Source organism: Ricinus communis, chromosome 6, assembly GCF_019578655.1.
Source record: "Ricinus communis isolate WT05 ecotype wild-type chromosome 6, ASM1957865v1, whole genome shotgun sequence".
Lineage (NCBI taxonomy): Eukaryota > Viridiplantae > Streptophyta > Magnoliopsida > Malpighiales > Euphorbiaceae > Ricinus > Ricinus communis.
Genome location: NC_063261.1, coordinates 5,300,747 through 5,357,833, shown reverse-complemented (window position 1 = coordinate 5,357,833; position 57,087 = coordinate 5,300,747). Strand labels below are relative to the sequence as shown.

General features: G+C 35.9%; 2 protein-coding genes and 1 non-coding gene across 7 annotated transcripts; 1 reads left to right on the top strand and 2 right to left on the bottom strand.

Moving 5' to 3' along the window:
* Positions 1-4,352: 4,352 nt before the first annotated feature.
* On the bottom strand, positions 4,353-9,097 carry LOC8285979. 5 transcript variants are annotated; one of them, XM_048376124.1, is made up of 5 exons: positions 8,742-9,096; positions 8,443-8,494; positions 7,804-8,093; positions 5,433-5,665; positions 4,353-4,905 (listed from the first exon to the last, which is right to left on the bottom strand). In XM_048376124.1, exons 3-5 carry the CDS (start codon positions 8,048-8,050, stop codon positions 4,555-4,557), a joined length of 831 nt encoding a protein of 276 aa, XP_048232081.1. In that variant the 5' UTR covers positions 8,051-8,093; positions 8,443-8,494; positions 8,742-9,096; the 3' UTR covers positions 4,353-4,554. The 5 variants fall into 5 exon arrangements, with proteins under 5 accessions (XP_048232081.1, XP_048232083.1, XP_048232080.1 ...); XM_048376126.1 differs by lacking the exon at positions 8,443-8,494 and having other exon boundaries at positions 7,804-7,990; positions 8,742-9,097; XM_048376123.1 differs by lacking the exon at positions 8,443-8,494 and having other exon boundaries at positions 8,742-9,094.
* An 8,497-nt stretch (positions 9,098-17,594) lies between these two features.
* Positions 17,595-22,431, bottom strand: LOC125370260. The gene is made up of 6 exons (XM_048375259.1): positions 21,727-22,431; positions 20,743-20,980; positions 19,852-20,453; positions 19,016-19,364; positions 18,221-18,414; positions 17,595-17,621 (listed from the first exon to the last, which is right to left on the bottom strand). Exons 1-6 carry the CDS (start codon positions 22,429-22,431, stop codon positions 17,595-17,597), a joined length of 2,115 nt encoding a protein of 704 aa, XP_048231216.1.
* A 27,460-nt stretch (positions 22,432-49,891) lies between these two features.
* LOC112536057 lies at positions 49,892-49,998 on the top strand. Its single transcript, XR_003080127.1, has one exon. It is a non-coding gene; the product is annotated as a small nucleolar RNA R71 (small nucleolar RNA).
* Positions 49,999-57,087: the final 7,089 nt, after the last annotated feature.

Genomic DNA, 57,087 nt, shown 5'->3' with positions numbered 1-57,087 from the left:
CTCCTAATACTTTGAACCTCACGTTAAGTCGATTATTGGTCCATTGTACATAGTTAAGTCCAGTATCCAATAAATGTAATAGCAATATTAGAACCTCATCGGGAGTCGACATATTGGCCACTAACAATAATTATACTTATAATATCATATGCTTAATAAAACTCAACAAATTTATCATATGATCTTTCATAACCTTCACGGTTTATCCATGATTGATTGCTAAGACCATAAAAATCTTTGATTTCACATAGGAGAGAGCCATAATATTAATTTCTCAAATCATACCATTTATCAACTTAATATTAATTAGGAGATTTTAGTCTTTGTTAGGTCTCGCCAGCATACATCCCATGCATATCAAAGCAGATAAATAAACTCAGATAATTAAAGGCTATCTATTCTAATTTAATTCTGGAGCCACAAATTAAATTTGGATACCTAGGGTTACTCAAATCATGAAGATCGATTTTCTTGCATTGTAGATGATCTAGTTCCTTTCTGATTCTTGAATCTTCAAATTTCTTCACTTGTAATACTTTACAATTTATAAACCTTAGCATACTAAGGTGAAATAAGATTACGAAATCAAAAGGTACCAAAATAATTAATTACAACCCTAATCTAAATAATTAAATTTACAAACCATAAGAATGTATCAAAGTAACACATCAAATGGATTCCTAAGCTCAAAATCATCTTACATGGAATCAAATTAACTTTTCTATCCAGTTTTCATTGAATTATTAAAAATCCTCAATTATCAACAGGTTGACTCTGATACCACTGTTAGAAGTACACATGTTGTGGTGCAACGAAAGCTCTAAACATTTCACATCTCATGAAAATTAAGATTACAAGTTATAATTGAGGATTTAAGTTAAAAATGAAAATAAACTTTCTTTTATGAACGTGAAGAACACAAAAAAAAAAATACTACAACCTTTGAAGAGCAGAATTTGATTCTTGATTGTTGATGATGATTCTGTTAAAGAATCAAATAGATATTCACAAATGCAAATTCTCTAGATTATCTCACACAAACAACCTCAAGCAAAGCTATTCAAACTTTGAAGATGAAGAACTCTTTCTTCTCTTTGAAGTTTGCTACTATGATAACTTTATTATTATAATAAGTATATCGAATTATCTTTATGATAATAGGAGTAAGAAACTCTCTTATATATTGTTGAGGATTCATAATCTTTAACACAGATGTACAAACACAAGTCTTTACAAAATTCTTTTGTGATGACATGTGTCAAGCAGTATTAATACATGTCATCATAAGAATCTTTTGTCATGACATTGTGTCAAGCTCTATTGGCATATGTCATCATAAAACTATTTTGTGATGACACGTGTATTGACACCGTGTGTCAAGCTGCCTTCTTGACACATGTTATCATAACACCCTTTTGGTGATGCCACGTGTTATGCTACTTTCCTAACACATGTCATCATAAAATTCTTTTTGTGATGACATGTGTCCAGATGCTTTCTCCACACATGTAATCATAAACCTTTTTATGATGACACGTGTTAAGCTACTTTCTTAACACATATCATCATAAAACCCTTTTGTGATGACACTTGTCAAGCTATAGTACAAACACATGTCATTACAAACTCTTTTTTGATAACATGTGTCAAGCTCCTTCAATATATAAAACTTATATATTATACATTATCATTAGTTAGACATTTACAAACTTTAACTTCAAAAGATGCTAGTGTTCCTACTCGAGGTACAAGTCAAGTCCATCATCGTGCTTGAGTTGATATTAACATGTGTGAATTTTTAGGTTCATTATTAATTAGCAATCGAAATTTAATATTAAACTCTTTAATATTAATTAGAACACTTTAATCAACTAAGGAAATAATGAATCAATTGTTCCTTAATCATTCTCATAGATTATAAGTGACGTCTAGCAACATACTATAATTACCAAATTAATAATAAAGATATTGATTATCCATGAATTCTTTATTTATGATTACCGTGTAATTAAATCCTTCCATTGCAAAATATCCTAATCAAATGAGGATCATGGAATAGTCAAATCCGCTAACTTAATTCTATGACTAAATCCATGATACATCTCAACTAAATATGATTCAAATTAAAATCCCGTAAGTTGGCTAGGTGGCTAGTAAACCCCAAACCCCACACCCTAAACCTTAAACCCCAAATCACAAACCCTAAACCCTAAACCTTAAACCCCAAACCCCAAACCCCAAAGAGAAGAAGAAATCATAAATGCAAGTTTAAACAAAGGAGCGCAAGATTGAAGAACTAGGATTGAAGATTAAGAGATTTACAATTTCTATTTCCTTTAAACTTGCATTTGGGGTTTTGGGTTTCGGGTTTAGGGTTTAGGGTTTGGGGTTTGGGGTTTGGGATTTGGGGTTTTAGGCTTTGGGGTTTACTAGCCACCTAGCCAACTTACGAAATTTTAATTTGAATCATACTTAGTTGAGATGTATCATGGATTTAATCATAGAATTAAGTTAGCGGATTTGGCTATTCCATGATCCTCACTTGATCGTGATACTTTTCAATGGAAGGATTTAATTACACGGTAATCATAAATAAAAAATTCATGGATAAACAATACCTTTATTATTAATTTGGTAATTATAATATGTTACTAGGCTCACTTATAATTTCTGAGAATGATTAAGGAACAATCAATTCATTATTTTCTTAGTTGATTAAAGTGTTTTAATTAATTTTAAAGAGTTTAATATTAAATTTTCATTGCTAATTAATAATGAACCTAAAAGTTTACACATGTTAAGATCAACTCAAGCATGACGATGGACTTGACTTATACCTCGAGTAGGAACATTAGCATCTTTCGAAGTTAAAGTTTGTAAATGTCTAAATAATGATAATGTATCATATATAAGTTTTATAGATATTAAAAATAGAAAAATAACACTGGTACTTATAAGAATTATCCAAAAATCAAAATGAATATTTTTTTTAAATAAAGAGGATCCTAACCGAATACGGGCCTGTCAAATCTGCAAGAGTTGATGAATTAGATCTAATAGATTTGAACCTGATCCATCAGATCCGCTAGGTTGTATGAATCAGATTGTGGTTATCATATTTTTAGACAACTTTTTTGGTCTTTAAAGAGTCTTGGAGGCTTCTTTGAAGATAACAAAACTTATCTAGGGATGTTTAAGAACTTTCGCACACAAAGGATATGAAAAAAGTGCACCAACAATTTATTAAGATTTGGAAGCGTGTCCACCTAAAGTCAAGAAATTCCCTTAATTATCTAGTTTGTTCCTTACTTGAAGGCTTTTGTGGCTTTTGTGATTTTCTGTCCCGGATGGCTTTCTATATTCACAGTGATGTAAATATAATAGGGTATAAGTTTATCAAGATTTTACTATATATGCAAAAACAAAAGAAAAAAAAAATTCACCCACTACGCATTTTATTAAAATCATTACATTTTTACGTCTTTTATTTGCAGTTTACTTTTTCCATTAAAAGAACAAGAAAATGATATAATTGAAAAATAGAAAAGAAAAAGTCATAATAAAATAGAGTGAATTATAAGAATCAAAAAATTTATACATGTAAAATCATATGAGTACAAAAGAGATTATTCAACATTGTCACAAAAAAACAAAAGACTGTTGTCAATTAATTATGCGCCAATAGATAATAATATTAAGAAATGAAACCCTTTAGTGATAGTTTTCTTTGAGGATAATTAATAAAAGTCTACAATTTTACTATATTAAGCACAATTAATCTAACAGCTTTTTTTATATTATAATCCAGATCATGTATATTTTATTAATTTAGAAAAAAATTAAAATTGATGCTAATCGCTAAAAAGAACGATTAAACCTGTACATATTACTAAAACAAATGATAAAACATGCACATGCTAAAACAAATAATTAAACATGTACATGTTGCATATTAGCATCGGTCTATTAATTGTACATATTGCTTAGACGAACTATTGAGTACTACTTCAAAATGTAAATTGCTGTCTAGCATCCATGGTTCTTGATGGACAATGATAGGGCTTGGCAATATATAAAATTGTTTCCTGATTTATATTGGTACATTTAAGGTATATTTAAGACTGCTGTTAGGTATTAAAAAGAATAAGCTTAGAATTTTTTTCTTGATTTAACATAAATTTTTTAAAATTTTTTGTAACTACGTTTCTTAAACCTGCTTTAGCAAAAGCACAGATTTACTTGTCCAACCCCAATGTCAAACTACCAACTAGAAGATCAGAGGACCCTATAACATGTCCAGTCACCGAATTGACAACTTTCCAAACCTACTATTATCTACAAGGAATATTGGGTTTGGACAACTAAAGTAATATTGATAGGCATTATATACAGCTATAGCAAGCAGTAGTGGCAGGGCATTACGGATTGAGGGATCAAGGATCTCACAATGCTAAACAACACACCGTAAAGGAATAACATCAGAAATGGCTCAGAACTAGTAAAATATTCAGTTGGAGAGGTGATCTACCTAGTGATGAGTTTCAACTAACATTGCTAGTAATATCGAGCTCCTGCATTGTTGTAAACACGTCCCTCAGAGTACGGAATCCTTCCTTCATTTGCTGGATTCCTCGCACCCACAAAAAACAGAGGTTGGTCTCTATAGGAGTCAAACTGATTAGTTGCTGAAGCTCGATGAACTTCTTCAGTAGCGCCAGAAGCAGGTTCACCACTATAACCTCGAATATCATGCAAAGTTGTGCCTGTGTAGTGCATTCCAGCTTGATGGTACTGACTCAATCGGGTATTTGATTCCCTGCAAAGAAATTCTTCTCTTCGATTGGCTTGTTGGGCACGAAGTGCCGACAGTTTCTCCTGGTATCTAGTATTGATTTCACTTATTTTCTGAAGCAGCAAAACAACATTTTGCATGTTAAATCAGGAATTTCATTGTATGAGACAGCAAAATAGGGAGGAAAAGAAAAAAGACAAAGTCTTTCATTCATCAAGAAAAAGAAAAATTGCAGGTTTATTGTTTATAATAAACAATAAATAAGTCTTTCTAGTGTTACTAATCATCATATGGTTCACCAGTGTCAGAACTGTTCATGGGTACTGTTCACAGGTACTATTCTCTAATCTCCTACCTTTCCTATATCACACTTAGTTATATAAGTCTATTAATACAAAGAATTTCAGAAAAATCTGCGATATGAGTGCCGAAGAATCCTAACTGAGAGTCATCCTGACGTAACGACTAGGAACCTAAACTGCAGTCTTGGTCTCTGTGGTCCATCCATTACCAAAACACTTAATAACCCTAACTTAATTAAGAACATCCAGCTCACATCATCATGGAACAACATGAGGTATGTAAGAGAAAACAGAATTAAAGGAATTAAGTATTTGGAAAATCTTTGTAGTGCACTAACCTCCCTATGCCTAGCATTCTCTGCATCTTCTGCATCACTCTGCTCCGTTGTTAATTTGGTTACTTCATCGAGGAACCTCTGTTCAAGGACTTCAAAAGTGAGTGGTAGTGAGTTGTCCTCATAGCCAATGTCCATATCTTGTTCATGATGCTTATTGGCTTGATGTTCTGATACTAGTTTGGGTTCAGGTGTATGACCCTGGTAATAAGATCTTGTTCCATTGTTCTCTTGATCTGCATCAAGACAGAAAAATGAAAATAATGCTTCTAGCAATGATTCATTTTTACAGAAATCTAGAGTAATGTGTCCTTGCCAAGCCACCACCATAGACAAGCCTCCGACAGTCAGTTTTCACATGTAATATAAGGCTTAAATCTTAAGTAAAATATGATGAACAGAGGGTAAAAAGATTACACATGAATTCTGAGAGCCTTTTAACCTTCTCAAAAAATTTGACAAGAACATGTATCATCATTCAAGAATCGCCATAGACATTAGAGAACAACAGCATATTAATTTCCAACATTTGAATTAGAAGCATACTAAAAATAGATAAAGGGCTCCCAAGGGGAAAAAAGAGAGAAAAAGAGGAGAAGGAAGATATATTCTACATAATTCTTTATGCAATCTTAATTTATCAGATATGCAAATCTTAGTGAGATAATTCCCTCATTTAGTAAAAGGAACAATTTTATTCATCTGCAGCCATTTATAATTCCACATTCTATTAAAAATTGCAACAATCGTAAACAGAATAGAAATTCTAGTGTTACTTTTAAGCTCACCAACAAAACACTCAGCAAATAAAAAAATCCAGAACAGTGGTCATTCTGACCTCAAGTAGAAAATAGCATCATCTTAGGCAGCATGTAGACAAGATCATATGAATTAAGACATCAAAATAGATCTTATAGGAGGGCCTGTGTTGCATGCCTTTCTCATGCATTTTGGGGCTTCTGCATTGGCATTAAAATATGCTAACAAAACAAAACAAAACAAGCAACCAATATAGATCGACTCATTTCCCATTACAACAATGGTCATTCTGACCTCAAGTGAAAAATATCATCTTAGAGAGCATGTAGACAATATCATACGAATAAGAAATCAAAATAGATCTTATAGGAGAGGCCGGTATTGCATGCCATTCTCATGCATTGGCATTACAACATGCTAACAAAACAAAACAAGCAACCAATATAGATAAACTCATTCCCCATCATTTGCCTAAATACATGGTTCAACACTTTCGTAATCCATCTTGTTGAAAAATCATAAACAATGCTAAATTGAAATTCTGTATCATGAAAATTTGCATCTCCGTTTGGAACCCAAGAGGCAAATAACATGAACTACTTGAGATGAGGTGCAATTAAGCTCCTTTTGTATTAACCATTTATAAGTAAGAACACAGTGAAGGGTTTTCTCTCATTTCCAATGAAACGTGTTGTACTTCAGCGAGCATTCATTTTCCTACAAATTTTCTTATATTTCTAGTGATGCATCTCAATGCTAAACTCATTAATACAATTATCTCCTCCAAAATTCAGAATAATAAATTATCTCCTTTATATTCAAAATTTAGTATAAGAAAACACTTTGAATCCCCCAGTATAGATGTTGATGGTTGACTGCTACATAAGCACTTTTTTCCTCTATCTCATTCTAATTATATAGGAAGCACGTCAATTCACTATCTATAAGGACGGACAAAGTAGTATATCAATCCACCATCTTTTTCAATTATTTGTTCTTGAATTCCTGAGATTATCAGATGGACTCTTTTGTCCTTGTTTACACATGCTTCAGAAAAAGCTTCTTACTACTCTTCTAAACTCATGATTAGCATTCTCTAAATTTTTGTTTAAGAACAAAGGAAGAAGAGGAAGAAGAAGACCCTATAATTGAACCAATACAGCATAATTGTCAAAGTATATTTTCTCCATTTAATGCTCAGAGACAAGCATTTCATTAGATTTATTTCATTCGCCTTGAATGCTGCATACTAGTAGATACTACCCATACGTAGTTCACAGAGATTTTTATGCATTGTAACACTTAATCTGCTTTTGCATTAAGAGAACATTCAAAAGCAAGATTTAAATCTTGTTAGAGAAAAGAAAATGGTCAATTATATGTACCAGATAATATTACTGCTGGGTCTTAGAAACAAGAGATAGCAAGTTTATTTACACATTAAAAGCTAATGTAAACATGTTCATAACATAGTAAGATATTAAAATCCTAGAGTTGGTTCCTTTCTCCCCTTCTTGAATTTCTTTTATTCTTCTCTTATTCTTTTTCTGAACTCTGGAAAACCATCTAAATATATGAAGATAAGTTTACAAGATGAGTCCAGAACACTGCTTGCCTTCATTGAACATATGGGAGGGCATTTGACTCACTACATTTTGCACATCTCTGTTCCATTGCCATCGCCCCTCTACTTTGGAAGATTTGTACCGATGTTCTGCCTCAACACCATACGAATCTGGATGTCCGAGAAAATTATTCGTGTCAACATTATGATGTGCTCTTTGTGCAGTCACATGTTGCATCTGCACCGCAATATATGGATTCACATTAGTATCAGTATACGGTGCCTGCCCTTTCCTCATCTCCACTTACGGACAGAAAAATCTATAGCCAAACAGCAAAAGCCTGAAATGACAAAAGCCCAATTTATATAAATAAATTAAAAAAGAAAAAACACTAAGCAAGTATATGTCAGAATATCTATTCTAAAGTCAATCTCAAACATAAAATTCCCAATTTGCCATTTTAAATTCATATGCTCACAAATAATACTTTTTTCCAGTTTCGGCCAAATTTAAAAATTTTCATTATATGTGATTTCAGTCCACTGCCTAATTCGATAAGGAGTTTGACTTCTGCAAGAATGCTATGCAAGGAAATATTACTCGACTACCTCTCGTAAGAACAAAATTTTTCATCAAAAATTCTGATGTGCATTACAATTCAGTTTCAACTAGTTGGCAAAGCTGGGCACCTGCTATCTGGATAAAATTCAGCCTCCAAAGTGAACATCAACTGTGCTACTTCTAAAGGAATACGATCAAATCAGATGAAGAAATTGAAATGCTATTCTATATAGTTTTCTGTCTCTTACTCTAAATAAATAACAGAAAAAAAAAAAAAGGTATACTGTAAAATAAACAGATAAAAGAAACCAAATCATCAACTCAACCTCGTGTCGGTTAAACTGATAGAAGAATCAAATGAGCATATGAATTCTAAAGAAATTGAAATTAAAATAAAAGAAAAGGAATGAAAGGATGCATAACGTACTTCAAGAAAAGCCGCTGGAGAGCAGAATTGTGCCGGAAAAGGCCCTTCACTAGAACTGATTAATAGAGATTTCTTTTTGGTTTTAAGTGGTCCAGTACTTGATTCGACAGGAGAATTGAAGCGTTGAGCAAATATCGTTTCTTTAAAATGGGCTCACGGCCGCATGTAACCAAAGAATAAATTATTTAGGGAAATTTAGACAACTGCACCAAAAAAGGGAAATTGTTTATACTTTTCTTTAAGAAAATTTATGAAAATACTTTTTGAGGCTTTTACATTTAGATTTATATCCTTCGTGCAAACGGCTTGTAAATCTATCTAAAATTATTCGATAGATCTCCTTAAAAACATGTAAATATAAAATCGATCAACGCCCTATTTGTTTCAGAAATGATTTTAAAAGTAAATCGATTATTAGATTCAATAAAAAAATGACAAGATCTGCTTTAAATATTTATGAACTATTAAACTTTTTGTCTTATTAGATTTTTTATGTAATTTTAATAGATTTTGTGTCAAAATTTATAATTGACACTGATAATTTTTAAATATCAAATTTTAAGATAAAAGATAAATATCGAAATCTAAAAAAATGATATATATTTTCTGTTAAAATGTAAAAGAAATATATTTCATATAAAAAATAAAAGTTAGATTTTGAAAACATGTTATGAATAATTAATATCAAATTACAAATTGAATTTATATCTTATGCTGAATTTATTAAAAATATAATTTTATATATATATCAATTTTGTTTAAAAAATTCTAAAAAATCATCCTACAAATGGCTTTTATAAATATAAGTAAAAATATTTATTAGATATATAGTAATTAGAATAAATTTGGTTAAAATATATTTAAATCTCAAAAATTAATTTTTTAATAACAATGGATATAATATTAATTTTAATTAATTGATTTAATTAAAGTTTATATATAATTACGCCCATTATTATTAAAAATTAATAAAATATTATTATATGATAATATTATTTTATATTTTAAAAATTATTTAGAAAATTCATCAAACACTTTAGATGCGTGCTTAAATTTTTAGTTGAAATTATTTATTTCTCTATATTTTTCAAAACTAAAAGGGAAAATCACTACATCTCTTATGAAGTTACTAAAATCCAACAATCTAAAAGTAAAATCAACAACAAATAAAAAAGATTCAATATATTTTTTTTTTACCATTAATCAATAAATAATGAGAGTAATTGCCATGAAGATAAATAAGATTTAAAGCATCGGTAATAGGTCCAAATTATATATAATTATTTAGTTAATTTTAGAGCTTTAATGATATATTTTATATATATAATATTATGAAAATTAGTATTTATACCTTACTTTAATTTTATTATCTATTTTCATATAATATTAGTCCAAGAGGAAAAATATGGAGAAAAATACTTACAAATGGGTCTAATAAGACGTGTTACTCACAAGACCCAAGATTAAGACATGCGGACTGGCTATTTGCAAGGCCTAGCCGAAATTTACATGACCTAGAGGCAGTTTAGTTATTTTGTATAATTATTAAGATTTATATTAGATTTATAATGGGATAATATTTGATGGAGATAAGGATATCTATAGTTTTATCTATTAAATAGATTTATATTGGTATACTTATCTTTAGGAAGACTTATTTTGGTGGACGACTCCTTTTTATATATATCTCTATAAATCTAGATCGAAAGGAGATGAGAGGTCTCTCTTATCCACTCTCTACTATATCTATCCATTATTTTTGTCTCTACAATTCTCTTTATTGTTCTTTATTAAACACTAGGTTTAGCTTTTGTTATTTTCTCAAAATCAAGAAGGCTTTTGGTAAGTGAAGAGTGAGGATCAATCATTTTTCTATCTTGAAGATAATCTAAATCTTGAGGGAGTGAAAGCATCTATTTTTCGGATCCAAATATTGAGAGAATTACAAAAAATCTTATAATGAAAGTTACTGCCTTTCTCGAGTTTAGGGAGATTGAGGACGGGCAAATCCAAGTTTGGATTAAGAATAACTGAATCAAAATTACTTTTCTAGAATCAATATGGACTCAATTATCAACAAAATTCACTTTGAGGGGTAAAATGATAGTTTTCGCAAGTTCAGGGATCAAATTATCAAATTTTTTTAAATTTTTTGCACATAAAGCCAATCGGCTCCGCATATAGCCAGATTGGCTCTACACAGAGCCATCGGCTCTATACAGTGCCAATTGGCTATTTTTCAAAATTTAATGTTGTTTCACGCGTATTTTGATTTTAAAATGCCAAAAAAATACAAAAATAAGTTTTTAGAAAGTTTTTGTGATAATTATTAAGATTCTTAAAAGATCTTTTTAAGATATTATTGAATAATAAAAGAGAAAGAAAATATTTTTATTTTAAAATAAAAAAATGATTGAAGCTTATAGTTATACTCTTTTAGGGTTTTTAAACCTTAGTTCTATATAGCCTAGGTTTTGGGAAGTGGGAGGAGACATTTCTTTAAGAGAGATCTTGAGTTAGAGAGAAAACCCTATGTTCAAAACATAGAGAATTTTCTTTTAGTAAGTCACTAACAAAGAACCCTATATTAGAAATTTTTTTTAGGACAACAATAGTTTTTTTTTTAGATCTTAAGAAGAACTGGATTCTTAGCCGACCTTCAATTCAGCTGCTTCATTGTCTCTTGAGACTTGCAGAACACCAATTTATAGTGATAACTTGAAGGTTCCCTTTACATCCACATCATTAACATCACTTTCCCTTCAAACCGGTTCTTTTGTTTTATAATTCTAGAAACATGTTTAGGATGTTTTGTTATTATTTTATATGTTTTATGTGATCAGAATAGGTTTTTCTTGTGAATTAACATGTTTTAACTTGATGGATATTGAATATGATAATGTAAACATGTAAGGTTTTGAACCTGATAATATGTTTTATTGGATTTTGAATCTGATTAGTTAAATGAGTAGGTAAACATAATTAATTTTTATTTCTATACAATTGAATTAGATTTTTAGGGTTATATGATTAAAATTTGGAATCTGTCTTAAAATATCATATTCACCTAATATTAGTTTTGATTTTTAGGGTTTGCATGTTTTTAGGTTTTCTTGATTAAGTTTCATGTTTTTACATTTTTTTATTTTATTTTACACGTTTTGTTTCATTCTCTGTCTTCTGTGCATGTGAAATTGGCTCCTAGGTGTGAGAAATCAAAGGAAAAATCGCAGGCAGACCTTTTGAAACCTAGAGCCAATCGGCTCAATACAGAACCGATTCGGCTCTGCATTGAGCCAATCGGCTCTATGCCCTAAGCCAATAAGCTATGCATACTTTTGGCCCATGATTTGATATTTTTAATGTATTTTAGTGATTTTATGTAATTTTCTTAGTTATTAGGCATTTTCTTTCATCTTTAAGTTGTAGGAAGGGTTGTAATTGCTAGATTTAATTTTATGCACCTTTATTTTTATTTTATGCTTAATATATGCCAAATAGCTATAATGTGATTGCCTAACTAAGAACTGGACACATAAACTCTAGATCAAAGATTGGACCTAACATGAAAATTATAGTCCATTAGGTTAATCATATGGTAATTGGGCTAAATTTAAAATTAATACAGACCTAGTGGGTGTTATCGTGCTTTAAATGAATTAATTGCACCAAATTAGATTTAAGATCACTTAATTATGCCTCAGCATAAAATGTAGTCCATTTAGGCTTAAAGGTTAGAATCAAAGCATAATTTATAATTGGGCTAGACTAGGTAAAGCCTTATACATAATTAATTAGTAAAATAGACTAACAAATTAAATCTGGGTTGGGCTTAATAAAATGGGCTAGATTTAAGAGGACTGCATATGTTGTAATGAATACTTGTAAATATAAAATGTCGCATTTATAGGGAATAACTTGTTAAACAATAAAATTAAAGACTAAGATACACAAATAAGGAAGTTGGCTTCTAGATCCATCTCTAGATGTGGTGAAGCTTCATTATGGAATCTAAAATGCCACTTAAATTAGTAAAATTGTCCCGGAGAATTATCCGGGTGGCGACTCCATCTCTGCACTAGTCTTTGTGACTAGTTAGCGTGTTTCCGATTAGGTTGAAAAGCCTTATAGTGTTGTAGTCGCTAGAGACACTTGGTTGCATGCTGTAACCATTGCCCACAGTGGCGACTCCACTACGGATAAGAGAAGTTGATTCCAGTATATGTTTTATCTTTAATTTTATTATTTAACTAGTGATTCTTGCATCATTTCGCATGGTTACATTTTTTTTGTCACAATAGCCTTAATAGCATCGGTTAGTGGTTCTTTGGTTCCATCGAACCTTGGAATTACGACACTAGCTAATCATCACTCATAAGTAATGAGTGAATTTTCTTTATCGCGTGGACCCTTGAGTGGGGAGACGAGCCAAAAAAGAACATGTTTTTATCTTTAAGAGCCTTTTTATCCTTACCTAAGACTCAGCTCATGGTAAATGACAATATCAATTTTCTTTAGGAACCCTATTACTTGCTATCTAAGATGTTTCTCTTTATAAGTACTTAATCCCACATATTAGAAAGCCTTGGCCCAAGAATATGTGAAATTGGGCCCCAGGCCCAAAATATGCAAGCTTTATGCTTATATTGAAAAATAATGCTTTATTTATTTTAAATATACTTTTAGAGCTTATGGCATGCCCGTCGGATCTACTATCCCTCATTGATAGAAACCTAGACCGAAAATTCTAGGGAAGAAAGATTCACCATAAACCGTGTGCAGGAGAAACAAGGTTGCAAGGAATGCTTTGTATAATAACATCGTGTATGCTAACCCTTTTCTTTGTCTTTGTGCATATCACGTATATCATGCATCGCATGCATCATACTAACCCTTTGCTCTTTAGCCATATAGACACTCATTTAGGTTGGAAGAGGTAAGACAGTGAAAGGTTGGAGAGAATACACATCTCACCAAAAATCTGTACCATGTTAGAGCTTTTCAAAAAGCCAAAATATCAACCTTCCACTAGCGAGACTGAAGCTACATATGAGATGCCCAACAAAAGAGCTAATGAGTAGGATATTGAGATCCTCAAGAATGTTGTCATGGATGATTTGAGGGGAATGATCCAGGAGGAGCTCCAACAACTTTTGGCTGGGATGACTGCAAATCTGGTAGCTAACCCTCATGTGGTTGTTAATCCGATTGTAATTTTTGCTGAAACTGCTAGCGTTACCGCAGCCACTGCCAATGCCAATGCTGAAGATCCTGCTAGGAGAAGAATGCCCTAAAATCTTTAGACTTTGATGAGTTTGTGCTAGACCAAGCTAAAAGGGAGACCGCCCTTACCATTAATGAAGCGATGAATGGTTTGAGCGCTAGGCTTGACAAGATGCAGGGCATATTAGAAATCAAAAGGTTGGACCCAACCTATGATTTCGAAGAATTAGTATTGACAAGCCAAGACAAACTGCCTGTGAAGTTCAGGATGCTCGAGATGAATAAATTCAATGGGATTGATGATTCCAAAATTCATTTAAAGCAGTATGTCACCATCATAAGAACTACTCAGCTAAGTAGCACCCAAATTGTCAAGTTGTTCATATTGTCTCTAGCAGGAATCATTGTATACTATTATCATGATCTAGAGAAATCTAGCAAAGTTGAATAGCGGAATTTATATAAGTGTTTTATTAAGCAATATGACTATAATACTCAGTTAGAGGTATCAATTAGGAACCTCAAGTCCACTAAGAAAAAGCCAAATGAGTCTTTCTCTAATTTCTTAACCAGGTGGAGGAATAAGGTAGGGTTGATGAAGAACAAGTCCTCTTAAAAGGACCAGGTTCGTATGGTGGTCCGAAATATTCTTCTAGGATAAGTCGAAAGGCTTTAGATGATGAACCCAAAGGCTTTCATGGACTATACAATGACGGGCTTTAGGTTGAAGAAATAAAAAATAATAATAGAAAGACTATGCAAACTAGTGGAAGGCCGAATTACCAGGCTGGAGGGAGCAGGACCCTAGATGTGAATGTTGTCCATCAATTGAGGAAGTTCTCCAACTTCAAGTAACCTCTCTCGAAGATCTTTGAGAGGTTAGTACACTCTAACCGACTGTGGGCAGCGGTTTTGGACGCGCACCCAAGTATCTTTAGTGACTACGACACTGTAAGGCTTTTCAACCTAATCGGAAATACGCTAACTAGTCATTGAGACTAGCACGGATGATATCCTTGATATTACCCATGTTTTCATGCTTGATTTTGAGTTATTTTAGGGCAGATTATGCGTTTTTGTATTAGAATCACCCTGTTTTAGTTTCCTTTGTCTCAGGTGTTTTTCTAGGTACATTATCAAAGTTAGAAAGAAATTGGACCAAAATGGAGAAGAAACGAATGAATCGGGCGCGTTAGACTGTTCAACATGCCTTGGCAACATGCCCATGCTAAAGAGCACGGTCAAGGTGAGAGGGCGTGCTGAAATGCCTTACCTATAGCGAGAAGAAATGATTTACAACACGGTTTCTAAGAGTGACACGCCCTAGGAGCAGGCCCATGCTGAGCAGCACGACCCAAATCCAAGCCGTGCTGAAAAAGGCAAGATGTACAATTTTAGATCAACACGGCATGGATCCATGCCCAAATCCAAGCCGTGTTGGATCCCAAAACCTAATTTAAAAGAAAAGAAAAAGAAAGAGAAAAGGATATCAAGAGATTTTGGAGAGAGAGAACCTTGGGGGTATTCAAGACAAACTTTGAAAGCAGCCTTTCAGACGATTTAAAGGAGGAAAATAGAGACGAATTCCATTTCAACATCATCCAGATAGGTATTCTTGAGGACTGGTTTGAAGATTCAAAGGAAAGAAGAAGGAGATCTTGAGCTGCAGAGATTAGATTCGGAGTTATTCAAGACGGGATAACATTTCCACCATTTGAGAAAAGGGTGCTCATCTTCTTTTCGATTCTTGTTTACTTCGTATTTGATTCTTGTATTAGTTTAATCATGAACATGTGTAACTAATCTTATTAAACCCATTTGGGGGTGATCTTTAGCTATGGTAGGCTTGTTTTTCTGCTTAATTGATTGAATTATTGATTTAAAATTGTAGTTTTCATTCAAGTAAAATAAGATTTATTATTTCTTCTTCATTGAATCAATTTGAGAACTCCTTTGTAAGATATTCAATTGAGTTTGGACAACTGCTTGTGTGATTAAGTGATTTGCATCTTAGAGATAAGTGTAATAACTTACTGGAATTAGAACTACACATTCTTATTAGCGGTAATTTAGAGATTAATGCTATTCTAAAATCAATTATTAGGAAAAGATTCTAGCTTTAGATCTTCAAGATTGGGAATTGCTTAACTCGAGAGAAAGGCCAATTCTTTAAGAAATTAGCCACAAATCGCAATTCTTAATCAATCAATTCAAAATTTATTATTTTAAGCCAGCTAGCTAAAGGAATCCCTAATTGGGTTCACTCATCTCATTGTCTTTTCCAAACTTTCAATCTCTTTGTTAAAATTTAGTTTTCATTTGCATTCTTAATCATTAATAATTAATGATCTTCACTACCTTTTGATCGGTTAGATAATAGGAATAGCATAGTAGCAGTAACTTCTTAGTTCCCATGGGATATGATGTTGATACTTCCCATAGCTAGATTACATTCGATAAGTGCACTTGCCTGTAGATTGCTAGTCGTGTTTAGCCAGCATTAAGTTTTTGGCGCGGTTGTCGGGGACCTTGTTTTGAGAAATATTGTGAACTATGTGTTCTTCTTAATTTAACCATTTATTCTTTGTTCTTTATTTGTTTTTGTTTGATTTTATTATTTTATTTCATTTTTATTGTTGGTTATTCGTTGTTTCAGGTAGTGTATGACCAGCAGGTCCAATCTTGATCTAGTAGACCCTCTACCAGAACTAGAGCGATCCCTCAAGTAGTTGAGGAAGCTGTTGAACATAGAGGAGGAAGAGATTCAAGTTGGGAAAGCCATAGATGAGAGTGAACCGGAAGACACTACACTAGAGATGGCAGATGCCAACGACAATAATGAGAATAACCGGACAATGTATGATTTTGTGAAACCATCGCTGTAGGGGACACAAACATGCATTACGAGACCGGTTGTCGCTGCCATTAATTTTGAAATACAGCAGTTGTAATGTGATTGCCTAACTAAAAATTAGACACATAGACCCTAGATTAAAAATTGGACCTAACATGAAAATTGTAGTCCATTAGATTAATCAATTGGTAATTGAGCTAAATTTAAAATCTGTCACGACCCGATCTGTAAGCCCGTGACCGGCACTAGAGAATGGGTAGGCGTAAGGCTACCGAATCCCGTAGTAAGCCTAACCAATCACTAACTTTATCAAATCTCAATCTAATAGCACTGATCCATAATCAATCTTAACCATTAGGTTCTATATATTTAGAATGTGAACTGCCAGCATGAATAGGCAAGACCGAGATTTACATGAAACTGAAAAATGATAAATCTAAAATTTTCTACTACGGAGATTCTAGAATTATAAAAGTCAACATATCAATAATATATCAGTTACATTAACCCGAAGATGTAGGAATCGGGCTGATAGATGAAAAGCACTGTAGAAAAACTAACCACACCTGAAAAATAGTTAAATTGAGACTGTCAGTCTCGGGAGTGAGTTAAAATCATATATCTAAAAATAATTACAAACACTTCAATAACACATTTGTTTAATTTAAAATAAACATTAAGTCATGCAAACATATATGCGTCATGCCATCCTTAAATAAAAATAAATTTCACATGCTACAGGACGGAGTACTTCAGTAGAACCCTAATCCACATTGCTAAACAGCCTCAGTGATGTAAACCTTCTATGGAAGAGAAGATTACACGCCAAGATCAATACTTATAAGGTTTGCCAAAAGTTATTTGCGGAACTATCACCCTTATTTATAAAGAAATAAGATCAATAGCTATAATGAGATGAACTTAATTAATCCTAGAAACTAACAAGTTAATAGAATTAAATTAAGGTAGAAGTGAAATCAAAACCTAAACAATAAGCTTTAATCTCAAGAACACTCAACGAAACTCTTTAAGCAAAAACAAGGTTTTCTATTCAATCAAAGATATGCTTTTGCCAAATTACATAGCTCTATTTATAGAGTTTAAAACAAAATAATCCTAATCCTAGAATGACTAGGATATGCGGCCAAGACTCCTAAATAAACAAAAATTGAAGTAAAAGAGTAGCAAACTCCTATTTTGACTTGGACTTGTTAAAAGAAGACTCCTATTTTGACTTGGATTTTGACTTTGAATATTCAACCTTAGACTTGGGCTTTACGTTTGGGCTTGAATTCAACATAAATCAGATATGATCTTCATGTCTTCACCTTGGGCTTTAATCCATGAATGAAATACAATTAATCAAAGTTGAATCTTGATCTTTTAAGTCCAACTCGCTAACCTTGCTTCTTGAATGCATCTTGTCTATCACGTGGACCATGAAAGAACACAAGGCAGTCTTGAATCTCTTGCTTCTAGATCGTGTGATTGGACCCTCATACTTCAATGGATCCATTCGTGGCTTGCTTGGTGAAGGATCAACCTTGATTTTATCATCCCCTCCCTCCTCGAAAGGATTCTTCCTCGAATCAAGACCTTCATCAAAAGAAAATGGAGATAAAGTCAGCAACATTGAATGTAGCACTAACTCCATACTCACCGGGTAAGTCAATCTTGTAAGCATTATTGTTGATGCGTTCCAACACTTGAAAAGGTCCATCTCCCCTTGGCATCAACTTGCTTTTTCTTTGGTTTGGGAATCATTCTTTGCGCATGTATATCCACACCCAATATCCGGGTTCAAAGATCACCTCTTTTCTTCCTTTGTTGGCGTGTTTAGCATTTGCTTCATTCTTGTGCTCTAGATTAGCTCAAACATGTTCATGCAATTTAAGCACATATTCGGCCTTTTTCTTGCCATCAAGGTTAGTTTATTTCTTTAAAGGTAAAGCAACTAAATCTAAAGGACTCAAAGGTATAAACCCATAGACAATCTCAAAAGGGCAGAATTTAGTTGAAGAATGCATGGTTCTATTATAAGCAAATTCTATATGCGGCAAGCAATCTTCCCAACTCTTAATGTTGCGTTTTACCATAGTGCGTAGTAGTTGTGATAGTGTTCTATTTACTACTTCAGTTTGACCATCGGTTTGTGGGTGACAAGTTGTTGAAAATAACAAGCGTGTACCTAACTTACCCCATAAAGTCTTCCAAAAGTAGCTAAAAAACTTAGCATCCCTATCACTAACTATGGTGCGTGGCATACCATATAAATGCACTACCTCTCTAAAGAATAGGTCAGCAATATGTTGTGCATCATTAGTTTTCTTACAAGCTATAAAATGTGCCATCTTTGAAAACCTATCAACGACAATAAATATGCTATCATGCCCATGCCTAGTTCTAGGTAATCCAAGTACAAAATCCATAGAAATATCAACCCAAGGTGAACTAGGTATAGGGAGAGGCATATACAAACCATGTGGTTGAAGCTTAGACTTAGTATATTTGCACACAATACAATTTGCACAAAATCGCATAACATCCTTTTTCATGCAAGGCCAATAAAAGTGATCATGCAATACATCTAAAGTCTTTTGAACACCAAAGTGTCACATCAAACCACCCTCATGTGCTTCTTTCATAAGTAAATCACGCATAGAACAAGAAGGAAGCATAAACATTTTTCAAAGAAAAGAAAACCATCATGCCTATAATACTTATCAAGCGCACCTTGTTCACATGCCTTATACACTTGGCCGAAATTACTATCATCATAATATAAGTCTTTATTTGTTCAAAACCTAGTAATTTGGAATCTCAAACAGCAATTAAAGCATACCTTCTAGATAAAGCATCGACCACTATGTTATATTTACCTTGCTTGTACTTGATGACATAAGGGAATGCTTCAATGAACTCACTCCATCTAGCATGTCTTCTATTCAGCTTGTTTTAACCCTTTAAGTACTTCAAGGATTCATGATCGATGTGGATCACGAACTCTTTGGGTAGCAAGTAATGTTGCCATACTTCTAAAGCTCTAACAAGTGCATAGAGTTCCTTGTCATAAGTTGGATACTTCAGGCTTGCTCCATTCAACTTTTCGCTAAAATAGGCTATTGGCTTTCCATCTTGCATTAGAACAGCTCTAATACCTATATCGGAAGCATCACAATCAATCTCAAAAGTTTTATCAAAATTAGGAAGAGATAGAATAGGAGAAGTAAGTTTTTGTTTGAGCAAGTCAAACGCCGATTGTTGTGCTTCTCCCCAATTAAACTTCATATCTTTCTTCACTAATTCATTCAATGGTGCGGCAATGGTACTGAAATCTTTCACAAAACGCCTATAGAAGCTTGCTAGTCCATGAAAACTTCGAACTTCACTTGCATTTGTGGGAATCGGCCACTTTTTGATTGCCTTCACCTTTTCTTCATCAACCTCAATTCCTTTTGCACTAACAACAAAACCAAGAAAAACAAGTTTGTTTGTGCAAAAATCGCACTTCTTGAGGTTAGCAAACATAACTTCTTTGCATAAAGTTTCAAGAACTAAATGCACGTGCTTTACATGTTCATCATAAGACCTGCTATAAATAAGTATATCATCAAGATAGACCACCACAAACCTGCCTAACGCAAAACATGATTCATTAATCTCATGAATGTACTAGGTGCATTAGTTAAACCAAACGGCATGACTAACCACTCATATAAACCAAATTTAGTTTTGAATGTTGTTTTCCATTCATCACCCTCTTTTATTCTAATTTGATGATAACCACTTTTTAGATCAATCTTAGTGAACACAACAGCCCCATATGCAACTCATCAAGCATATCATCTAACCTAGGTATAGGATGATGATATTTAATAGTTATTTTGTTAATTGCATGACAATCCACACACATACGCTAAAAACCATCTTTCTTAGGAACAAGTATAACAGGAACAGCACATGGACTTAAACTTTCCCTAACATAACCTTTATTAAGAAGTTCTTCCACTTGGCATTGTAGTTCTTTGGTTTTCTCGGGATTTGCTTTATATGACGGCCTATTGGGTATGGTAGAACTGGATACAAAGTCAATTTGGTGCTCAATTCCATGAATGGGTGGTAACCCACTTGGAATTTCGTCGGGAAACATGTCCTCAAACTCCTGCAAAAGAGACTTCAAACTTGAAGGCAAATAAACATTAAGATCGTTAGTGGTCAGAAAACTTTCTTTGTAAACAAGCACAAGTATTTGTTTTTGTGACCTTAAAGCTTTTCTCACATCTCTCTCTCTTGCCACAAAGCTCACTTTTCTCTCTTTTGCACTCAACTCACCTTTTTCTTGCGCCTCACAACTCAATGTTTTCTTTTTACGCAAACTCTCTTTCTCTCCTTTTTCCTCTCTTTTCTCACACCCCTTATGGTTTTCCACACAGCTCTCCTTTTGCTTATGCACCTTTTCTTTTTCACGTGCACTCTCTCTCTCTCTTTCTTTTTCTTTTTCATAGGCAGCAACTTTAAGTCTCATTGTACGTTGGTCCTCATTAATAATTTTTGGACTTAAAGGTGTAAGAGTATAAAGTTTGTTATGAAGTGTAAGACAATAGCAATTTGAACGCCCTTTATAGATGACATCTCTATCAAACAGCTATGGTCTTCCCAAAAGTAGATGACAAGCTTGCATTGGGATCACATCACACAATACTTCATCTTGGAACTTTTGCACACCAAACGCCACCCTAACTTCCTTTGTAACCTTGATACCTCCCGAATCATTCAACCATTAAAGAGTGTATGGTTTTGGATGTTTGGTTGTTGGAAGTTTTAATCGATCCACCATCATTGTGCTAGCAACGTTAGTGCAACTACCACTATCAATAATTAAAACACAAGGAGTTTTTCTTACCAAACAGCGTGTATGAAAGATGTTCTCTCTTTGGCTTTCATCATCAGCCCTTGTTGCACGTTCAAGGATCTAATGATGACTCCACAAAGCTCACCTGAATGCCCCTCTTGCTTAGCTCCATCATCGAAATAGTAATCTTCCAATTCGGGCATTGAGTCTTCATCACTTTCAACTCCACTTTCTTCTTCACTAGCATACACCAATTCGCCTCCTTTTAATGCTAAAGTGCGTTTGTTCAGACATTGAGAAGAGATATGTCCATAGCCTAGGCATTTGAAGCATTGGATCTTTTTGGGCTTGCCTTCTTGAGTTCGGCTTTTATTGCTTTGATCCCCCTTTGTTTCGGCTTTATTATCTTTAGACACTTCCTTTCCTTTATTTTGGGCAGAATTTGTACCTTTCCAATTAGAATTTGTTGAAGAGGAGTTCTTGCTCTTTTGCTTCAATTGCCGCTCTATCTTGATTGCCATGTGTAGCATGTCCTCCATCTCTATATAATGCTGCAATTCAACAAGATTAGCAATATCTTTGTTAAGACCATGCAAAAATCGAGCCATAGTAGCCTCCCTATCCTCTTCTATATTGGCCCTAATCAAAGCAATCTCCATCTCTTGATAATACTCCTCTACGCTCTTTCCCCCTTGTACCAAACTTTGTAGCTTATTGTACAACTCTCTATAGTAATGAGAAGGAACAAAGCATTTTCTCATTATTCGTTTCACTTCAGCCCATGTTTAGATCTCCCCCTTACCATTCCTACGCCTATTACTCACTAGTTGATCCCACCAAATTGCGGCATAATGGGTGAATTCAACTATGGCCAGTTTTACTTTCTTCTCCTTACTATAGTTATGGCATTCAAATACTCTCTCAACCTTCTTTTCCCACTCTAGATACAACTCTGGATCACTCTTACCTTGGAAGGAAGGAATTGTAAGCTTAATACTACACAAGTTTGAATCTACCTTATTTCTCCCATGGTGAGTTTTGGTTCTATCTCCCCATTCTTCTTCATCTCTCCACGTTCCTCTCCTCGCTCTAGACATACTTTCCTCATCTCGAAAGCTCCTACCTCTCGATTCAAATTTGATTTTTATTAGCTCATCCATCATTTCAGCATACCTATTTTCGTTATCAAGCCTTTGTCGTTCAAGTTTGGAGTTTATAGCCTCCATGAATGCTCTCATATCTGGAATTCCGTGATCGAAATCTTTGGAAGAAGACTGATTAGACATGGTTTCAAGAAGATTGGTTTCTCCCTCATGTGTCTACACTCAATCAAAGAAAGAGTTTGTCTTTGTGCCCTTCAAAATTAACTCAAACTGTAAAAGTTAAAATCACAGCCAACTTAATAAAATACAATTAACAAGCTAGAACAGAAATTAATTAAGCTAAAGATGAATTAGAGGAAAAGGAGAATAAAATAACGAACTAAGAATAAGGACGGAAGTAGAAGAAATAAAGAATAATAGAATGATAAAGAGGAATATAGGAAACCGAATAGGAAACAATTAAGGAAAATTAGAATAGGAAAAGGAATTGAAAAGAGAAGGTTATGTGATATCTTCAAACCTGATTTTCTTTGGATTTTGACCTTGACCAAGTTAATCTTTTTTTTTTGAATCAGCTCCAAATCCTGCTTTCTATACTCTTTCTTTTTTTTTAAGCCTCACTTTGGATCAATAATTCAGATCCACACACAATTTTTTTTTATAACCAAACAAGAACAAAACACATAGAGCTTAATTTGATTGAAACGTCTCGAAGACTTTGATCAAGCAAACTAAAGGAAACGAACTAACAAAATAAAGATATCACAGACCAATTTATCTAGAACGTCTTGAAGACTTTAACCAAACAAATTGCCGAAGAGAATAAGATGAAGAGAAATATGAAAATAAAAGAGTGTGAGTAGAAGAACAACGAAGATAACAAATAGGATACGTAACCAAACCTTGTAAGCTAGCTCTGATACCAAATGATGTAAACCTTCTATGGAAGAGAAGATTACACGCCAAGATCAATACTTATAAGGTTTGCCAAAAGTTATTTGCGGAACTATCACCCTTATTTATGAAGAAATAAGATCAATAGCTATAATAAGATGAACTTAATTAATCCTAGAAACTAACAAGTTAATAGAATTAAATTAAGGTAGAAGTGAAACCAAAACCTAAACAATAAGCTTTAATCTCAAGAACACTCCATTTTCCCTCTCCACCGTAACTACTAACTCCGGCCACCAAATGCGACACCACCACCGCCAAAATGAAGCTCAAGCTGAGGGGAGTCGATCGCCACTCGACTCGTCCGCCAAAGCCGTCGGAAACGCCACACACGGTGTTGACAGTCTGCGCCTCCTCTCTTCTCTCTTTTTTGTTTTCTTTTTCTTCGCCGTGCTGCTGCCGCCACCGCGCCTCGAGCTCGACGGACGATAGCTCCTCCTTTTTCCCTCTTCCTTCTTCCCGACGCCATCTTCTTATTCTCTTTCTTTTCTTTCTTTTCTTTTCTTACTTATCAGCATTTAGTCCTTGAACTTTTCTTCTTTATCATTTAATCCCTCAATTTTTTAATTACTAACAATTTCTCCTAGTAAAATTTTTGATTAGTCCTTAAACTTTTCTTTAGCTTTTCAATTAAGTCCCTAACTATTTAATTTGGGCCAAATTAGAATTATTGAAAATATATAATTACTTATTTACACTTGCTTTTAAATATAAAATTATCAAAATGCCCTTGCCGACACATTTAATTACAAAAATACCAACCATACAAATTTTTATTAAAATTCCATATTACTAAAATTATATTTTTAATCATTATTCCAAAATAAAGTTTCAATTTAATCATAACACTTAATTAACTTAATTAATCAATTTACTAACTATTTTCTAATTAAATCAAGACCATTAGCTAATTAAAACTTATCATTCCCCAATAAATTCTTTATAAAAATATTATTTACTATTCCTTTCATGACTTTCAATATATAAATTAATTTATACATTCATATTGTGAAAAATTGAATGACTGAAAATATAATCCATTTTTCAAAGAATTTACTTTAACTAATTTCTTGAAAATCAAACAAATTAGATATACAAAATAACTCCCTTGTGTTGTCTAGCATTAAAATTCTATTTAAATAATTTCAATTAAATCAAATAAAAATAAAGTTAAATAAAAACTCGTTATTAATCATTACTAATATTATTATTATTAAAAGAAAATATTTCGGGTATTACAAAATCAATATAGACCTAGTGGGTTTTGCCGTGTTGTAAATGAATTAATTGAGCCACATTAGATTTAAGATTATTTACTAGGGCCTCAGCATAAAAAAGTCCATTTAGGATTAAAGGCTGGAATCAAAGCATAATTTGTAATTGGGCTAGACTAGGTAAAGCCTTGTACATAATTAATTAGTAAAATAGACTAACAAATTAAACCTGGGCTGGGCTTAATAAAATGTGTTAGACTTAAAAGGACCTCACATATTGCAATGAATGCTTCTAAATATATATTATTGCATTTACAGGGAACAACTCGTTAAACAAAAAAAATTATAGACTAAGATACATAAATAGAAAAGTTGGTTTTCTAGATCCATCTCTGTACGCGGCGAAGCTTTCTTATGGAATCCAGTACGCCACTCAAATTAGTAAAAGTATCCCGGAGAATTACTAGAGGGGCGACTCCATTTCCGCGCTAATCTCTGTGACTAGTTAGCATGTTCCCAATGAGGTTGAAAAGTCTTGTAGTGCCGTAGTCACTAGAGACACTCGGATGCACGCCCGAAACCTCCGCCCAGAGGGAGTTTTACTTTCTTGTTATTTTTGTGTTTAACTATTTCATTGCCATGATCATTGGGTTAAATATGTTAGGCTACTTTTCTTAAGTGTTTAGTTGCCTATTTACTTATGTATTGGACATTGTTATCTTTTTATTTAATGAATGATTTCTTTATCATCATATCTTTATTAGTTTCAATTATTTTTGCTGGTTAACCATCATATTAATTTAGTAATAATAATTGTTATGAAAATACTTAGGTTGAATGTATTAGAGACATCATCTTTGCTTCAATCTATATTGATATAAGGAACTTTAGTTGCATCATTAGTTTAAGTAATTAAAGGAAAAGGTACATCACCATCTTAATCATTAGATCTAGGTGTAACGTTAAAATAAAGAGATTACTAAGTACTCGTTTATTTTAACATATAATTTGCATATTTACTTTATAGTTTATCTTATGAATATTCTACATTCTCAAAAATATTGGTTTAAAGTGTTTAGATTTATTTTAATGTCTTTGTGTGATTATTAATCTTTATAATAGTGGCTCTACAATTCCTTGAGAGATTGACCTCGAGGTGAACTTACCCCTTATTATGAGAACGGTTCGTGCATTAACAAGTACAAATTTATAAACATCAATAGGTAAGCCAAAATCATTCAATTTTTGTTTTTCAAGTTCAGCACAGGCAGTATAAGCTCAAATTGGATGAAAACCACTTTCAACAGGTTGCTCTATTGAAGACAAATCTTAAAAGAAACTTGAAAATCATCACTAGCCGTAGAAATATAATGAAAAACTATTTGAAGCCTAAGCAGTCACATTCATACTTGCATGGTATCTTTGTAGCTCATAATCAATACCATCGAAGAAGAAAAAGATAAAGTAAAGTGTCTTTGTAACTCCTAAAAGAAAAAAAAATAAGAAAGACAGAAATAAACCATATGAATGATAGAGAAAAATTGTATAAAAGATAAAAAGGTAAAAAACCAAACTCTATAAAATAGAAATCTAAAAAGTTGGAAGGCACAATATTATAAAAATAAATAATGGAAAAATCGTAGTTGATGTAAAAATCATAGAGCCATTCGACATGGTGATAAAAAAGCCTGTGACAAGACCAAAAGACATAGAAGGGCTGTTCTAAACGCTGATAAAAATGGGTCCTATAGAATTATGAGTCGAATTCACTATCATGGACATCCTAATAACCTCTGCTTTGTTACTAGCTAAGCATGGTTTCATGCCCTAGGGGGAGTCCCTTCCACTATGCAGTAGAAGGTCAAATTTCCTCACAAAAGAGAGATAATCACCATCAATATTGAAGGTGGTAAGATCGTCTCGGCTATTCAAAAAGCTGTTAAGGAGCTTGAGGCCCCGACTGGGTTTCAAGTTGCTATTCTCTACGAGGATTATATGTTTCTGAAAGTGGCAAGTATGCTTAAGAAGATGGATTTCATGCTTGAAATGGAGCTAGGCAAAAATCAGCAAAGGATTAAAAGCTGCCAACCTTCAAGGGATAGAAGACCCGACATGGCCTAGGATACCATAGGGACAAAGATGAGGACAAACTGAAGGGTAAGGCTCTAAAAAATATTTTTATTTAAGAGTACAAGCCCTAATCTAGGGAGCTCGAACCTGTTACTATAGCTACGACTGAGGTGCAGGAATTTGAAATTTTCAAGAGTTTAATCGTTGATATGATGGTTGAGCTAAGCATTAGGGATGTTTGAAAGAAGGTCACAACCAAAGTTGAAGAGTTGAAACTGGAGGAGTTCATCTATCTGCCAAAAAATCATGAGTTGAGAAGAGAATTTGAAACAATAATAGAAAAAAATTGGTATTTGCTTGGTCATATGAAGACATGCCGAGATTATACCGAAAGATATCAAAGCACCATATTCCGACCTATCCGCACATCAAGCCTATCAAGCAGAAAATGAGAAGGCTAAGGCTGGAATGGGCAGAGAAGATTCGGGAAGAGGTCGCCAAGCAGGTAAAAGCTAACTTCCTTGATGTAGTCGATTATCCCGAATAGTTGGAGAATATTGTCCTTGTCTTAAAGAAAGATGGGAAAGTAATGATGTGTGTAGATTATCGGGACCTAAATAAGGTATGCTATAAGGATGATTTTCCCCTTCCTCAGATAGACGTGATAGTTGATAGTGCCGCCTCAAGTGCAACGTATTCTTTTATTGATGGGTTCTTCGGATATAACCAGATCATGATGGCAGTTGTACAGAAGCTAAAAATGACGTTTATCCTCGAATGGGGTATGTATTCATACAAGGTTATGCCTTTTAGTACTACCTTGTTTCACGATATGATGCATCAAGAGGTAGAGGTGTATGTAGATGATATGATGGTGAAATCTAAAATAAGGGAAGGACACTTTCTGGCTCTTGATAGGTTTGTAGGATAAGTTGAAAGGTATAAACTAAGGCTCAAACTGTAGAAGATTGTGTTCAGAGTAACATCATGGAAGCTGCTAGGGCATATAGGGAGTTAGCAGGGTATAAAGATCGATCTAGATAAGATAAAGGCTATTCGGGAAATGTCAGCACCAAAAATAGAGAAAAACGTTAGAGGATTTTTAGGATGTTTGTAGTACATCAGTAGGTTTATTTTCAAGCTCACAATGGTTTGTGATTCTATCTTCAAGTTTTTAAGGAAACACCAATCCGTTGTGTAGGATGAGCATTTTCAGAAAGCTTTTCAGAGGATTAAAGAGTACCTGATGAAGTCGTCGATATTGAAGCCACTAATTCTTTATTTAGCCTTAGAAGAGGAAGCTATAGGAGCAATGGTGGTGCAGTGTGGGCCCAATGACATATAACATGCAGTCTTTATTGAGCTACTGAGTATTCAACTTCTTTAGAGGTTTTGTCTAGGAAGGGAACTGAGGTTTTAATGTATACATAGGGAAAGTCGTGTGCAATGAAAAATGCAAGCACGGCTTGGAGATGGATTTTTTTTACCTATTTTTTAACAAACAATGAAAATTTCTACTCTATCCGACTAGTTCCGGGTTCGAGTCCTGGGCAACCCATTATGATTATCGTATAAGTAATAAATAACTAATAATAGAATAATTAATATAAATATAATTATAATTAATTTAAATTATTAAATTAATAGAATAAAATAATAATTAATAATAAAAAAATAATTATAATAATTTAAAGTATAACCTCTATGATATGGGCTATGAGAAAATTGAGACACTATTTCTAGTCTTATAGGGTTCAAAAAATTTTAAAGATAGACCCGCTGAGGTATCTGTTTGAAAATCCGTCTCTCATTGGAAAGCTAGCTAGATGGTTAGTGCTTATGACAGAATTCAACATCATGTATGTTACTAAGAAGGTAGTCGAGGGGAGAGCTGTAGCAAAATTCTAGGCTCAGAATGCAATAGAGAGAGATGAACCTTGGGACATAGAGTTTTCTGATGAGAATCTAGGGGCAATCAAGATTCAAGAACGCAAAATGTACTTGAATGGAGCAAAATGTAAGAGGTGCAAGGTTGGGAGTAGTTATGATTATGCCTGAGGGAGAAATGCTGCCAACGGCCAAACGATTGGAATTTTAAGGTAACAAATAATATAATAGAGTATGAAGCATGTTATATTAATTAGAAGCGGCCATGGTAGTAGGAGCAAAGAAGCTAATGGTCTACGGGGACTCCATGCTAGTGATTCAACAAGCCATCAAGGAATGGAAAGTAAAAGAAAAGAGGTTGAAACCATATGTCAGTTATCTCAAGACTTTGGTTTCAAATTTCTCCAAGTGTTCATTTATACACTTGTCTTGAGATGAGAACTAGATGGTAGATGCATTGATTACTCTTTTTTCTTTGTGGGACAACCCCATATAGCTCCAGCTGAAGCCACTGGTGATTGTGAAGTCTAGAGTTTCTTGCTATTATGGAGATCAGAAAATGGAAGTCTAGATGGGACTGGAGGAGAAGCCTTGGTCTTATGCCTTGCAGAAGTCATAGATGGCTATGCTCTGTGAAGGTAAGTCAGGAACTACATCAACCATGATGAGGTATTATATAGAAGGATGGCTTCATGTGTCCAACTCAGGTGTCTAACTAGAAGGGAAGCACAAGTGATAATGGAGAAAATTCAAAAAGGAGTTTGTGGGCCGCACATGAACTACATAGTGTTAACCAAGTGTTAGTGTATACCTTAAAGACAATGTGTTGTTTTGGTTATCTATAATAGTCTATACAAATTGTGTTGGCATACCAAAGGCATTTGTTCAAATTTATATATTTTCTTATATTTGTATACTTAAACTAATAAATATGAATTCCATGGAATACATAATACGATGTGAGAGAAATCATAAAGTGGTTATGATTTTGAGATTCTCATCACAACAAAGTATTATTCCTAAACTAGTTCAAAGTCGAAGTTTAATCAAGATATTGATCTTGATCATGTGGATATTGATTAAACACTTGATACTATCATAATGGGTTTATCATCATACTTTGGAAGTAAGCAATGGATCTCATATGATTGAAATATAGGGATACTAAGATAAAACATGTGGATGCTCGTTACAAGAACAAGTACATTGAACAAGACCCTTCTAGAGTAATCCATATGGAAATCATTACCCCTGTGTCTATGGATATGTAAGTTATAATCCTTAAACTTGAGATAATCTATTAATCTCATGTGAGGACTATTATACTCTGATACTATCTTATGTCCTTCTAACCATAAGGTGCTCAAGGGATAGTAATTAGTTATAATAAAAGTCATATGGAGATAATGAGATTATCAACAAAGGATTCATTATCCAAGGTAATTATTACATGGGATATGCAAATACTTGCGCAAGTTAGTGCATTAACTTATATAAATACTTGCGCAAGGTAGTTGAACATATTGATGATGAATTGGGATTCATAGATCAAGTTCACAAGTTAATGGCATTGTATCAAGAACAAATATGATTGGATCAAATATAGAGTTGACACTTGAATCCATATTCTATGATATAATTAGGATATATGGACAATGAAAAGATTGAATTACATTGGACAAATCATTTACAACAAGGTTGATTAGTTGACACTAATCCTTTCTACACATTTGGGTGGCCATGATGCATTACTAGATGCCAATCTTGATCTATTAAATATGAATTAAGTTAAGTAGAGAATTAACATTGAATTTAAAGGGTTTAATTCATAATTCATAATTCATTACCAACATGTTAGAAACCTATTGGGTCACAAACAAATAGGCTTAAAGTCTATATTAAAATGAGGCATAAGATTGGGCCTAAGCTTATATATATTGAACCTAATTAAAAGCTAATTAGTTTAATACATATTAGGCTATAATATTCGACTATGAGGGCCCTATTACTATGCTCATGTATTGATTAAGTTAACTTAGTCTAAACAAGCCCAATTAAGGCCCAACTTAAGAGTAAGTAAGTCCTTGCTTGTTAAGAGACTAGGTTAAATCCCATATATATATAATGGAGCATGACGGGCGACTAGGATTGATAAAGGATGCCATCAAGACTTAATTAATTAGATTAGTTAATATATAACCTAGCTTGGAACTAGCATTAAATCTCAACATCTACACTCTCTCCCTAGTGAAGGATTGTTCATAGGAGATTCTAACTTTGAAGCTTGTGTGTATTATCATTAGAGGCTGGTCATTTTAATAGCTTTGGCGCCCATATCAACCTTGCCAAGATCAACAAATAAGAAATCAAAAGGGATCATATCATGGCCGACATACCCATTGTAAGGATCTTTCTATATTTTTTTTTTGTGAGTTATGATTATCTTAATCAATGAGATCCATCTTAGGAATTGAGAAAATTTTTAAGTTGCTTCCTTTACCTCCTTGATGTTTTCATATCAATTCCTAACACTAAGACGATTATGCGTTAATGTTACTATTGGTTAACAATAGAGAAGGATTGCATAACTTTAGTAATGAAACATCATGAGTGCTAGCTGTATAGTGACCTAAGTCATCTATCTCCAAATGAACTTCACAATCTGACATCTCCTTGACCTTTTGGAGCCTGGGGAATTGAAATTATTGGAGAGATAAAGCCTCCTTCGAACGGTCATAAGTTCATAATTGTAATAATCAACTACTTTTTTAAATGGGCTGAGGTCGAGTCATTCACTACTATAGGGCAAAGCAAATAACCAGATTTACAGAAAGGAACTTGATCTGCAAGTATGGGGTCCCACATCACGTTGTGACAAATAATGTTGTGTAGTTAATGGGTGAGACAACAGACCTACTACCAGAGTATAAGATCGAGCATCACAAGTCTTCTTCATACAGACCTCAGGCCAATGGTGTGGTGGAAACAGCCAACAAGGACCTAAGAAGATATTCTCAAAGATGGTATGGAATCACAAGGATTGGTCATTTCCGTTACCCTTTGCATTTTGGGAATATCGAACGATTGAGCGAACATCGACATCACAGACTTTGTACTCTAGTTTATGGGGCTGAAGCAGTCTTACTAGTCGAATTAGAATTGAAGTCTTTGAAAGTTGTACTAAAGGCAAAGTATTAGTGGGTCAGACAGAGATACCAACAATTGGCTTTAATCAATGAAAGGAGGATGAAAGCCCTATATCACATGCAGTTGTATCAAAAGTGGATTGCCAAGGTGTTCAATAAGAAAGACCGAGAAAGATCAGAACTGGTGATTTGGTGTTGAAGCACAGCAGACATACTGCGTTCGATCTAAGAGGGAAGTCTAGGCCTAATTGAGAAAAGCCGTACCTTGTGAAGAAAATCTCGCCTAAGGGTGCTGCTAAGATCTCAAACCTGGAAGGGAATGAATTCTTCGAGCCCATTAACTTGGATCATCTCAAGAAATACTATATATAAAAATAGAAAAGTAAATAATAGAAAAAATAGCTTGTTGATAAGAAAACCTAAAAAGGTTGGTCATGCAAAAATTAGAGCATAGAGAGAGAAAATGTTCAGCAAGAAAATTCGAAAGGACTAGCAAATAACATGAGTTGTATCATGAGAAATCCAAATGTACCCATTTGGGCCTTTACTAAACGAATAAATTGTTTAGAATTTTTATTAAAGATATATATGCGCGTTTATTACTTTATGCACTACTAAAAGACAATACTAAACTAAAATCCTAATCAAAATAAATGAGATCTAAAAATAGAAGCATTCTTCATTTTTTTTCTTTTTGCATCTGCATTCCTAGATTCAATAGCTAGCTCTTGAGTTCTCTTGAACCTTGCAAATCCAAGTGCAGTGGTAGTATGATGCCGAACCCAAGCCTTGAAGTTGTCACCTATGGTTAGATCACCTTTAACATCGAGATTACGCTCTCTAGTACGGAGGGGCCACAGTCTCTCAATCTTGTCCAAGAAGTCTTGCCTTAGTGGAAAACCTTTGAATTCGGGAGGGAATCCAAGATAAGTTACTTCTGTCCATATTGGCGACAAAGTCTTGAAGGTATATAGAAAGTGAATGATCGTAAGCCAAGTAAGGGAACGCAGTCGCCATATACTAAAAGGGTGACATGCTTGATTTTCCACCAAAGTCCGGAATACCTTTCATCTAAGAAGTCCAACTCTTATAACCTCGAGGGGCAGCGATGGATCAAACTTGGATATGCTTTAACTTATACCTTTCAATGTCCCTTGGGATGGTTAGTATTTAAAGCTTTTCGCGCAACTAAATCTACAAAAGGAGAAAAGAAAAAAAGAAAAAGAAGAAAAAATTAATAAATAAAAAGAAAGAAAAAATAAAAGCTAAGTTGAAAATTCGAAAGGACGGCTTAAGAGAAAATAGATTCTGCTAAGTCAAAATTTTGAAAAGGCGACTTAAGCAAAAGTTAAGAGAAAAGCCTACTAAGTTGAAAATCCAAAAAGGCGACTTAAGCAAAATGTAAAGCAAAAAAAAAAAAAAAAAGAGGCTTGGTTGTATACTAGTAAGAGAATAAGATTACCACCAAATTGTTTATGGGTTTTGTACAATGTCTAACCCAATAATGGTTGTAGCTAAGATAACTGGAATTGGATCAGCTCCGTACTCTACTTGGTTAATAATGCCGGCAATTATGATATTTCCCTCTTCTTGAGGAGAAAGCATCAAGAATTGGGCATAAAGGTAAAAGCTCAATATCCTAATCCAAATAGGTCTCTTCTCACAGTAAAAGATCAATGAAGTGATAGTGATATACTCACAACATAATAGGAAAGTACTTCAGCTGGTGGCATATTGAATAACTTTACCAATTTGCCAAAGAAAGGGTCATCTAGCTTTGGCAAGGCTCTAAGCTGTCAAGAATATTTAGGGCCCTCTAAGAATAATAGAAAACTCCTCAAGCATGGGGCATAGCTTTTACCCATTGTAGCGAAAAATGTGATCTTTTAGACACCATAAGTTAACAGCTGGGTGAAAAAGGCCATAATTAACCGTGGTGTGTTGCATTGCTTTGAAAAAAGAAAGGTGAAAATTTTCAAGTTGATCCACTCATCGCCAATTAGGGTCTTTTAGGGCTTTGGCACTTCTTTATGTCATGATTTTTTATTTAAAAGTAATGAAACGCGTATAGAGAAGTTAGAAGGGGTGTGCACATATTTATAGGCCAAGAAACAGTGTTAGGATTAGACTATACAATTGCAGAACTGATCGGCTGAGCATACAACCGATCGGTTGTGTGCAGAGCCGATCCCCCAACTCCACAGTCAATCGATTATATGATGTCATCAGGTGGGAATTTTTTGGTTCTTAGGATTTTTCAGGCATTTTTAGGTCTTAGTTGTTCATGGAAGTTGTATACATGGTATTCAATAGCAGAAAAACACTAGACATCTCTTTAATAGTAAAAATGCAAAGTTTTATATATTAGAAAAGGGTAATGTTACACCAAGCAGCAAAAGAATAAAAAAGAAATATAAAGACAGAGCAACTAATCTAAAATTAGAAGTCATCGAGCCTCTCTCCCAAATCCTCCATCCTCTCATCAGAGTCAACCTCCATGCCTTGAGTCTTAAGAATGGACATTTTAAGTGTGAGGGTCTCGATCCGATGCTAGTGAGCCTCGATCTAACACCGACAATCATCCATTTCATGATCCTCTGCAATAGAAAGAAACCTAAAGGAATTAGTTATTGTGTTTCATAACTTACATACATTTTGCATTTTGTTATTTATTTTGATTCTTACCCTCTAATATTCACTGATGATGAAGAACTGCCTCCTCGCAGCTGTAGTGAGCCAATTTATGTGCTCAAACTGATCCCTCTAAATATGTATGATTACATGTATATGTATTATGAACATTTCAAGAAAATAAAAAAAATGTAAAGCGCTAAAAGGGACAACTCACATATGTACAACCGTTTGGAGTGAACTTCAGAGGAAGGCTTGATTCTAAAGCCAGCCGGTGATCAACGGTGCTAGAAGGACTCCAATAGGACACTACAGGATCTAGGAGGAACGAGATACTCCTTAGAATCACATCGGACACCACTGTAGGAGGCACCATTGAAGCAATGATTGTGGAATAACCCGATATGCGAGTGGGCCTAGGATGATGAGTGGACCGCCCCTCCATTGACCTAGAAACCCAAGGTCTAGGGTGTGAGAACTGTAACAAAGGAATGATGGTTAAACGAATGTACAATGAGTAATTCAATAAAGTAACCAGAGTGAAGAAGTACCTAAGCTATAGTCTCACGATCTAAGGGTATAGGCTCTAGCAGCTGAAATATAAAGAAGGGATAGTCCATCCTTCGAGATCGAATGATGAGATTCTCAAGGTCATCGAACCCCTCCAAGCTCATCGCTAGCTCCTCATTGGCGATGTGAGCTATCCAAAACATGGAGAAAGGAGAAGACAAAGGCACTCGTTGTCTGCTAGGACCTCTTTCCTAACCGTAGGTCCACTTTCCTAAGTACCATGCTCGGCAAGCAGGGCCAGGTAAAAGAAACCTCTTATGCTCAGCAGATAGCATATAAGGATCTCAGTGGCGGTGCTCCCCGAGCCAGTCACTGCGAATTTACATAGTGCAAAGGATATGGAGTTTATCCACATACAGTGCACATGGACTTGCGCCCACTCGAAGACCGATCTCTAAGGCCCATACTTGCATCCAAATAGTCAGTAACTTGTTTGCAAATATAAAAGGGCAAAGAACAAAAACAATAAACAGAACTTACATGTACAACATGCTAGAAGCCATAAAGCTTCTTGCTCCCGCAGACTGTAATGTCCATCTACTGGTACAGATATGCAAGAGTAGTAGATCCCCAATTGAAGGATGAGGCCTGATCTAAATCCCTTAAAGGAGCTATGTGATGGAGGTTCATCAAGTTCCTTGAATCGCTGAACATAGTGTCTCGAGCAAGTACACGAGGAAGGCTCAGGCCCCATCGTTGACCTCCCATGTAGACCAAGGCATGATCCCCTATAGTGAAGGGGAATGCTCTAATAAGCTAGGTATCGAGTGTTCTTGCGCATACGCAAGAACCGTAGCAAATCAATGATGAACTAGTCCTGACCATCGAACCGCTGATCATGGATGGCATCATCAAAAGGTACATTCGTACTTGTGAAGTCAATATCGGTCATAGTAGCAAAGGATAGCAGAGACAATGTCAGCTCTCTGATAGGCATATGGAAGGTATGGGTGGTGTCCATCCACCTCTCAAGCAGCGCGTAAATCGAGCTATGATTGGTCCTCCCAATAACAGAAGGTAAGGTGGAACAAACCGGCAGAACCTAATGTCACCGATCCGAGCTTGAATAGACCTCGACAGCTCATCAAACCATTCTTGAGCGCAATAGAGACTTTCAATGAACTGGATTGATACAACATCAATCTAAAAAATGCAAAAACATGTATAAAAACATAATCCACACATGTTAAAGATCAAAACAGGTAAGTATATTAATTAATTTCAAGTTTTATTTGTCGAAAAGCAGCTAAATAGTTGATCTTTAGCCTGTGCATGCCCGATTGAGCTATGCAGAGTCGATGGGCATTGCGTAGATACGATCAGCTCTACAGGTTAGGGCATGAAAAAGTGTTTAGCGGAAGAAGATCACCTTGTTGACAATTGAAAACACCCGATGGGTGCTCAATTTGGTCAGAATGAGGATTTCCACCCCTTTCACGAGCCTAAAGTCATTCTAGCATGAAATCGATATTTAAAAAGTCCTAATTCGATGGAACTGGGGTGTGTCCTACAAATATTGGGGAAGAGCTAGCCATTTTGAGACAAATTTTATGGAATTTGGCTCAAAAATTCACCAACATTTAGCAAGGAACACAATTCTTATCTTTTAGTAGATCTTACATTTGTGCTGAAAACTAAACTAGATTTCTGGAAATTAACAGTTTTGCTCAATGCATTTTCATATAAACTCAAAATTTCCTTGATACAAGCACACTCCTTAAGGATAGCTCGAAAGAACTGTATGCTATCATCGATAAAAGAGTTATGAGATGTGAGTCCTTTTGGTGCAACCCATGAATCATATTCTAAATCTTAAAGCTTCAAAGATATGAGTCCTTTAACACAAAGCAAGAATAAGTAAGGTGACAAAGGGTCCCTTTGGTGCAACCCTCTCTCAAGGACTATAAGGCCAATTTCCTATCCATCATGAACCATTTTGTACCTAACTATTTCAACAGACAGCATTACTAAATTGATCTAGTTTTATGAAAAACCTAGCTTGGCCATGATTCTTCTTAGAAAACCCCATTCCACCTTATCATAAGCCTTATTCATGTCAATTTTGAAAGTTGTAATCCCATCTTTACCATGAGTCTTCCTATGGAGATAAGGGTTGATCTCAAAAGAAATCATTATATTGTATGTTATTAGCCTACCTAGACAAAATGCACTATGAGCTTCAAAAATAATGGCTGGTAGAATAGATTTTAGGCAGTTTGCAATTTGCCTTTGTCATAATCTTAAAAAGCACATTAGAGTGAAATTGGTCGTGGATCAACCATTACCTCTGGATGTTTCTTCTTCGAGAAGAGAACAATGGAGGTTTCATTCAATCTCTCAGGTAGAAAGCAATCATTCAAGAATTGGAGACATGCTGAAATAACACCTTTGCCCATTATTGACCAACATTTATGATGAAAAAGCAGGATTCAGTCCATCCAGCCCTAGGAATTTATTGGGCTGCATAGCCTGAATAACCATTTTTATTTCTTCCTCAATAAAGGGTTGATCAAGTAGATGATTCTAGTCTAATGTTGCCTTTGGGATTACTGCATCAATAATTCCATCTGCTTCATACTCATGTGATTTGAACATGTTTGTAAAATAGGAGATTATAATTGTTTGCAGGTGTGATTGAGAAGTACTCCACTGCCTAAACTCATCCTTTAGCTTTCTTATCAAATTTTTCTTTCTTGTCGTAGTCATGGTATGGAAAAACTGTGAGTTCACATCGCCTTCTCTTAACCAGTGTTATTTTTCTCTCTGTTTCCGTAATATATGTTGAGAATGAAGAGTATTATTTAGTTCCTCCTAGCACCACTTATACTCAGCAACATCAATCTCAACTAGGCTATCGCTGAGCTCATTCATACTCTTCTTATATTTGGAAATTTTCTCTTTGAATTGCCCAACCCAATTCAAAAGCTTAGCACCACAAGAAGTAAGTTTATCTTGGATAGTAAAAGAATTAGCTTCACACCACCCTTCCTCCACTATGGTCAAATAGTCCTACTCCCTTAACCAAGCATTTTCAAATCGAAATTCCCTTATTTGATATTGAGGGTGATGAGAGGGGAATTCAAGGAATAAAGGAGAATGTCCCAAATATGATACCTCCATATTCCACGCTCTAGTTATACTAAATTCATTCCACCAATCTTTATTAACCATTACTCTGTCAAGCTTTTCCTCCATTCAATGTTCTGAACCTTTATCCATCTCCTATGTAAATGGATGCGCAATCAATTATAAATCACAAACTCCAAATCTTCAAATCTTGGAAACTCGTTATGAGACTTAGGGGGTGTCGAGCTCGACCCTTTTTTTTTATTTCATTGAAGTCCTATAAAATACACCATGGAAAACTCGACTTGGTACTTAACTACATAAGTATATTCCAAGAATCCCTCTTTCTTCCTCTTTTTGGGAACCCAATCGGTTGTGTGCACTTTTGGCCTAATTTTTGAGTTTTTGATATAATTTTGGTGATTTTATGTACCGTACTAAGTATTTAGGTGTTTTTCCTAAAATAAAGCAAAAATAAAGTGCTAAAAAGTTAAACTAGCTATTACAATCCTCCTATAACTAAAAATCAAAAGAAATTGTATAAACTAAGTCACAGTGCAAAAAATTGCCAAAAATTGCAAAAAAAAATTTGAAAGTAGGGCGAAAATTAGTGCAGAGCCAAATCAGCACTGCATAGAGCTAATCAGCTTAACGTAGAGCCGATCGACTCTAGGTCTTGGTAACGACTAGTTTTGCATCTTTTCTCAATCCTCCCTCGCCTAAAAGCCAATTTAACATGCATAAAAGACAAAAACATGATTAATACTTGAAAAATGAAGCAAAAGTCATGACAAAACAAATCAAATTAAGCCAAAAATCATAAAAATAATATGAACCCTAGAAAATAAAAAAACTGATATAAGGTAAATAAAACTTCACATGGCAGATTCTAGATTTCAATCAAGCAACCCTAGAAATCTAATTCAATTGTAAAACTATAAAGAAGACACAAATCTAACATGTAATCTTATAGGTTATTTATGTAGCTACAATCTAAGGTAGTGAACCTATCGATGCAGATTAGCTCTAATGGCAAGTATGAAGGTCGTATTCTCGGGAAAGGGTGATCCTAGAACTACTGCAGCGTCTTATGATATGTAACCTTAACAAAATCGATGAAGTTACTATTCTATAATTAGATGAAAGCTAAGTGATTAACTAAATGTCAAACAGTTTGAAAAGATTTCATGAAACAATCAAGGGAAAAAGCAAACCCAAGGGGACCTAAGCTAGTTTAATTTTAGTGAAGGTAGATATTATATTGATTACCAATTATGATTACCCATGAGCAGATTCTAAATTGAATTCGATTTCCCTCTCGAGAACATCGAATCTCTAAGCCTAAGAACCTAAACGATAGAATCTCTTCCTAACGATTGATTTTAGGTTAGCCTTAAGATTAAATCCACCACTATTAAGAGTTGTTAATTCTTAATCTGGCTAGTCAATTACCCTTATCTCTAAGTGATCATTAACGAGTTCTTGCTATTCAAATTTTCAATTACTAAATGAACTTCTCAATTACATAAAGCAATCTAAACATCACAATTCACAATGTCTCATGAATAATGTGATTTCTTATTAATGAAAGCAAGAAGAAAACAATCATTGATATTCAAAGTCTCATAAACACTAAATGCAATCCAAGAACATAGGAACCCCAATGGGTTCAACAATTCTAGCTACTCATGCTAATAAGTAACACAAAGTAAGGAACAAACACAGAAAAGCAAATTGAAAACATGTACACCCTTCTTCTTCAAGTCAGATGAACAGCCCTAAATCCCCAAATCTGAATGATGAACCCTAAATTGCCTCTTGAATGCCTCCAAATCCACTCTTGATCTTCAATGTGATGTTTAAACCAATGGAATCCGTCCTTTAATAGGCGAAATAGTCTCCCAAAGTCGAATATCGAAGTCTGGAAAAGGGTGGCTTGTGCATGTATGTGAAAAATCAAGTTAGAAAATTGAACCCTAGCCAAATAATTCGATTTTGCCTATATAATTGTCCCGGCACGGCCGTGGTCAATTCCAGGCCGTATTGGATCTTCGAGTCCCGTAAATTAGGTCTTCTTCTTGGCTGTGCCCTCACTGTGCTAAGCCACCACGAGCCGTGATGGAGGCCATGGTGGCCTCGGGAACTGTGCTAAAATGACACTCTTGGGGGTTAAATGCTGATGGTTCCACACGGCTAGAGTCCAGGTCGTGCTCAACCTTAAAATGGTAGCCCTTGCTTAATTTTGATGGATTCTAGTCCGTATTTGCACGTATTTCCCTCGACTACTGATAATGTCCATCGATAATCACCTGAAACATGAAAGGAACCAAAACACAGGTGATTCTAGCATAAAACAAGATAACTATGCATAAAAATGGAAGTAATTGGGCATATAAACATGTGTAAAACAATGCATATCAAATCACCCCACACTTAAGCTTTTGCTTGTCCTCAAGAAATCAATAACTCAATACATATACAAGCAATAATCACCCCTTAAAATCCATGCTAAAGTTCACAACTTAACCTTATTCAACATATAAAGAATGAAATTTGAGTAGCTAAAATAATCATACACCTTCAAAGAAGAACTATAGTAATACCATCTCGAAGTACAACTTATATAACAACTTAGCATTAAAGACCAGGAACCATTGTCTCACAGGAATCTCTCAAATCACTCATAGTGTTTTACAGGTAAACAAGAAAATTCTCTCAATGCAGCTGCACAAAACCTGTTTACCATACGCTTGCTCATAAATCTCATCTTCGCTACTACGAATAAATGAATACCAAAATCAAAGGGTCTTTACAAGGGTTGAAATGTGGCTAAGGTAAAGGTAATATATTGGATAGAAGTGTAAAGTATACTAAAAAATCATGTAATTATTTAGAATGAATACTTCAGGAGTTGAATGCCAAAACAACAAAAATACTCACTAAGCCTTATTTGAAGTAAAGAATGCTCACAAGAATTAAATCCAAAAGAGAAAAGAGCTAAGAAATAAGTCAGAAATTTTTCTTAAGCATATATATATGCCACAACAGCTTACACAGAGGCTGCATGATTAGTGACATAAACAACGAGAACAATTATCCAATTTAGATTGAAGGGAGCATCAAAGAATGATTAAAAAGACTAAGTTAATTTATAATAAAATTAGGCACTATGATTTTATAAAAGAAAAATCATAACACATAATTATTGAGTATATAGGGTGAAAGAAAAGATAAATGTATAGAATGGTGTATGTGTAGTGTATAGGTGCAAATCATGAAGAAAAGGTTAAGGCTCAAAATTGGCTGACTAATGGAAACAGAGGGTAGGCTTTTGGCCAAATGTGGTGAATCCTAAGTTGCCCAAATCATATGATTGTATTCAAAAGTCCATGTAACATCAACAAGTATTACAGAGCAAGTTCTAGAAACAACATTAAGTACATGGCACACTCAAACAAGAAAAATCATGAGCACAATTTGCAATGGATGCTCAAATTTTGGTTCAAAAACTCACGTTTGAAGTGGCTAAAATTTGCAATTGGTTCCCGAACTTATCAATTGAATCATCACATGAATTGTATAAGAGATTGGCATAATCAAAGTTCAAAGATAAAGGTTGTAAATTTGCAAGGAACTCAAGCAACACCGGTTTAACCCGGCCAAATTGACATATTGAATACAGTGAACTTGCTTTCCAAGAATAAAAATCGAGAAGGACAATTAATTACTAGTGTGTGAATTAAGTCATTAATTATAAAAGAATAAACTAAGCTTAAATGTCATAAAGAACCTAGGTCCTAACATCCTAAGAATAGTCCATTATCATTGCCTAAACAATCAAGGGGTAATAAAACCACATATGCCCACCCTACACTTGAGTATAACACTGCCCTCAGTATTAGAAAAAAAAGTGAGTATATAACATAGCTAGCATATAAGAAGAGTGAAGATCATATTAAATGTACATAGCATAAAGGCAAAGCAAAGTGTTCCACTAAAATAACATAAGATGAAAGAAAATAAAATAACATGAAAATGAAAAAAGAAACGAAAATAAAATAAAATAAAAATAAAAATAAAGAAAGAAAATAAAAAGGAAAATGAAAAGAAATAGAACACAAATTCTTGTCACTGTTGGTAGTCTGCCGAAGACACATCCTCACTAGCTGGATCGGCTGGAGGGTGAGGAGTAGGGGGAGGCACTGAAGGAGGGGGCGGTGGTGGTGGCACAGGATTCGTGAAGCAACCTGCTAGATCAAACTCTATGTCATCGATGAATCACTGATTTTGTGCTCCGGAATCCGCCATCTTTTGTATCTGCTCTGCCATTAGGTCCCTCTGGATGGCCTGCCTATCCAATCCATGCATAAGCTACTAAAGCATATCATTTAACTCTTGGAACAGTGCCCTAGTCTCATCTTGAAACTGACCAAACTCCTTTCTATGCTGCACAAACTCAGTATAGTGCTAGTGCTGTAAATCACAAACTTGATCTAGTCGGTTCGCCAAAGCACTAATCTGACCACTCGATGTCCCTACAAAGTAAGAAGAGGAAGCTCCAGATGTAGGCATAAATACTTTGGCTGGGTTAGGAATCCTAACATCTGGAATCTCAGCCGTAGGGTCTTAGGCTCCTTGAGCTGCTGCCTCCCTGACTATTGCACTAACGAGCCTGTGCCCAATGCCATATGGGTGTCGAGTGGCCGTGATCATCTACATGTTGATCATCTGTCTAACCCCTAATGGTGTCATGTCACTAATATGAGAAAGCTCGGATAGACAGTCATCCAGTACATCCAGTCTCTTGGCCAACCTATGCCATATGGGTGTCGACTATGAAGGAATGGACTTGACGAGCCAACAAATATCCCATGTCAAGCTTCTTACGATGTTGCATAGCCCAGAGAATGAATACATCACTCTGTATGACCGCTCTAAAACTATCTCATCGGCCTGTAATAATGTAAGCTAACAGTGTATGAAGATAGCGAAGATGATCCGGAAGGCTAAAAGCCTTAGACCTGCTAGGGTAGTACGACTCTAGCCTGAATACTAATGAATCCCACATGGTGTCATACGAGATTGGGTTGATGTAGATGCATCCCTAATACTCCTCGCCTGAGGTCTCTTGCTCAGTCCATAAAACCAAATGCATACCGAATTGTGGAATTGACATTAAGAACTTCTTTCCTCCAAGTCTGAAGTAAGCTGCATCAGGCTGATGCTAGTTTGTGATCTGTTGTTATAGGAAGAAGGTGCTGAGGAATTCAATGGTGAGCTCGCGGTAGGTAGGCTCAATGATGTCAAAGAATCGTGCGTAAGGCAGTATGTCGAATAGTGCACAAACATCCTGAGCCGATCCCACTCTTTCCTGGGATACAAAGTCAATGCTTCGTTCGGCCATTACTTGCTTCCACCTCATGACTTGGAAGAGGCTCTTATTATCAGCATTTTGAAACGTCCATAAGGGATGTCGACTAGGGGCGGGTGGATTTGCAGCTGCTGTTCTTTGTGCTCGAACTAGTTGCTGTTATGGTGGAAGAAGAAGTTCCTTGCCATGCAAGCGCTTGCTAATAGCGGCGCGTTGCGGTTGCTTTCGACGGGATTGATCTCGGTCCCTCATATTGCCTAATATAGTCAATCATTAGTATTCGAACAAGAAATCAAGTTAACATAAATTACATTGAAAATCTAACAGCATAACAGCTATAATTTAATTAAGAGAAAACTTTAGGCTTAAAACTAAGACTAAAGCCTCAGTTTCCTGCAGAAAACTAATTCACAATGGCATTCCAGCCTACAGTATTACGCACCAAATAAAGAGAACTTATGCTATTAATTTATCAAAATAGAATTCCATAAATCAACTTTACTGCTCCCAAACCCCACACTTAGCATGTCATTATTAAAAATCACACAGCAACTAATCTGAGCTAAATATAATCCAAATCAAACTCAAGCAGTATAAATAAAAAAAGACCAATCAAAGCAAAAATATTGACAACTACTAGAGCATATTAAAATTCCTAAATAATAAAAAAATACATAAAAAAATCAAACTTAACCAAATAAGAGCAAAAGGCGAAGAAACTTACTTGAAATTGCCGTGATAGGTAAGAAAAATTGAGAAGAAGAAGAAAAGCACCTTAGAACTTTAGAGAGGGAAAAGTTGGAAGAGGTTTGAAATGGCTTGCTTTTATAGTCACGGGGGTCAGAACAGGTGAGGGCATGGCTGTGCTGGTCAGCACGGCCTGGACTCGGCCCATGCTAAACCTTGAAGCGTCATCCATGTGCAAGGTCACCACGGGCTAAAGCATGGCCGTGCTGGTGTTGCTGCCCGTGGTGCCTTCGGAAGTTATGGTGGACGACCGATTTTTAGTGTGTGTTATGTACATGTCCATCACGGGCAATGGCATAGCCGTGCTGACCAGCATGGCCTGGTGTTGCAGCCTATAGTGACCTCAGAAGCCATGGTGGATGACTGATTCTCCAAACTCTATATGTGCATGTTCATCACGGGTAGAACTCCAGTCGTGTTGATCAACACGGCCTGGGGATCCAACCCGTGATGCCCACGAAAACCATGGTGAACCATTGAAATCCAAGCTTTTCTTCGACATCTTGAATCGTAAAACTCCATACCTACGTTCAACACACATATGTACACATTTAGGCTACAATTCAAGTAAAAATGTACCAAACAGGGAAGTTCATCTTCACCAATCACCAAAAATCCGACTTAAGTTATTAAAACCCTGGCTTCGTACAATTAGGTTTAGTCACTAAGTAAGTGCTCTAACTACCATCAAACATGCAAATGACTGATAAAATAAAAAGAAAAACGTAAAACTAAATATGGGAATGCCTTCCAAAAGCGCTTCTTTTTGGTTCTCGAGTCATTTAGCTAGACTCGACATCGGACTACTCTCGCGGGAAAAGCACCATGTTCACTCGCTCCTCAACTTATAGCGAGTTCTCGTGATAGTGCTTCAGCCTATGTCCATTAACCTTGAAGTCTCCCTTCTCCGGATGATGCAGCTCCAACGTGCCCTATGGAAAGACTTGCTTAACTACGAAAGGTCCCGACCATCGGCTCTTTAGTTTACCTAGAAACAATCGAAAAGGCGAGTTATATAAGAGAACCCTGTCTCCAGCTTTGAACTCTTTCGAGCCTTTTAGTCGCTGATCATGCCACTTCTTCGTCCTAGCTTTGTAAATTATGGAGTTATCATAAGCTTGCTAACGCCACTCCTCTAACTCATCCAGCTGCCATTGTCTTTCTTTACCTGCAGAATCAACACTAAAATTGCATGATTTCAGAGCCCAAAGGGCCCTGTATTCCAATTCAACAGGTAGATGACACGTCTTACCATAAACTAGCCTATATGGTGTAAAGCCAATAGAAGTTCTATAAGCTGTTCTAAAAGCCTAGAGTGCATCATCTAACTTATCAGCCCAATCCTTCCTACTAGTCCCCACGGTTCTTTCTAGAATACGTTTTAAACCCCTATTAGTTACCTCCACTTGCCCACTAGTTTGTGGGTGATAGGGTGTCGAGAACCGGTGTGTGACCTCATAGCGTTTAAGTACTTTCTCAAGTTGGGTATTACAGAAATGGGTCCCCCTGTCACTAATTAATGCTTTAGTACTAAACCTAGCAAATAATTTCTTAAAGAACCTAGCAACTACCCTGGCATCATCAGTGGGGAAGGCTTATGCCTCTAGCCACTTAGAAAAATACTCAACAGCCACAAGTATATACTTATTTCTATAAGAAGAAGGAAAGAGTCCCATGAAGTCGATGCCCTAAACATCAAAAATCTCAACAACTTGTATACTAGTATGGAGCATCTCATCATGGGAAGAGATATTACCTGACCGCTGGCATGCATCGCAAACCTGGACAAAGGTTTTTGCATCTTGAAATATTGTAAGCCAGTAGAATCCCGCATCCAATACCTTCCTAGCCGTATGATTGGCCGCTTGATGGCCTCCAATTGGTCCCTCATGACAATGTTTAAGGATTTTGAGAGTTTCCTCCCTATATACACATCCCGAATCACTTGATCTACACAAACACGAAACAAAAAGGGGTCTTCCCAAATGTAGTATTTCAAGTCAACAAAGAATTTCTTCTTTTGCTGATATGTCATACCCTTTGGTAAGACCCTCGCAACCAAATAATTTTCATAATCTGAAAACCAAGGGGAATCGGTATATACCTGCAATGAACACAAATGCTTATCAGGGAAGCTATCATCAACGACCCTCTCATCAAGTGCCGCCAAGCTTGGGTTCTCCAACCTCGATAAATGATCCGCTGCCAAGTTCTTAACACCCTTTTTGTCCTTGATTTCTATGTCAAACTCCTACAAAAGTAGAATCCATCTAATTAGTCTTGGTTTAGCATCATTCTTCCCAAACAAGTACCTCAATGCCGAATGGTATGTATAGACGATGGTCTTTAATAGCACAAGGTATGAATGGAACTTGTTGAAGGCATAAACCACAGCTAACAGCTCATTCTTAGTAGTGGTATAGTGCTCTTGGTCGTCTGTCAACGTCTTGCTAGCATAATAGATAGCTTGGAACTTCTTCTTGACCACCTATCCAAGAACAGCTCCAACTGCATAGTCACTAGCATCGCACATGAATTCAAAGGGCAGCCCCCAATCAAGTGAAACCATGATAGGAGCTGTGGTTAGTAACTTTTTAATAACTCAAAAGCCTGTAAGCAATCCGAATCAAACACAAAAGGTACATCCTTAACAAGCAATTGAGTAAGAGGCCTAGCTATTTTAGAAAAATCCTTAATAAATCTCCTATAAAAGCCAACATGCCCGAGAAAGCTCCTAATAGCCTTAACAGAACAAGGGGGTGGCAATTTCGATATGGTCTCTATCTTAGCTCTATCTACCTCCATCCCCGCATGTGAAATCTTGTGCCCCAACATAATACCCTCTCTCACTATAAAATGACATTTTTTCCAATTTAAAACTAAATTTTCCTCAACATATCGTACAAGCATGCGCCTCTAAATTAGACAAGCAGTGTGAGAAAGAGTTACCGAACACAGAAAAGTCGTCCATGAAAACCTCCATAGACTTCTTAATCATATTGTGGAAGATTGCAATCATACATCTCTAAAAAGTGGCAAGTGCATTGCATAACCCAAATGGCATCCTCCGATATGCAAACGTCCTACAGGGGCAAGTAAATATTGTCTTCTCCTGGTCCTCAGGTGCGATTGGTATTTGGAAATAACCTAAAAAACCATCAAGAAAACAGTAAAACATATGGCTTGATAGACGCTCAAGCATATGATCAATAAATGGAAAGGGAAAGTGGTCCTTCCAGGTTGCATCATTTAGCCTCCTATAATCGATGCAAACCCGAGAACTGGTTACCGTCCTTATTGGTATCAATTCGTCCTTCTCATTCTTTATCACCGTCATGCCTCCTTTCATTAGTACAACCTGCACAGGACTCACCCACGGGCTATCATATATGGAATAAATTAAACCTGAATCAAGAAGTTTAATTACCTTCTTTTTCACCACCTCCTTCATGTTCGGGTTTAGTCGTCTTTGTGGCTGCACCATTGGCTTAAAACTATCCTCCATCAGGATCTTGTGCGAGCAAAAACTGGGGTTGATTCCATGGATGTCTGCAATATTGTATGCGAAGGCCGTAGGGTACTTCTTGAGAGACGATAGGGTCATCTCCCTCTCCTCAGGAATCAAGTCTGCTGCAATAATGACTGGCAGCCTCTTTGCCTCATCCAAGTAGGCATAACTCAGGTGCTTGAGTAGCTCTTTCAACTCTAGGACTGGAGGGTCCTTAATTAAAGATTTCACCTTTTTCACGTCTGACCTGTCAAGAGAAACAAATGGGTGAGTAGAAGGACTGGGTTCACTAGCCAGCAAACAAGCGAGTTGTTCCAACATTTGCTCGTTGGACAACTCCCTCTCATCTCCCTACAATGCAACCTGCAAAGGGTCATCAAGAAAAATTTCCTGCATATGAGACTCAACAATATCATTTAAGACATCCACAGAAAAAACAGTATCATCATAGTCTAAGGAATGTCTCATGGAAGTCGCTAAGTCAAAGGTGATAGTCTCGTCATCTACCCTAAGTTAGAGCTTACCATTACAAACATCTATAACGGCACTAGATGTAGCAAGTAAAGGTCTACCTAAGATCAATGGCACAACACTTTCACCTTCCATATCCATTACAATGAAATCTATAGGAAATATAAACTTATCTACCTTAACAAGTATATCCTCAACTATACCCCTAGGAATCTTAATAGTCCTATCGGCTAACTGAATGCTCATCCTAGTGGGTTTAGGCTCACTTAAACCAAGTTTATCAAACAAGCTAGTGGGCATCAAATTAATACTAGCTCCTAAGTCAGCTAATGCACCACTAATAGGCAATTCGCCAATGACAGAGGGTATAGTGAAACTCCCTGGATCACGCCTCTTAACAGGCAGCTTGTTTTGCAGAATGGCGAAGCACTCCTCGTTTAGTGTCACCAATCCCAAATCCACCAGTTTCCTCTTGTTGCTCAATATCTCCTTCAGAAATTTTGTGTACTTCAGCATCTGTGAAATAGCCTCAACAAAAGCAAGGTTAATGCGTAGTTGTTTAAAAAGGTCTACAAATTTATCAAACTGTTGGTCAACCTTTTCCTACCTCAGTTGAGCAGGATACGAGATAGATGGTTGGTACTCCTTCACTGGATTCCTCTTTCTATTCTCAGCTCTCACAGGCTCTATCTCCTCAGGTTCTGGTTCCTTTTTAGCAGGCTCATACTGCACAAGAACACCATCATCATTAGCTACAAGTAAGGAACTAGATAACTGCTTACCTGACCGCAAGGTGATAGCCTTGCAGTGCTCCATTGGGTTAGACTCTATAGTGCTGGGGAGTGTCCCTGGTTGTCTCTCACTCAACATATTAGAAATCTAGCCTATCTGGTTCTCCAAATTCTGAATGGAGGCTTGCTGATTCCTAAGTGCGGTGTTTGTCTGTTGAAATCTATTGTAGGTAGAGGACACAAATTTCATCACCAACTCCTCAAGATTAGGCTTCTTCTCCTGAGGTGGAGGTAGTTGGGGTGGACTAGCTTGCGGTTGTGACTGTTGCTGATGCAACCTCTGAAAATCGAGTGGTCCTTGGCCACTGTTATTCCTCCAACTAAAGTTGGGATGATTGGGTCAACCGGGGTTGTATGTATTACAGTTTGCATTATAGTGCAGGTCACTACAGAACTCGTAGCTTATCTGGGCTGCATGAACCGGCATCTGAAGCTGGTCTAATTTCTTGGTCAGAAGCTCCACTTGAGCTGCCAAGGCTGATGTGGAGTCTAGTTGGTTAACCACTCCTTGCTTGATTGGCCGACTCTTAGAGGATTGCCGCTGGTAGTTGTTCATGGCCATCTCCTCTTTCAGATTTTGTGCCTGCTACGGTGTTTTACTGTTCAAGGCCTCACTTACTGCAGCATCTACCATATGCCTAGTAGCAAGGTTCAAACCGCTGTAGAAAGTCTGAACCTGCATCCATACTGGTAATCTATGGTGCGGGCAACATCGGAGCAAGTCTTTATACCTCTCCCAAGCATCATACATGCTCTCGTCATCAAATTGCACAAAAGAAGATATATCATTTCTCAATCTAGCAGTTTTAGCAGGAGGAAAGTACTTATATAAAAACTTCTCGGCCTATAATCTCCATGTCGTAATAGTGTTGGCTGGGAATGACTGCAGCCATCTTTTCGCTCGGTCCCTCAAAGAAAAAGGAAACAACCTCAACCAAATGGCATCATAAGTCGTTCTATTTATCTTGAAGGTGTCGCAGATCTCCAAGAAGTTGGTTATGTGAGCGTGATGTGTGCTACTTGTGTTAGCTACAATCTAAGGCAGTGTACCTATCGATGCAGTCTAGCACTAATGGCGAGTATCAAGGTTGTATTCCTTGGGAAAGTGAAAGCCCAGAGTTACTCCTTTGTTCTTTGTTATATTAACCTAAAATTAGTGATGAATAATTTCTAAATTAACTAATAGCTACAAGCTAAATTCTAAGGGAGATGCAGGAGTAATTGATAACTAAAATAACCAAGACAAGAAAGCAAACCCAAAGGGAACCTAAACTAGTTGGCAATCAAACAAAAGATAAAGGATTGGTGAGTCTAATTATGCTACACGTGGATGAATTCTTAAGCGAATTTGGTTTCTCTCTCGAGATAACCGAATTCCTAAACCTAATAACCTAAAGTTGGAATCTCTTCCTAATGATTGATTCTTAAATTAGCATTAAGCTTTAATCCACCTCTATTAAGCTTTGTTAATTCTTAATCCAACTAGTTAATTATCCTTATCTCTAAGCGATTATTAACCAGTTCTTGCTATTCAAAATTCCAATTGCCAAATGGACTTCTCAATCACACAAAGCAATCTAAACACACAATTCACAACATCTCATGAATGATGCATTATCTTATTAATACTGAAAGCAAGAAGAATACAAAACTAACCCAAACAATCCAACAATATAATACTAAGCCAACATAGTAAAGAAATCCCAATGGATTTAATCAATCTAGCTAATCATGTTCATTATCAAAATACACAAGAATTCAATTACAACAATGAGTAAAGGTAGAGAAAACCCGATTACACCCTTAGATGAGAGTAAATAAATTTGAATTCCTCTTGCTCGAATTGAATCGATTCTTGTTCCTCTTGCTCGATTTGAAAACCAATCAATGAACCTCGCCCAATCTTCAATCTTTGAAGGGAATCCGATTGAAACCTTGATCCAAGTCTCCTTTTCCCTTGGTTTCAGCTCAGAAAACCCTTAGAGAGAGAAATATTAGGTTTTGGGACGTTCTCCCCCGCTCTCTTTTTCTTTCCTCTTGTTCTTTCTTTTAATTAATTTGTCCTGTCGCTGCGAACACGGCCGTGTTCCTAGACGTGTTGGGAACACGGTTTGGTGTTCATGGCCGTGTTACTCTCTGTGGTCGTGCTCCCTAACGCCTTTTCTTCTTTGATGTCTAATGCACCCAAAACGGGCGTGTTAGTGCCCGTGTTGGGAACATGGCCAGTGTTGAAACCAACACGGCCATGTTCAACTTCCTCATGCTCGTAGGTGGGCTGCCCTTGGAAAAGTAGGAATCGATGGCACTGCGGTGGTCTAATTTGGCCTGAACTAGTCGGTGCAGCGCCTAACGATCGAGAGGAAGAGAAACCATCGGTCCGCCTCCTCTTGTAAACTCCTGATCCTCGTCTGGTGGACATGGTACTTGAAAAATAAATTTTTAGTACTAAGGATCAACGAAATTCTGGCAGCATAACGACATAAAATGGACAAACCGAACGATTTAACTTGATAAAATTAAACCGCTCAATGTCCTGCAAAGAAAATTCAATCCACAATACTACCAACCAATTCTAACCAATTAGATTTTCAATTTATCCACATGGAGTTTAACTTCGCCATAATCCATCACAAGGCAAACCAACATGCTAATATAAAACATATACAACAGAGTCCACTATAAATGACAGAGCCTATTGTTTAGTTGCCAACAATAATAATAAAGTGGAAAATAAAGAATTAATCACAATCATGAATAATGGCAGAAGAGAAAAATGGAAAATATGAGCAAGTTAGGTATATAAACTAAATTAAAGAAAACAAAAGAAAATTAAGCACAAACATGAATGTAAATGCATGCACCAAATAATAAAATAAGGAAATAAACTAAAAAAAATTGAAACACAAAGAAAACATAAATTCGAACTAATATCAAAATAAAATAACGGAAAAATGAAGTTGGAGGGTACTTACTTGACAAACGCAATAACCAAAGCCTTCGAGATGAGAAATAAAAAGTGAGAGTAAGAGAGGAGAGAATTGCTAAAACTAAAAGGAGAGCAAAATTTTTGGCCATTTCGAATGAAGTGGTATATATAGGCAGTGTATGGAACACGCCCGTGTTCACCAACAGGGGTCATTTATCGGGCCGTGTTAAGCGAATTAAAACGTGCTGACTTACCAACTTCTAAGAACACGATCGTGTTTATGTAACACGGGGACGTGTTAGGGACACGGTCAGGCATAAATGCCCGTGTGGCCTACTATGAACATGTTCATCTTGATTTGATTTTTTTCAATTAGAACACGGGCCGTGTTAATGAACACGGTTCTGAACACGCCCGTGTTGATCTCTAGAAAATGCAAAACTTGCGATTCTCAGCACTTTCTCACTCTTTCTCACTTGCATAACCAATAAGTCCTCAACTCATACACTCAACATAAATAAAACTTACCAAAAACAAATTGTAAAATCTAATCAAACTAAGTTCATAATAAAGGGTAAATTATTAAAATTGAAAAATAGAATTTGGGGTGCCTCCCAAAAGCGCTTCTTTTTGATGTGATGAGTCTTCTTAGCTGGACTCATGGTGAAAAGCAAACGGTGGGGATTGATGACCACCCATCCTTCTTCCAAGCAAATGTCTTCAAGTATCCGCTTAGAGGGATAATCGTCAATTTCTTCTTCCTGACTATCAAGCAAGCTGCCAGTATGATGGGCAAAACTCGCTCCTCGTATAATTGCACGTAGTCATGATGCTCTATAGGCTCTTCCAATTTGAAAGCTGAAGTTTCACCAATTGGAAGGATCGATGGTTGGGCAATTTCTTCAGGAACGTTGATGGTTTTCTCTAGTCCTTGGCTTGGTTCACTTGCTAGAAGAAACTCGAGCTCCTTCAAGACTTCTTCATTGGATAACTCGTGCTCATCTTCCATCATCGAAAGGACTTGTGAAAAATCCACCAAAAATTCCTCTAACTGCAACTCAGCATCATCGACTGTACATTCCTGTTGGTAGTCTTTCAGAAGGATCATGTTTGCCTCTTCCTTTTCTGGTTCTATCTCCATGTTCAAAGAGTCGTCCTGCACATAAGCATCATCGTCAAACATAATAGATAAACTAGAAAAATTCTCACCTGAACGCAAAGTGACAGCGCTCAAATGTTCCTCGGATTCAGTAGCGTTTGATGGAGTTCCCAATTGCTCTTCAACTAGTAACTTGAAGATCAAGCCTACTTGATGCTCTATGTTCTTAATCGAGGCTTGTTGATCTTCAAGTATCCTCTCTGTTTGTTGGAATCTATCCTCAAGACTTGCAATAAACCTCATCATCAGCTCCTTTAACACTAACTCTTCACCTTGAGTTGATGGTGCAAGATTAGGCTGCTGAAATTCTGGTGGTTCTTGGCCATCTAAGCTCCATCTAAAGGGTGAATAAATGCTCCATTTTTTATTGTAGGTGCTTCCATACGAGTCATTTGGCCAACTTCCCGTATAATTCACTTGTTCATAGTTATAAGAACAATGAGCAACATCACTATACAATGGACAATGATTACTCAAATGTAAACCACAACAAAATTTATAAAAAACTTGAGATGAAAGGATAGGAGTGGAGAGTTGATCGGTGGCCCTGCAAAACGATTCCACTCGAGCTTCTAAAGATGCACGGGTATCCCAATTTTTAGCACTCTCTTGGTTCCTGATCCTATTTTCCAAACGCATCATACAAAGAGTTTGAATTTAACATTGAACTTCCTTATCATTCACTACCTGAATCATAAACTTAACTAAATAAATATATACAAACAAAACAGAAATAAATAATAAAAATGGCTAAATTAACAAATAGCAAATTTCACTCTAGTTTTCAAACATTCCCTGGCAACGGCGCCAAAAACTTGATGTGTGCTACTTGTGTTAGCTACAATCTAAGGCAGTGTACCTATCGATGCAGTCTAGCACTAATGGCGAGTATCAAGGTCGTATTCCTCGGGAAAGTGAAAGCCCAGAGTTACTCCTTTGTTCTTTGTTATATTAACCTAAAATTAGTGATGAATAATTTCTAAATTAACTAATAGCTACAAGCTAAATTCTAAGGGAGATGCAGGAGTAATTGATAACTAAAATAACCAAGACAAGAAAGCTCTCATAAGGGATAGGGTGAGTATATAGGCATCCTTGGTAAGCCTCTCCGGTGATCTCCTGTTAAGTCCATAGCCGCAAGTGCATCCTATATTGAGGCACCATCATAGAAAACTGTATGCCCTCAGCCTGAAAGAAATGGCATCTAGCTGAAGCCAATTAGTGATCTGCTGTTGGAGAAAGAAACTGTTGCAGATCTCTATAGTGAGCTCCTGGTAGGTAGTCTTAATGATGTCGAAGAAGTAAGCATAAGGTAGGGTCTCAAAAAACTCTCTGACCTCCGGGGCTAGTCTGATCCTCTCAAGTGCGATGAAGTCAATACACCGTCCAGTCCCTACTTGCTTCCATCAAAGAGATCAGAAGCGCTGCTCATGGTCTGCAGACTGAAAGGTTAGAAGTCGGTGTCGCACGGGAGCTGGTGGTAGTGCTAAGGGTCTCTGAGGTCTGGTTGGCTGCTAGTGCTAGTGGTGCTGGACTTTGCCACTACTGAGAAGAAAAGGCATTTATATCTACGTGACGTCTCTTGTATTAGGCCTATTGTGGAGGCTACTGTCTGGCACGCTCTGACATTGTACCTGAAAAGGTATTAGTCAGTGACAAAAGAATAGAAAAGAACATATACATAGCAGCTAAATAAAACAGCACAAAAATAGCTGAAATTTTGGCAGCATAATGGCTAAAAATGGAAAAACAGAAAATTTGAGGCATTAGAAAATGCCTCAAACCTCAGATTCTTGCAAAGAACCAATGCCCAATGGCATTCCAGCACAAAATAGAAAATAATTGAAGATCATAGTCCTAAAATTCAGTCAAACAATGCCTAATGTCAATCCAACATAAATTAATAAGCAATAGTAACCAAAATTCCACAATTCAGCAATGTAGGGCAGATTAAAAGAACACATAATTAACTTGCAAAACTAAACAACTGAAATTAATTTAACAACTTAAACCAAATGAAACAACAAAAATACACGGTAGAAATAAAAATTAAAAATTAAATAAATAAGCTAAACAACGAACAGTAAAATTAAATGAAAATAAAACAACTATTTAAAAATGTAATTAATTTATGAAAAATGTAATGATAATAACAGTAGCAAAAACTGAAAAATAGAACAGAATGGACTAACAAAATATCAAATAAACAAGCAGAAAAATAAAAATTAAAAATTAATAATAAAAAATAAAAAGAAATTAGAAAATGAAGAAGAAAACTTACTTGGTTGATGACGAAATGCGATAAAAATGCACAAGAAGTAAAGAATCGTAAAAGAATACCATAGAATTGAAAAAAAATTGGAAATTTTTTTTGAAACGGTCTCGATACACTCATCTTGTGCTTCTACGTATATATAGTCGTCTCCACCGACACGCCCATATTGTGGACTGTGTTCGAGACACAGGCCGTGTTCAAGCTATGCTTGTTGTGTGGACCGTGTCCATGAACGCCTTCTAATCAACATGGTTTTGATACGGGCCGTTTTGAGTTACACGGGCCGTGTTGGCAGTCGTGTTACTCTTGGGAACCGTGTAGCACCATTTTTCACACCCAACACGCCCTGGGCAATCACACGGGTCGTGTTGGAAACCATTCTAAGCCTATGTTGATGCCTAGAAATGTGCTTTCATTCTGTTTTGTGCACTAACACCTATATAAACCACTAATCTACACAACCAGGTAATTTTCAACCAAAAATAACATAAAAGTGAAAAGACTTAAGTACAAAACCAACCAAAATGTAAAATGCTCAAAAATTTAAAAATGTAAAGGATAAGCTCGGGAATGCCTCCCGAGAGCGCTTCATTTGATTGAGTCGTGTAGTTGGATGTATACAAAAGGTCACTCTCACTGGAATAAAACCATATTGACCCGCTCCTCAACCTCAAACGAGTCACCATGATAATGCTTCAAGTGATGGCCATTCACCTTAAAATTTCCCTTCTCGAAATGATGCAACCCGACCGTGCCATATGGGAACACCTGCTGGATCATGAACGGTCCTGACCAACGACTTCTGAGCTTCCCTGGGAACAAATGGAGATGTGAATTATAGAGCAAAACTCAGTCTCCAACTTGAAACTCCTTAGAGCCCCTCAACTGCTTGTCGTGCCACTTCTTGGTCTGCTCCTTGTAGATGAATGAGTTGCCACAAGCTTGCTGGCGCCAGTAATCCAACTCATTGAGCTGCCACTGTCTCTATTTACCTACAGAATCAACATCAAAATTGCAAGTTCTCAAGGCCCATAGGGCTCTATGCTCTAACTTAACAGGTAAATGGCAAGCTTTCCCATACATAAGCCTATAAGGTATAAAACCTGTAGAAGTATGATAGACTATCCTAAATGCCCAAAGTGCATCATCTAATTTATCCACCCAATCCTTCCTACTCACTCCCACAGTTTTGTCTAAGATGCGTTTCAAACCCCTCCTGGTAACCTCTACTTGCCCATTAGTCTGTGGATGATAGGGTGTAGAACCTATGGGTCACTCCATATCACTTAAGTACTCTCTCCAGTTGAGCATTACAAAAATGAGTCCTTCTATCACTAATTAGTGCCCTAGGTGTGCCAAACCTAGTAAAAAATTACTTAAGGAACTTAAGAACGACTCTAGCATCATCAGTAGGGAAAGCTTATGCTTCCAGCCACTTAAAGAAATACTCAACAACGACAAGGATATATTTACTGCCAAAAGAAGAAGGAAAGGGGCCCATGAAGTCAATGCCCCAAATATCAAAAAT

What these genes read in the sequence shown, in the direction of transcription:
- LOC8285979 (XM_048376124.1), bottom strand. Translation starts at nt 8,050, where the DNA reads ATGAGGAAAGGGCAGGCACCGTATACTGATACTAATGTGAATCCATAT. An exon ending in CTCCCATATGTTCAATGAAG is followed by an intron (nt 5,666 to 7,803) that starts GCAAGCAGTGTT and finishes GTCTTGATGCAG; the next exon opens with ATCAAGAGAACAATGGAACA. An exon ending in AGAATGCTAGGCATAGGGAG is followed by an intron (nt 4,906 to 5,432) that starts GTTAGTGCACTA and finishes TTGCTGCTTCAG; the next exon opens with AAAATAAGTGAAATCAATAC.
- LOC125370260 (XM_048375259.1), bottom strand. Translation starts at nt 22,431, where the DNA reads ATGAGAAAATGCTTTGTTCCTTCTCATTACTATAGAGAGTTGTACAAT. An exon ending in CACTTGTTAGAGCTTTAGAA is followed by an intron (nt 19,365 to 19,851) that starts GTATGGCAACAT and finishes TGCATGAAAAAG; the next exon opens with GATGTTATGCGATTTTGTGC. An exon ending in AGATGCATTCAAGAAGCAAG is followed by an intron (nt 17,622 to 18,220) that starts GTTAGCGAGTTG and finishes TCTCTTCCATAG; the next exon opens with AAGGTTTACATCACTGAGGC.